Below are 70,403 nucleotides of genomic sequence, written 5' to 3' on the forward strand. Positions count from 1 at the left end.
GTTAAGGCTTTAATTCAACTATCAATGAAAAATCCCTCCCATTTTTCTGCACCATTGTGCCCAAGAAAGAAAAGTTGGGACTAGGGCAGCACTATAGCACTTGCATTTTATAAAACTTCATACGAGAGAGGAAAATAATACGTGCTTTAAGAAGCTTACATTGCTATTACTGTTTTTCAGAGGTGATGGAGTTTTTTTTGTTTTTTTTTTTGAGATAGGGTCTCACTGTGTCGTCCAGATTGGCCTTGAGCTCACTATGTAGCCCAGGCTGGCCTCGAACTTGCAGCGATCCTCCTCAGCCTCCCGAGTGTTGGGATTACAAACATGCACCACCACACCTGGCTGGTTCGTTACCAAGACCAAGTGTCCTACCCCCTCTCCCTCAGATCCCCAGCTCCTGTTTGTGTTATTTTATTTATTTATTTTTGGTACCGGGGATTGAACTCGGGTCCTTGCGCTTGCACAGCAGGCAGAGAAACCACTGAGCTAAATCCCTGGCCCCTGTTTGTGTCATTTTTAATACCTGAGAAAAATCATTATGATAAACTATCAGGTGAAGACAACAGAGTACTAGAGAACACTAGGCTGTCTTTAAAAATCCATAAGCAAAAATAGAAACATAGTATTTTCTGGTGTGTTATGTGTTTTGCTTATGAGTGCTTTCTGCAGTTTTAATTTTCTGAAATGGTTAGTTAGGTTTTTTAATCACCAAAGCAAAAGAGATGCTTTAAAGAACTGTATACCTCACACTAGAGTGTGTGTCCTCCGATCTTTTCCAAGCCACTTTGTAAAATCTGAGGGTTCTTGTATCTGAGAGACAACAGAACCAGATATAATAATAAGGCTCTTCTAGCTTATTGGGGAGTAATCCTTAATAATTCTGATTTATCTATCGCAGCCTCCACCATGTTCAATTTACATTTGTTCAGCACATTTATGATTTAACTCTAGATATCATTCAATCCTCAGTACTGAAAAAAAATTTTTTAACCTAATTATTTGCCAAATCTCTCTAGCTTCCTCTTATTTTTTCAATCTTAGGAACTGAAGATGATAATAAGTATAGCTGGCTGTCAGAAAATGTAAAATGTTTTCAAAAGACTTAAGAATTCAAGTGTCATAGGAGAGATTAAAAAAAAAATCACACCTCTACTTTTGAAAACAGCTAAAAATTGAAGAATCAGAAAACCACTTTAGTCCCCCCCCTTCAAAGAAAGAGCCTATATTTGTTTTGCATTCCTGTGTAAATAACTATTTGTTATCAGCAAACGTAGTTACTACTGAGAACATCTCGGTCATCGCCAGTGTATGACTAAGGAAATAAAACTGGGTGATGATGTGCGGATAGACGGGGCTCTATCGGCCGAGCCAGGAGCTGGCAGGCTGCTATCTAACTCCCAGCAGCAGCGGGCCGGGGCTGGGACGGCAAGGCTGAGGCGGCAGTGCTTGAACCCAGAGCAGCACAAGTTTGCTAAGATTATTCAGTAGGGAGCCCCTTCATCCTGGATTTGTGTAAACCGAGCACGACAGAATATGCAGCGTGAGCAGTGGGGGACCATCAGGTCCCATGTGGTAGCAGCTTTGCATTATTGCTATTTTTTGTTAGAGCGCTGGGCATTGAACCCAGGTCGCGAGGCAAGTGCCCCACCATTGAAACATTGAGCTGTTTCAACAGAGCCCCCAAGCTCTGAATGATCACAGGTTCAATTTTTAGTTTCCGTAATGGATTTGTAGTGTTTTGGTGCATACCTTGAAAATGGAGAGAGCCATAACATTGTGGATACTTTGAGAAAAGTAAGAGGAGGACACAAATGGTTTTCTAATGTGCTGGAAAGGAAAGAAACAATCTGAGAGTGAATTTGGATGTCATCTTTTTTATGAGCAAAATGCTCACTGGTGGCTGGGCTGGTGGCGCACGCCTGTGATCCCAGCACTCAGGTGGCTGAGACAGGAGGATTGCAGTGAGTTTGAGGCCGGCCTGGACTATACAGTGAGTTCAAGGCCATGATCTGTACACTGAGACCCTGTCCAAAAAATCAACAAAACGTAACAAAACAGGGCTGGGGATTTAGCTCAGTGGGGCTGCCACCTGCCTTGCAAGTGCAAGGTCCTGAGTTCGATCTCCAGTACCACACACAGAAACACACAAAATGCATAACAAAACAAAACAAAATGCTCAGTGATATATGAGTAATGTTGCCTAAATATTAATAAGAACAACTTTATTCCAACCTTGATTTCTTTGAAGTTAAAAGAAGATTTATCTCCTTATATTAAGGATTCTATTTTATAATGCTACTATTTTTATAAAAATTACTTTATTTTTGACAATAGGATTCAACCCAGACCCTTACGGTATGCTAGGCAAGTATTCAACCACGGAACAATGCCTCAACCCCTGTAAGGATTATTTTAAGGAAAAACAACTCTGTGAAATGCTGCTGTCTCCTTAAAGATAATATTTTAGTGTACTAGGCATGAAGACACACACCAGTAATCTCAGTGACTCAGGAGGCTGAAGCAGGAGGATCGAAAGTTCTAGGCCAGCCTGGACAACTTAGCGAGACCCTATCTCAAGCAGCATAAAAAGGGCTGGGGATATAGCGCAATGTCTCCTGAGTTTAATCCTCACTACCACAAAAGTACAATAAAATCTTTAAAAACCTCAATTCTTTGAGATAGGGTGGTCTTACTATGTAGTCTAGGCTGGCCTTGAACTTGTGGGGATCCTCATGCTGGGATTACAGACTTGTGCCCCCACACTTAGCAAGAAAAGACATTGATCAGTGAGCCATCTTTCATAAATTGTCATAGTGTCTTGTAATATAAGGCAGCCACAGGGAAACAGTCAGAGACAGACAAACTATTGTTTCTGCATGACCCAAGAATACCAAAAGCTCAGTGTTTATACATATATATATATATTTAGACTGAGTTTCCATAAATTGCTCAGGCTGACCTTGAACTCATTATTCTCTTGCCTCAGTCTCCTGAGTAGCTAGGACTACAGGTATGCACATAATATATTTCCTTTTTTTTTTTTCTTTTGAGACAGGGTCTCACTCTGTAAGACAGTCTGGCTTGATCTCACTATGTAGCCCATGCTAGCCTTGAACTTGCGGTGATCCTCCTGTCTCAGCTTCCCAAGTGCTAGCATGACAGCCCTTTGCCACCATGCCCAGCTTCAAATATACTTTTTTATGACAGTTATCATGTATTGTTAGAAATAATTCTCAATTTTCTGGGGTCAGAAGTAAGGGTGGCTTCTAAAGGGTAGCAGTACTAGACACCCTCACAGGACAGAGATGACTTCAGAAGAAATAAAATTCCTATGTATACCTTCTCTTTGCTCCCTCTTAGGCCATTATGGCAGGCTTGCTTTCTCTTGGGGTATAAAGCCATAGATTTTATTTAACTGTTTGTTTATGGCATTGAAGGTTGAATACAGGGCCTTTGCACTGAGGTATCTCTCAGCCCTTTTTAAATTTTTTTTTTGGTACCTGGGATCGAACTCGGGACCTTGGGCTTGCAAGGCAGGTGGCAGCACCACTGAGCTAAATCCCTGGCCCCTTAAATTTTTTATTTTGAGACAAGGTTCACTAAATTATTGAATTGCCAGGGTTGGGCTCAAAACTATGAACCTCTGTCCGAGCCTCTGGGAGCTCTGGGATTTCAGCCATGTGGCACCAGCATGTGTGTCATTGCCCTGTTTGGGGTTCTTCTACATTTCTTTAAAGCTGTTGAAGTTCAGAGTAAATATCTGTTCCCATGGTTAAATCCAATCTTTCCGAGGAGGAGGAAATGTTTCCTGAGACTCTGACAACTTCATACTGTACCTCCTGTGTGGATTCTGCCAGGGAACTGTAATACAAATTATAGACTTAATTTCTGTAACCGGCACCAAAAAGGAAACTTCCGGCCCAGCACTTTGAATGTTCTGCCTAGGGATAACCAAGAAAGCCTTGTCGATTCTGCCTTCACCTGGGATTTCAGAATCTGCTGGGCGTCCCTGGGACCGGAAGCGCCAGGGACACCTTCTTCATGCTGGAAACGTCAGAATGCAGGAGAATGAGTGTCATCGACTAAAAATAGAAAAGAGCAAAACAGAGTAAGATCAAATAAAGAAAGCACTTTCTGTGTTTCCACGGTGCATGAAAATCCTCTAGGTAAACCCGCGGGGTGAGTGGAGCCCCGGCCACTGCTGCAGTGGGAACTCGGGCCCCCGGAAGTGCAGCGCTGAGCCTGCTCATTAAGGAATGTGGAGGCTGCCTTCTGAGTCAGCGCGGCGGTATGCAGAGCTCGGCCCTGCTTGCTGCTTACATGATGAGCGCACGAAAACTTTGGAAACAAAGCCCGAGGCTCTTGCCACTTAACGAGAGGGAAGAGATCGCGTTTATATGTGTTTTTAAACGGTTCCTAATCTTCAGAGGTTGGCTGCAGCTGGCCTTTTTTTTTTTTTTACCAGCTGATCATATTTACAGCCTACTCTCAGATGGCACCGTGGTATCCCCAGAGATCTGACCATTTATGAGGTCGCATTTTAGGGTGTCCAGGCTTCCCGAGCCTTCTGGGACTGGCTGGAATTACACAGCGATTAAAACAACGCTGGGGCTTTTAGGTCTTACTTTCAATTTCTTGTTGGTCAAATACATGTTAATTTGTTTCATTTCAGAGGTAGTACAGGCATAGTATGGAAAATAATTAGAGAAAAACAGGAAGTAGAGAAAAGGTCATACACATCCCATTACTTTTGAAAAACAATCATTTGAAAATATAAAATTTTTGAAATGGATGCAAAAAGTAGAATAGTAAAAATAGTGCAATGAACTCCTTCATACCCAAACCCACTTCTGTAATCTCCAGATGTTTAACCACATTTGCTTCAGTTCTCTTGTTTTTTTTCTTTGCTAAAGTGTTACAAACCAGACATGGTAGTGCACGCTCTTAATCCCAGCACTCAGGAGGCAGAGAGGCAGGAGGATCGCCTTGAGTTTGAGGCCAGTGTGGGCTACATACTGAGTTCAGGGCCAGCCTGAACTACAAAGGGAGACCCTGACTCAAAAAACAAACCAACAAAAAGTAAAGTGTTATAAATTTGAATATTCTAATCTATCACGTCATTCTCCCATATGCTTCCATATACATCTCTAAATATTTCTCTAAATAATTCTGTAATAATCCAAATGGCAGTTATTACAGTGAATGAAAGTAATAAATTTATTGATATGAAAATATTCAGCCAACCCATACTAAAATTTCCTTGATAAAAAATTTTAATAGTTTTATTATACCTATATCCAACCTTTTTGCTTACTAATAAAAATATCTGCAGCATATTAAAAATATGATTGTGCATCTTGGCTTTTCCATTGGCTAGTATAACTATTTTCCAGTGGTTTCTTTTTCAAACTTCAAAAAATAAAGTTCTGCCAGGCATGGCGGCACACACCTATAATCCCAACACTTCAGAGGCTGAGGCAGGAGGATTGTGAGTTCAAGGTCAGCCTGGGCTAACAAAGCAAGACCCTGTCTCCAAAAAAAAAAAGTTCTAATTTAAAAATGGGTGTTTGCAACAGTGTAGGGATAACTTGGATGATTAATCATTCCTATATTTGTCTCTCCGCACACATTAGTGAGAGTGTTTGTGTGTATTTTCTTCTCCTTTTAGTAAATCTTGTTGCCATGAGTAAGTATCTTTGCTCATAACACCTTTTCCTTGTTGAGGACTTTTCTTAGGATTAATTCCAGGAGTATTCTTGCTATAATCAACATCTGAGCATTTGCAGGGCCCTGGACTAGTCTCCCTGAGTTATTTACAAAGGGACTGTACTGTTCACCCTCCCACTCACAAAACCCCAGCGAGCCCCTACTAAGATGTTTAAAGGCAGGCTTTTCCCGAGCTCCTGTGTATCACTGGCTTTAAGAGGCTTTGTTTGTCACATGGTCATAATCATCTCAAAATAAATAAATATACTTTTTTTTTGGTACCAGGGATTGAACTCGGGACCTCGTGCTTTCGAGGCAGGCGGCTGAACCCTGGCCCAATACTCATTTTCTGTAGCCATAAAAACATGGCATGCGCACACTGCCAAACAACCACAGAGGAGCTCTGATTAAAGGAGGAAACCGGCGACTTGCTGAAAATGTGGTAATGAGTTTTCACTCCTCCCCGAGGGGGAGGCCGCCAGCCCTCCTGCCTCCCTGCCCTTCCTAAAGAAGGTAGCAGGGCTAGGTCGGCCTTCTCTTCCTCTTTGTTTTCTTCTTCTCCTCCTTCTTCTACTTCTCCTTTTTTAAGCAGAATAATTTAATTTATTTACACATGACAGAGTTGGTGCTGCACAAAATACTGTTGACAACTCAGCAAACTAGGGCCAGGGATTTAGCTCAGTGATTCTGCTGCCTGCCTCGCAAGCACAAGGTCCTCAGTTCGATCCCCGTACCAAAACAAAACAAAACCTCAGCAAACTTAGGGATTCCTGTAAATGAAGCCCCACCGTGTGGGGTAACCGGGATGAGGACACAGCCATTTTAGTGACGGCTACCAGACCTCAAATAAAACTGCGTATTTCTGTCCATAGCACTTACTTTCTTTGAAGGAGTACACCCCCTGGGTTTTCTTTCAACCATTTTGATTTGGAGAAGTTTATATGTCAGATTTTTTTTTTTAAAGGCAGGGAGAAAGAAAAACTCATTAGTGCTGTGTTTATGAGAGGGGAGGAAAGGAACTGATAAGAAAATACTTAGCAGAATGGCTCTTGGTTCTTAAAAAGCCTAGCATCCTAATTTTTAACTCCTTTTTCTTTCTTTTGGAAAAAGTTCAGGAAAGGTGGTCTGTCTCATTGTCATGTTTTTGTCCCTCTCAGTGATGTAAAGGTTATTCCTCAAAGCAAATGGGAACAAAACATAATCTCTTAGAAATATTTTTAAGAGGATAGGCTGGCTTGGTCTTTGTAAAAATATGTCAACAAAATGTGCTAACCACATTCTTTTTTTCTTTTTTTTAAAAAGCTGTCAAAGGAACCAAAGGAATTAGATAAAGCAAAGGGCTGTTTTGGAACGAGAAAGGGAGCAGAGAGAATTCTGGTTTATGCCAAGTGCCAGGCAGTATTTTAAGGCTCCAGGTGATGAACCCATTTCATCCCCAGAGCCAGGAGCCCGTGACAGGTTATCCTTTCCCCGGACAGGTGAGGCAGGGATGCCCAGGATTTGAACCTGGGAGGGCCCTGCAGAATCTGGCTCACTTCCGGTCTGGGAGAAAACCGTTGAACGAAAGCTCGAGGGTTCAGGTGGGGAAGGACGCTGGGCAGGCCAATCGCGAGCCTAAACGTCTTTCTAGTGCGCTGGGCAAGGGTGTGGCCCCCACCGCCCCTCGCCCGGCTCAGTCCAGTCCTGGGCGTGGGCTGAGCGCACACCTGACCCGGCGCATAAATTCGCTTCCCACGGCTGCGGGCCTCACCTTGGCCTGCCTCCTCCCGAGGCCTGGTAGGGCCTGCACCTCGCGGAAGATGTCCCAGGGTTCCCCGGCCTTCCCCGAGGATTTCCCCATCCAGGTATGGTCTTTGAAGAATTCCACTTGTTTTGCCTGCCTTGGGCGATGGGGCTGATGATTCAGCTAGTCTGCATTCTGCAGAAGGCAAATCCGGCTCCAGAGTGGATTCTCGTCTTCACCTGCCATATGGACCCCGCTTCTCCGCCCCGCACTGGGTAGGGAAGCGTTTGTGGGGCCCCACCTGGTTTGGGAGGGCTGGTAAGCCCGAGGGTGGGCCGTTAAGCCCGAGGTTGGCCCGTGGCCTTTATGACGTTAGCATGCCGTAGTCCAGGCCTTCTAGGTGTCAGACCCTCCCAAGCCTCGTACAGTGTCCCTGAGGGCCGACCTCCCCTCTGTGGGGACCAGGCAGAGTTGGTTGGGGTGGCCCTGCTGGGTGGGAAAGCTTCGTGTGGACCCAGAGAACCGGTGCCTGTGGGTTTTGGAACTGGATCTGGACTAGAAGACCTACCACCTTATTCAAGTCGTAGAAGTTAGTAAGAAAGTTAACCTCAAATGGCCCATTTTCTCATCTGTGAATGGATTTATTTACTGTTGTTTGTTATTATTATATTTTGCAGTTCTGAGACTCAACCCCAGGCATTCATATTGAATTATGTCCTTTGCCATTTCATTTCAGTGTATTTGCTTTAATTTTTTTTTTTTTGAGATAGATTCTTGCCAAGGCTGAACTCAAATTTGTGACCCTCCCGCCTGAGTCTCCGAGAGTGCTGGGATTATGGGCGAGCACTACCCCACCCAGCAGCTATTGTTTTGGCTTGGTTTTTGAGACTGGGTCCCACTGTTTAGCTCAGGTTGGCCTAGAATTTGCAATCCTTCTGCTTTAGCCTCCTGGTGCTGGGATTACAGGCGTGCGCCACCACGCCCAGCTTCTAAGTGGATTTAAATATGAGTTATTGTGAGAACTAATTAACCCATGATATAAACCAGATGTGGAATTGAGACTGAGACTCAGGCCCATAGCATGGACTTGATAAATTGCTCTATTTTCTCCCCTGATCCCTTTACTTCTTACTATTAGCATTGTTATTGTAGAAGTGACTTAAAAATTGGATGCATTTTAGGGCCAGGGATTTAGCTCAGTGGTTTTGCCACCTGCTGCGCAAGTGCAAGGACCCAAGTTCGATCCCTGGTACCAAAAAAAAAAAAAAAAAAAAAAATTGGATGCATTTGAATACGAGTGATTTCAGCAAAGGTGATTATTTGGGTTACTCTTGTGGGCATGCTCTTGCTATATCCATAGTTCAGTAAGTCACTTAACTCAATGAGGCTGGGTGTGATGGTTCAGATGCTTGTAGTACTTCAAGTTACTTGGGAAGCTGAGACAGAGGGATTTTAAATTCACACAAATTTGGCACAAACCTGTAATCCCAGCATTCAGGAGGCTGAGGCAGGAGGATCACTGAGTTCCAGGCCAGTGTGGACTACATAGTTCAAAGCCAACCTGAACTAGGTAGCAAGACCCTATCTTGAAAAAAAGAAAAAAAAAAAAAGGACTTGATAGTTCAAGGCTAGTCAGAGCAATTTAGTAAGAAAGACCTCGTCTCAAAAATTAAATAACAAAGGGCCAGGGATTTAGCTCTGAGGGGCCGCTGCTTGCCTTGCAAGTGCAAGGTCCTGAGTTCAATCCCAGGTTAAAAAAAAAAAGAAATAATAATAAAAAAAGGGCTGGGTACCTAGCTCAGTGGTACAATGCTTGCTTAGCATGTTTAAGTCCTGGGTTTGATACTCAGCAATGCAAAACCAAAACAAAACGCCCCATATATGTGCAGTGGAGTGAGAAGTAACTGTATGAGTGAATGAAAAATCGAGGGAGCATATTTATGTAATTGAATAGAACAGCTGAAGTTTGGATCGCCTCCTTCTTCTGTGCTGGCATCGTGACCCGGTGGGAGCGCCCTTCCCTTTTCTGTACCAGGGAACAGGACGAATGCACCCTTCCTGGGCTCTGCAGAGACAGTGGAGGTTGGGGAGGGTGGCTGAGCTAGGGAAGCCTGGAGGGGGAGTGAGTCGGAGGACGGGCCGGGGCGCCTGGCTGCGGATTGATTTTTGCACGGCTGTGTCTGGGCAGTGTGAGAGAGAGGGTGAGCGTCGGCCCGGGAGAGGAGGCGTACACAGCGGTGATCAAATGGTGATCAATTCTATTTCTCGTTTTCTGTTCCCCAGGGTATTTTACACAGTTTGTAGTTATGTTTAAAAATTCTTTATTAATTCTTGTACCTTTTTTTTGGTACCGGGGATCGAACTCGGGTTCTTGCGCTTGCGCAGCAGGCAGCGAAACCACTGAGCTAAATCCCCGGCCCTCTTTATTAATTCTTACTTGGAAAAGCCTAAGCGTGTCTCTGTATGGGGTACAGTGCCATGTTGCCATCCAGGTATGCACAGGCGTATGATTCAGTCAAGCAGATTAACATTCATCACCTCCCGGGGCCTGGGGAAGAAGTCCCCGAGATGCCCAGGCTGCTCCTGAACTCCCAGGCCTGCTGCAGCCTTTCAGAGTGCTGGGTTGGCCTGTGCCGCCATGCCTAGCTACTCTAGACCTCTCCGATACGACTGTTCTTAGATGGCACATGTTGGGGAGATCATGCAGTATTTGACCTTTTATGCCTGGTTTATTTCATGTAATTACATGTTTATAACAACTTTTTTTTTGGTAGTGGGGATTGAACCCAAGGCCCTTGCACTGAGCTACATCCTTAGCCCTTAAAAAAGAATTTTTTTTTTTGAGACAGGGTCTTGCTATGTAGCCCAGGCTGGCCTGGAACTAATGGTGATCCTCCTGCCTCAGCCTCCCAAGTGCTGGGATTACAGGTGTGCACCACCACACCTGGCCAAAATTTTTTTTTAAATGTTGAGACATCTCCCTGAGATGGCAGATTGCCCAGGCTAGATTGAGTTTGTGATTCTCCTGCCTGCCTCAGATTCCCAGAGTGCTGTTATGCAGGCATGTGCTACCATAACTGGCAAGCAACTGATTTTTCATTTTATATGTAAAACTGTGTGTTATGTGTAAAACATATAAAATGATCAAAACATTTAGCTACCCCAAACTGTCCTGATTCTTTGGCACATTAAAAAATTACCAGCATTTATCTAGAATCATGTCTCAAAATGAAAAATAAAAAAATAGTTGGGGATGTAGGATGGCATGGTGGCCCTCAGTTCAATCTCTAGTACTACAAAAAAAATTGGTATGAGTCTTCCCTATTTATTTATTTATTTATTTATTGGTACCGGGGATCGAACTTGTGTCCTTACCCTTGCGTAGCAGGCAGTGAAACCGCTGAGCTAAAGCCCCGGCCCCTCAATTTTTTTTCTTTTTGGTACCAGGGATCAAACATGGGACCTTGGGCTTGCGAAGCAGGTTCCAGAACCACTGAGCTAAATCTCTGGCCCCCCCTCAATTTTTATTTACACATTTATATAAATATTTTGTATGTGGTTTTGCCTCTTTACGTACAGTGTGCACCTACATAAACAGTTTGCACACTTACATGTTTCCTTCAGAAGACGTGTGTGCTTACAAACAAAAGTAGCATGGTTTCTGTGGATCAATTTTATTTTATTTTTCTTTTTGGTGCCGGGGCTCGACCTTGTGCTTGGGAGGCAGGCCATGGCACGACTGAGATAAATCCCTGGCCCTGTGGATCAATTTTAGTAATCTCTCCCCAGGAGAGCAAGTGACACTATTCATTGCTTCCACCTGCTGTTCTAAAACTTGTCTATTCTGTAGTTTCTGTGGCCATTTTCCTTTCGATGAGTCTGTAGTTGTTTCAAATTGCTGAGTATTATCAACAGTGCTGCAGTGGGACTTCCTCAAGTTGCCTCTCTGTGCACATGGGTGATCATTCTCTAGGGTAGATACTGTTACTCGATACCGATCTGTTTATTTGTGTTTGAATTTTGCTAATGTCTGTTAGGTCAAAATAGAAGCTCCAGGAGGGTAGGAATCAGATTTGTTTTGTGCCTCACTCTAATGATGACTTAGCCAAGTTGCTTGGGAAAAAGGAGTGATCAGGACCTGTTTAGTGAGTGAATCCGGCTGAAAGGTTGGCTGGGGTCCTGCTTTGTTTTATATCCTGGGATTCTGAAAATGAACTATGACTTTGGTGACACAGGAGATTTTCATACAGGGCAGCCTCAGGATGGTTGTTAGTTGGATCTAGGAAAGAATACTGTGGGCTACAAAGAAGACAGGCACTGGAGAAAGGCATGAGATCGAACGCAGGTCAGAGAAGACAAGACAAGGCTGATGGGACCCGAAAGGAAAAATGTATTTGAGATGTACAGGAATGGCAGGACCTGCAGGGTTTGCTAACTAATTAGCTTTGAGGGGCACGGTGAGGAAGGCATGGAAAGAGGAGCATATCTAGGGCCAGGGATTTAGCTCAGGGGTGCAGCCACCTACCTCAAAAGTGAAAGGTCCCGAGTTAGATCTCCGGTAACAACAACAAAAAGGAATAGCATATCTAGTACAGCATACTTTAATTTTAGAAGCATTTATTGCCTCTTAGCAACATGCAAAAAGTACCGTGCTAATTCCTGCGAGGACAAACATTTGTGTGACCTTCCCACTTTCAGGGGAGCTTTGCAACCTGCTGGAGCAGAGGGAGGTGGAAAGGTACAGCTGCAACTCCAAGGGTGCAGGTCGGGTGAGCTGGAGAGGGGTGGGGAGGGAGCCAGCCCGCCTCAGGGTAGAGTTTTAGGACTCAGAAGATTCAGATTGGCAAGGGAGCTGGGGTTCCACGGGGTTCACCTTGAGTTCACCTTGGGGTTCCAATGGCCCATTGGCTTCAGTGTAGTCTGGAAAGTGGGGAATAAAGTGTGAGCTGTATAACCTCAGGTGGATTACTGGACCAGCCTGAGCCTCAGTGTCCTCTTCTTTTTAAAGAAAGGGATGAAGGCTGGTGAGAGTAGGCCTGGCCAGCGTCAGGCTCAGCTGCTGGCGGCAGCTTTGAGCCCATGATCACACTTGTGGCACCGGCAGGGTCGACAGCGTAGCTTGAAGTGAAAAGACCTCAGCTCTTGGGGAAGAAACACTTGAGGTTCAGTGTTCTTTCAGTTTTTCTTCCATTTCCTTTCCAGCCTCCCAGTGCTCTTGGGAGTTAATCCACAGCCTTCACATGGCCTGCCAGTATCATGATTGGTATCAGGGTCCATTGCTTTCATTTGCCATGGTGGGGATTGAACCCATGGCCTTCACACTGAGCTACATCTCTATCCCCTCCCCATCCCCCCCCTTTTCTTTTGGTACTGGGGATCGAACTTGGGTCCTTGCTCTCCCAAGGCAGGTGGTGGAACCACTGAGCTAAATCCCTGGCCCTTCCCCACCCCCTTTAAAAAATTTTTTTTCTGAGAAATTGCTAAATGGCCCTGGCTGGGTTTGAACTTGTGATCTTCCTGCTTTCAGTTGTCCAGGCTAGCAAGCTACCATGCCTGGTAGGAACTCTGTTTTCATTCTAAGAGACAATTTTAGGGATTTTAAGAGAGCTGAGAAATAATCAGACTTGAATTTGGGAAAAATCAGAGGTACTGCTCAGAGCTACAGCTGTGTGCGTTTCTTCTGGGAGGGGAGCTCTTCCAACACAGGGACCTTGAACTTGTTGGAGTCAGCAGTTGGAGATGCCTTGCGGGTGGTGAGAGTTTTGGGTGGGAAAAACTACAAATGCAAGCGCCTTCCTATGCGGGAAACCAGCAGCAGCCGTGGACCCTGGGCACTTGAGCATTTGGACATGGAAGAGAGGGGAAGAACTGGTTTTGGGAATGAGGGAGGCTGGGAGGCGCAGTAACCCAGCTCTGGGAGGGAGGGAGGGAAGGTCAGCCAGGGAGGGAGGTTGCCCTTCCGATGCCCTCCTGGCTGGCTGGCATCCAGTCCTGTCCCTGGTCCCTGTCCTGATCCTCCAGGCCCCCTGCCTGGTGCTGTGCTCTGGGTCGCTTCCTCTTTGGCCTTCTTTGCTCCCTCCTGGCCTGAGTGGACTGGCTTCTCTGTGTGGTCAGCTGCCTGACTTCCCAGGAGGAGTGGGGTTCTCCAGGCTTCAGGGAGCCCCTGTCCAGACACCCTGTCCTATATCTGTCTCCCTCTAGAACATAGGCCCCAAAGGGACAAGGACTCATCTGTTTTGTCTACTCCTCCACTTCCCCATGCCTACAACAATGCCAGGTCCTAAAATCCCTGGCCTTACGAGTCTCATTTAATTCTGTTTTTTTTTTCTTGAGACAGGATATCACCATGTAGTTCAAGCTGGCCTTGAATTTACAGTGATCCTCCTGTCTCAGCCTCTCAAGTGCTGGGCTCACAGGCATGTGCCACCAAGCCCAGCCCCATTTAATTATCTAGAGTCTTGCAGAAATAGGAATATTTATATAAGTCATACAGATAATTGTATTGTCATTACCTTTGCCCTGTTCATAACCCCTTGTTTTGTTTTGTTTTGTTTTGGTACCAGGGATCGAATCGAACTTGGGCCCTTAGCTTGCGAGGCAGGTGGTGGAACCACTGAGCTAAATCCCCGGCCCCATAACCCCTTTTTTAGAGATAAGGAAACTGAAACCTGAGAGATTAATAATATTCCAAGATTATTACTCTCTTGTGAGGTAGAACCAGAAGAGGTTCTTTTTTTTTGTTTTTTGTTGAGACAGGGTCTGGCTATGGAGTTCAGGCTGGCCTTGAACTCACAGAGATCCTCCTGCCTCGGTCTCCCTAGTGCTGGGATTACAGGCCTGGACCACCATGCCCGGCCAGAGAGATGTTCTTAACTGGGCCATCATGCCGGAGAGCATGGGGCAGAGGGACAGAGGCGGGTTTCCTGCCAAGGAGAAAGGATGCAAGGGAAAGCCAAGCTCAGGGCCGAGGCTGGGTGGCTGATGTAGGGGCCACAGGAGGACCCGCCAGAGGGGACCCCGGAGAGCCCTGAGGGGGCCAGACTCGCAGGCCCGGTGAGGCAAGTTAGGAAGTTTATTCTTTTTGCCCCAAGGTGAAAGGAAGCCCTTAAGCAGGGTGGCAGGGTTGACTGAGATCCAGGGGGAAGGAGCAAGCGTGATGGGCAGAGAAGGTGCCAAGCAAGGCTAAAGGAAAGGAGAGCCTGGGACAGACAGGTCCACGGGAGAACGCGGCGGTGATAAAGATTCGGGGGACAGAGGGGAGCTATGCCGGGGAAGGCCGGGGCTGCCAGTGTGGGGTGTTGGTGAAATACGGAAAAGGGCTCCACTGATGGGGAGGACGGTGGCCCCGAGAGGTCAGTAGCGCCTGCCTTCCTGACGATCCCGAAGCCCCCAATGGGAAGACGGAAGTGGGGGGAGTAGAGCGGGGCGCCCCGAGCTGCGTCAGGTTTCTTTGTTGCTGGAGGCTGAACCCGGGGCCTGTGGCTGCTCCCCAAGCTCTGCCCCTGAACCCCGTCCCTACCCCGACCCAGGTCATCTTTAAGGACGTTTGCGTGAACTTTTGAGTGCAGCCAACCTTGCTAACCTGGTCGGGAGATTAGAGGAAGAAGTTCTGCTTGCAGAAGGGGGCGGGGCGAGGGAGCCGACTTGCCAAAGGGCCAAACAGTTAAAATCAAACCAGTGCTTTTTTACTCTATCAAGGCTGATTTATTCAATCAAGTCTGGATTGATTTATTTACTTTCGGAGACAGGGCCTCGCTATGTAGTTCAGGCTGGCTTTGAACTCACTATGTAGTCCAGGCTGGTCTCCCAACTCAGGGATCCTCCCGCCTCAGCCTCCCGAGTGCTGGGACTATAGGCGTGTGCCACCGCGCCCCGCCGGATTATATCTAAACCTATTTAAATTGAGCTTTATGATTGGCCCCTCCCTTTCTGGTTTGCTTGTAAAAACCAGCAATCACATTTCTTCCAGTATTGTTCCCAGCCAGGTGGACTAGCAGGCTCCTAGGGCTTCCGGGTCCCAGCCCCTGCTTTCCCTTCCTAAAGGTAATTTCTACTATATATTTTTATCATATATTATCATAATGTTTCACAGGAGCTTAACATTGGGGTGACTGGCGTGGGGCTGAAAAACTTAACAGGAAGGGAAAAGCGTCCTGTTCCTTCGCGTGCTTTGCTCTTCCTACTTAATTTAGGGCATTCAGTCTTGTTAGGGGGCCGCCCGTTTCCTTCTCAAATGTCCTTTGTAGTTTGCCAAGACTGGCAGGTTTGCCTAACTTCTTCATTTTCTTTCCTGCTGTCGCCTCTGCAGTTTTTCAGGTTTTCATGCTCTCAACACTGAATTCTTTTACCTCAAGTATCTGTGTTGGCTCGGTTTCAGCTCAGGAGATTTAGTTTCCAAATTGTTCTTCTATAATAGTTCCACGGTGAAATAAGTAAATACTTGGGAAGAGAGATCATAACCACATTCTGTTATTCTAATTAAGTAAGGCTAAGTCTCAAAAGATGATTCCAACACATATTTAAATACAGCGACTCCAAAGGGGTTTTTTGTTATTCGATCAGAGAATGCTGGGATAGGCAGGCTGGGGTAGAAAATGGGATGTTAGCTAACCGAGGAGTTCTGATAGTGCTAAGATCAAATCAGAGATAAGTGATTTTATAGGCGTGTACGGGAAGTGTGCATTAAGGATGGCCCTTGTGGGTGATTGTGAAAAAGAGCTGATGTTGGTCGCAGTAGGAAGAGGTAAAGCGGTGGTCTCTCTGCCTTCTCTCCAAGTGCGGTGGAGAGCTTGGGTTCCACTCTTTGTTTTTGTGGCTGGCGTCTTGTAGCACCTGATTGCTTTAGCGATAGCCGGGCGGGAGCGAAGGAGGATTATTGGGGGCGGAGTTAAGGGTTTGAGGACTAACGTTCGATTTTCAGTTTTCACCCCGTGCCATCATGCGAGTTATGAGCTCTTATTACGAAACCAAACGTTCCTAGTGTTCTCCTGTTACTTTTGGAGTTTCCATTTTTAATTGCCTCAACGACACACGCTTTCCAAATAAATCTGAGGCAGGAGGAGGCTGCACATTAGAAGGGAAGAGTGTGTCTCGCAGGAGCCCTCGAGGCGAATTCAGATCCCTCCTCGTCCTTTTGAAAACACAGTTTGTATTTGCAACCAAGCAGTCAGTCACCGGCAGAATTTTGCAACGATTTCCCAGTTTTGTTGGCACGTCTCCAAGAGTTAAGGTTCTTTGTAATTCCTCGCTCAAACATCAGGATCACCGACGAAAACTCAGCAGATAGGTCGGTGAACACAATTCTCTTTCAATTTCAAAACCTACATTAAAAAAAAACCCCACCTACAACATAATAGGTTTTTTTGGAGGGGGGAGGGGAGGAGACACTGACAAGCCCTGTGAAGCCATAATGCTTAACAAAGTGGTGGCTTTGGGGGCGCGGTGAAAGCACAACCTTTTTAGTCCCCCCCCCCCAATAATTCAGGAGCAACAAAGTACGAGCCAGGAGTCTTACTGTTCTTAGTGAAATGATTATTTGTTAAAATATTCGATTGTTTCCTTATCCCTAACTGAAAAGTCTGGGCTTTGCTTTTTGCTCCATTTTGACACTAGGATTTTTTTTTTTAAACTATCAGAGCTATTGTGTTTACAGCATTCAAGGTTTCAGAGTTCAAAGGTTACCCATTAACATGTAGAGTGAGGCCACTCTTACGGTGAGGATCGACCTGGTTCCTCTTGTTCATAGTTTCTTTGTTTTGTAGCAAGTCTTGAAAGTTATTTGTTTTGCTAAAGTTAAACCAAGTTTCTTAGGGAGAGTATGTTTTTGAACTGTTTTAGAGTGTGAATGTAAGTCTCTAACAAATATTGTAGAGAAAGACCCTCATCTTTTGTTAGGAAAGGAATCCTAATACCAAAAATGATCAATATCCATGTACGTGAGTGAAAAAAAATAGTGCTGGCCTAAGGATCTACTTCTGGCACTGCTAATTAATTGTGAGTAATTGATTCACTTCCTTTTTAAAAAAGACTAACCAGACCGCATGTGGAGTTAGTAGTTATATATAAAATGACAGCATAACATCACGCTAGGCAAGTTCTTCCCCTTTGCTAAACTGTCTTCTCAGATTCCTTTTTCCTATTAAATAAGGACTACATTGCTCACCAGTTCCGGGTCGTTTTTTCTTTTAAGGGCTGTTTTTTCCTTTTCTTTTGGTTTAGGAATATGTATTTTGAATACTTTCCTTAACGTCTTCCTAACCTTTTCCCTTTTGTATACACTGAGGGTAGTTTAGGGAACAAAACAACTTGGCTATTTTGTTTGTGGCTACTTGCATAGATCCATTTCACATTTGCATTCATTTGCATTTGGGAGCAGAAAAATTAGTGGATGTGATTGTTGCTTCCCTCCGTGGTTTCTCCTTGGGGTTTACTTAAAATAAAGGTATATCAAGGTCTTTGGAATCATACCCTTTTCCTGCTTTCCTCTGAACCTTTCTTATTGTGAACGAGGAAGAAAACAGTGGGGAAACACTTTGTTAGTTGGGCACAGAAGAGAGGGGCAAAGGCTTGTTTTTGTTTCCTGTCCCCACTTTAAGCCTAGTTTCATCCACATGGATTTCTATCAAAACTTAAGTAGATTCCAGGAACCTGGGCCAAATTTAGAAAACTGGAATTATAATAGCAAAGCACGCCCCGCGCCTTCGACCAAAAAAAAAATTAGCTTTATGAAGATCCTCAATTTTAATCATCTTATCTCATCGATCTTCCTCACACTTAAAGCAAATCTGAGCGAGTGTTTTTGTACCAACTATCTTTCGGCTTAACCTCAAACCAGTATAATCGTTTTTTGTTTGCAATTCTAGATGACCCGGAGTTGGGCAGCTAGTCCCCGCCCCCCCCGACCCCCAGGGCGCACCTTGCGAGGGAGGGGGAGGTGGCGAGGAAGAGGGCTGGGTCTGCGCCTGCGCACTAGCCCGCGGCCCCCTCCCCGACTACCTGTCACTGGAACCGCCCGGGCGCGAGCCGGCCACGTTTGGCCGGATGGCGGGAGGCGGGGAGGGGGGGAGGGGGAGGGGGAGGGGGATGGCTTGGCGCGTGCGTGCGCGGGACTCGCTAGGCAGACCAGGGGGTGCGCGCGGCCACCGCCGCGCGGCCGCCCCGGGGGGCGGGGCCCGCGGCGGCGGGCGGGGCCGGGGCGCGCCTGCGCAGACCACGTGGGCGCAGGAGGCGGGGCCGGGGCGGGGCCGCGCGGCCGGCGGAGGCCGGGGGCGGGGCGTCGGGAGCGGCGGGGCCGGGGGAGGGCGCAACAGCTGCTCCGAGCACTTTCCGACCCCACAGTGCCCCAGCGCAGGACGCGCCGCGCCGCGCCGGGCCGGGCGGCTCTGGGGACCCCCGCGCCTGCACTGCCCGCGCGTAGACGAGTAGGGGGCGCCCGCGCCTCTGCCCCGTGCGCACCCCGCCCCGCTCCCCTCAGCCCCGCGCCCGAGGTGAGCCCGGCCCCCCACCCCGACGGGCGGGGTGGGGGTGGGGAGGCGCCGTGTCCGGGAGGGTTTTCCTGGCCGGCCGGCAGGCAGGCGCCCCGGGATGGCTGCGCTGCCCGGCGCCCCGCGTCTCGGGGCCGGGCGGGCGGCGGGCTGCGGGAGGTGTCCGCACAAAAGGCCGGGCGCAACTCGCGGCGCCTCCCCTGCGGCCTCCCCGCCCTCCCTCCCGCGCCTCCTCATTCAAACCTCGGCGCCCGGGGTGTCAGTGCCGCCGGCCGCCGCCGCGCGAGGACGGCTGAGGACCCGGCCCAGGTAAAGGGGCGCCCGACCCCCACGCGGGCGCCCCACGCGCTCCCGGGGCGCAGCGGCCGGGCCGGGCTCCCCTGGTCCCCGCGGAGCCGGGCGCGGGGGGCGCCCCGGAAAAGTTCCCGGCCCGCGGGGTGGCTCCCGGTCGGGCCGTCCCGGCCGCGGGGGCTCGGGGGCGGGCGCGGGGTCCCGCGGTGGCCCGGGGCGTCCGGCAAGTTGGAAGCAGCCCAGACAATGCGCCCTAACAGGCGTCCCCCACAGACAATGGCCGGGCGTCCCCACGGCCGGGCGGGGCGCGTTCGCGGGGGCCGCGGGCCGGGCGAGGCCTCGCGCCCCCCGCCCCCCGCCCCGCGGCTCCCTCGCCCCGGTCGCCCTGGTCGTCCCGGGACTCCGGTCGCCTGCCCGAGCCCGCGGCGCATGGGGCTGGTTTCCTGATGTGCGTGATAAGCTGGTTTGGTTCTTACAGTTTTTAATTTTAAAGTTTTTTTCCCAAAAGAAAACCCCCCAAACCAAAAAACCCCTTAATGTCCCATCAACTCGGAAAGAGCGTCCGTACCACTGGGTTCTCCTGGGGACCCGGCCAGCCGCGCAGCCCGGGAACTCCGGAGGGCACCGGGAGGGGAGGGGAGAGGCAGCCTGAAGTGCTGCCCGCTTTCTTCATTGTAAAGGGAAGTTTTCGGGAGGCGCCGGGGCTGGGACTGCCGGTCCACACGCGCGCTGCGCTCGGGTGGGGGCTGCCAGGGCGGGCGGCCTGCCTGGCGCGGGGTACAGGCGGTGGCCGGGTTGCGGGGAGCCGCACTTTGGGATGGGCTGGGCCGGGGAGGACGGGAAGCCGCGTTCTTGGGTGGGTGGGGGTAGGGAGGGCAGGCGGGAGTTTTCCGCACGGTGTGGCCTCGAGACCGAGCGGAAGCCCCCAGGGCCCCTCCTGGACCCCAAGCGTGCTGTCCACGGCGGAGCACAGACTTTTCCCCCACTCGGTGCCCCCCCCCCCCAACGCTGTAGTCTTCCCCAGGCCTAGGGTATGGGTGTATTGTTCTGCTCTGAAATTCCTGGAGCAGCCTCAATTTATCCTTCTGATCAGTCTACAGGGCCTGAAGCCTTGGACATTCCAGAACACGTATTAAAGAAGTGGCGGTTGCAGTGGTCCCCGGGCCAGTGAGGAATCGGGTGTTGTTAGTCCACCTTGTGTACTGTAGTTAAGGCGACTTCCTAGTCCGGTAGATGGCTTGGAACCATTAAGCTGTACGTTTGAAAAAGGCTAGGTCTGATTTACTTCAGGTTGATTCAATTATGTCTTCATCGCTTTTGAGTTGGTTGAATGACTTGACATGAGATTAACCCAACAAAAGAAGAGGCAGGATAGCAACAGCTGCTGCCCAGGCTTGGGCCTAGGTAGGGGTCTATGGGGGCCCTTCCACCTTCCCTTTGTATGTGGGGGTCACAGGTCGCGGGTTCCCATCTCATGTGCTCTTCCCCAAGTGGACCCACTGCCTTGACTGATAGCAGTTAAGCCTGAAAATTCCAGATTTCATACTACTTGGAAGGATAATAGGTCTAGAGTTCCCGAAAAAGCCTTTATTTATTGTAGTGACAAGTGCAGCATAATAACCTAATTGCTTTTTGTCTGAAAAATATAAGGCAAACCAGTAGTTTGTGCTTGCTTAGTTAATGTGTGCTGAGGACTTTTAAGGTGTGTCCTTAATGGTAGAAGATTTTTCCTTCTGAGAAGTCATGTTTGTTCTAGATATTGTTGTGTTCAGCGTTCTGGAGACCAGTAGTGTTTTTTCGGGTGGTAGGGGTGGTTTTTAATCCTGGTGTTTTAGAGGAAGTCACCCCCTCCCCAATGTTGCCAATTTTCACCTGTTATGTAAGTATTACAGTTAAGAAGCAGTGACTTGTTAAAAATTCATGTTGTCAATACTTACAAGACAGATTTATAATTTATTTGAATAGTTGGAAAAGTGTTAATAGTCTGGTTGTTTGGAATTTTACTTATTTGGTGTATAAGGAGGAAGGCCAGTCCTTGAGAGTTGTAGGTTTATTTGCATATGGGAGGAGGAAGTAGAAGGAAAGATTATGACTTTCTGGCGAAGGACAAAGACTTCTTTGGTGTCCAGCTTCTTTTTAAGGTTTTTATCTCTATAGCACCTTCCTACCACTTTGCAGTTTGAACTTTGTTGTTTTTTAATTACTTGTGAGATCGAAGTTTAGCAGTTGTCTTGGGTTCATATTATTCCCTTTCACTTCTTACTTTAAAAAAGGAACTAAGATATCACTTAGAAAACTTTGTAGAGGAGTTTTCCCCCTTTACCCTGAAGAATCTATTTTGATGATAGCTCAGTTTTTTTTTCCCCAGGTGGTTAGGGAGGAAGAGGGGGAGTGAAAGTTTCTACTGTGGCCACCTCTCTGAAAGGTGGGGAAGATTTGCATTCTCTTTGTAATCCTCCATTTTTGGCAGTGAAACTTGAGGGAGAAATAGGAGCCCCTAATCCCTCTCCAGTGGACTCATTTTAGAGGAAATCTGAAAATAAAACTTAATCATCAGATCACTTAGAAGCTGATGAAATAATTAAGGAGTACAATGGCCTGGCCCTGACGGAGTGTCTCTGTCTCCTCACTGCAGATAGATGCGATCACTTTGTTCTTTAACAACCTTTATTATGAAATGGTGTGTTTATGCCACAGCGGGGCTGCCATTTCCCAACCCCGGAGCACTCTTAATTCTAAGAGGCTTGATTGGAGCCTCGGGGGTCCCCAAAGATGTGCTGTTTCCACTTTATCAAATGACATTCTTTTCTCACAGTTGTCAAAACCGTGATACTGGTTGATAACAACTTTGAGTAGTTTTAATGACCCTTGACTGCTTAAAACATACTACTTTAAAAAGGATCTCTGGTCTGACTTACTGAATATAAGTGATAACGATTTTTAAATGTTTTGTGAGAAGCCATGTTTCCATTTGCTGGAAGAATTCAGGCGTGCTAGTGAGGCCCGTGTGCTGTGGATGTCGAGGTTGCTGGGTTTGGTTGAAGTGGCGCATTCCTAAGCCCCCTATCAGTTTAATACAGTAGCTGGAGTGTGTTTAAGGAATGAATTGGGAAGGTGAAGTGAAGTGCTGAGCTATGACTGTGTGTGTGCAAGTTTTAGAATTATAAGTAACCATAAAAAATGAGATAGTTGTGAGTATGCAAATTGATTAAACATAATGAGGATTTAAATTAAATTACAATTGGAACCTATAGGATAGTTTTAAAATTACTAAGTGTTCCAAAAAACCTGGGAAGCATCTATAGGACAACTACTAAAATTGAATAAAAATACTGCCATTAAATACTCTGAACAGTGAAGGGCTGAGTCCCAGCAGGTGGTACATTAAACTGAGACTACAGAAGTCTTCCTTTGCACACCGTACCCATCTCCAGAGTTGGGTGGAGAGGTGTTGGCTAGTTTAAGTGCACGTGGAAGAATGTGTGTCATTGCACAAAGGAGCAGGAGCATTCTTAGGTTTGGGTGAGGGGAGCCTGCTTATTGAGTGTAGTTTTAATGGGCTCATTTTGGGGGCAACAGAAGAACTTGGCTGAAATGCTGACCTTTCTCAGCTCCCTAAGGGGAGCTGGGTTCTCCAGGGGGTCATACAGTAGGACAGGTTTGCAGTGTGGTATGTGGGGCAGAGGTTTTTGAATTTAGACCAAGAGGCAAGATAGAAATCTGTCTTTTAAGGAAGTAGAACGGGGATCCTTCTCCTCAAATCTCCAGCCCATGATGAGCAAGCTCTTCACATAAATAGGGGGGGCCCCGTGAGGCGGCCTTCATCTTCCACATCAGATCCTCTTAGGGCCTCACCTGTGAGCCCCGTTACTCCTTGCTCGGGGTAGCAGCATAACTGCTTACTGGAAATCCAGGGCCAGTTTGGTAATTTTATGATAAAACTGAGAAATACAAACACTAACCCTGAAAAGACAGCTGAGTAAGTTTTGTGAGACAATCACACCCTGAGCCTTTGTTCTCAAGCTTCCCGGCTTTGACCTACACTGCCCTAAGTCCAGGCTCATTTTCAACGTGGTTTTTTGGAGACATTGAAGATGTTAAGATACTTAAATGGACCGGAAATGCAGACTCCAGATAGATTTTATTTTTGGATCAGTATTAGGAGAAACACTCCTTAATACTTTTTTGGCTTTCCTACCTGTATCAAATCAGGATGAGTTAAAAATTTCAGTTATACAAAACATTTTGTTTTCATTTTAACGTGTATTTCTTGACAAGTTGTTGAATTATTAATTGAAAGGAGATTTCTTTCTTAATTTGGAAAATAAGCAGGAGACTTGAAAAAGCCAGACATAAATAATTTTAGTGTTCAACAAAAGATAGGGAGAGGAGTATTTAAATGTTAAAGAAAGATCTTGGGCCTTAAAGGCATTGCCTAAGCTTGTATTGAACATGAAGTTAGTTAAATCAGGTCTAATTTAGACCCTCAGCTTTTGGCCTTCTGAAAAAAATGGTATAATGTGAGTGGTGGGTGTATGGGGCATGGTTATGAGTGTGTTTGCACACGGTAACTTGTGTGCGAAGACACAGGCACAAGCACATACACACGTTCAGTGTTGTCTTTGTAGAATTAAAGAATACAGGTGAAGATAGACTTTTAAAATTTGCTGTAATCATTTTTTCCCCTTGGATTAATCCTGTCACCTTTTTTTTTGTTGTTTTTTTTTTGGTACCTAGGGTTGAACTCAGGACCTTGCACTTTCAAGGCAGGTGCTGGAACCACTGAGCTAAATCCCCGGCCCAATCATGTCACCTTTTAAAAATATTTAAGCTTATATGATAAAGTGGAAGTAATAGAAACTCACTGATAGTGGTGCCTAATCTTTAGAATTTGAAAATGTTCTCCCCTTATAGCTCTCGTTTTTCGGCTCAAGATGGAGTTTTTGAAGGCCAGTTTATAGATAGATCATAGTGTCTGTTAGTATTGATCATATTGAAACCAAAACTAGTAGCTGGTGCTTGAAGTTCTGGTTAAGATTCTTCAGAGGACCTCAGCTGCCTTGGGATGAGTCAGGCAGTTTCTCATTGTGCTCACTATATTTTTTGTATCACTTTGGTCTTTCATCCTGTTCAGAACTGAACATTTATGTAATTCTGAGGAATTGGGGGTCTTCCCAAGTTTTACCTGTGAACTAAGTAGTAGTTTGGGTTGTAATGCTGAATTTAAACTTGGACTATTGCAGTCTTTCTTTTTTGATTGTTGAGCATTTTAGCGTTTTCCCACAGCTATATTAGGAAAATTGAGTTGTTTAGCTTGTGGATGTGACTTGGTGATTTTTCCTGACATAGTTTTGAAGGGTTTAAAATTAGGGGTCGATTGCTACTCGATCATGCAGTTGTCTCCCTTTGCAGGGGTAAGAAAAAGTAATATGTGTAAAATACAGAGGAAAAACAAACAGAAATGCTTCCAAGTTTCCAACCAGAACTTGGAGATAATTTGATAGTTTTGGAGAAACAAATGAATTGACCAGAGAGTAGCATTTTATGTTGAATATTTTAATAACTGCTTACTTGGGCACTTCACTAAGTTGGGAAAAGGTAAGTTTGTAGGAATACTGTAAATTATTTGTATATAAATGGAATTTTTACATTTTTTTGACAGTTTTTTGAGAACTTGGAATACTGGTCCGTACTATGGTAGATAAATACTCCACAGGAAAAATGTAAGAGAACCTGTTGAGGTGGAACAGAGATGCTGTTTCTAGGAACAGTATGTCCAAGTTCTGGTGATTGTCAGTAAGTGGCAGTTGCCCCAATTTGTTTTACTGCCACATGAATTGTGCTTTTCAGTAAGCAATGTATAGTGTGTAATATTTGCTAATTCTAAGATCTACAGGTAGGGATAGAATTTGTAGTTTAGCTATAAATGAGTGTCTGATTAATGACTTAAGAATATCATGCATTTCAGGCCATTACAGCAGTGTGGTTCTCTCACTGATTGATCTTGAGGTGACATGGTATTGCTTTAAATATTGTTTTATTGGCTAAGATGATCACTGGGCAGAGAGCCCCAGTGCCCTCCATACTCCCAGGTGGTGTTGAGTGACCTCTTGCTGTAGGTGCCTGGAGCACTGTGGTGAAGGTGAAGCGCTGTCGGTCACCTGAGCAAAGATGTTAAGAAGTGTTCAAACATTTTGCCAAGTACCCTTTAATAAGCCCATCTCATTGCAAGCTCAGAACACTTTGCCTGTGATGTTGGGTTGTGATCCCCCCCCCCCCCCAAGAGAGAGAGCAGCAGCGCCGTGGTTGCTGGTGCCTGGTGTGAGGGACCCGGGGAGGCCCCGGTGCTGCGCCCTGGGTCGCTGGAGAGCTGTCGGAGGATGTGTGTCAGATTCTGTCTGGCAAGTGCTGGGAGTATTTCAGTCTCCATTATTGCGACCACTTCAGGCTCTTGTTTAGAGAGTGTAAATCGGTGCTAAGTGAAGTAGCTGAGAGTGCCCTTAGGTCTGAGAGGTGTGGGGTGCCCACCTCGTGGGTTTTGGGGGGGTGCGGGCCTTCTTGTTTCTGTGGTTCCCCAGGGTCGAGTGCAGGGCCTCACTCGCCCAGCTGAGGGAGCCACATCGCATCCCAAGGGTGCTTTTTTTCTTTGTGCCGGTCAACTTCATGGTGTGATTTCTTTATTACAGTCATGAGGTGGCAGAGAATGGTAATCAGAGGGCAGTGACAGCCATCGAGAAGTTTTGGTGAACACTGTTAATGTCACGTCAGTTAGGATTGGTCCCTGTGGCCAAAGTCATCCGCCTGCCTGCCTTTTGGCCTGGGCTGATTCTTACTCACCAGGTGTTCCTGAGGGCCCAACCCTGTGCTAGGCACTAGGGACAATTTCTTTCCTGGCAGGGTTTTTGGAGATGGGGTGTCACTGTGCAGTGGGCATTACCACTGACTAAAGACAGTGAGCTACTGGAGATGGCAGATAGTTGTGTCAGCATCCAGTGAGTCCAGGATATCCTCCTGCCTCAACCTCTGGAGTGCTGGGAACACAGCCATGCACTTCCGCGCCCGGCTCCTAACAGGATGATTCTAGATAGGGACAGCTGACACTGAGCTGTGGTAGAAAGCAGCGGGGCAGGGGTTGTGCTGGGCAGGGGCCAGCTAGCCTTGGAGTTGAGTCCTAAGGATTGCTCTGGCTCGAGGTCTCCCAGAGCTCTCCATGGCAGCATATTCGTGTTAGCCCAGCACTCTGGGAAGCTGAGGCAGGAGGATCCTGGGCTACATAGACTGTTTCCAAAAAGCCAAAGAGGGAAAAAAGTTGTCCGGTGCTCGGACAGCTGGGCAGTTGCCGACCTGGCAGCTTCTGTGGAGGGGCTTCCCCGCCCACATCTCACCTGGGGAGAGGAGCTCCGGCGCCTCCCTCAAGCTCTGCTTCTGTTCAGGTTGTGCATCTCCCACCCCCCCCCCCACCCCCCGTCTTCGAAGGTCCTGAGTGAAGAATGATGGTGACCTCTCCTAGCTCATTTGAAAATTTCAGAGATAAAGTTTGGGCCCAAACCATCTTTCAAAGATAAGAGTTTTTCCAGCAGTTAAACTGTGCTGTGACAGGGTGGGGAAGCAGGGACAGACCCGCTGCCTTCTTCTAACCAGAGACTGAGCAGGGCTGGCATCATATCTTGGGAAAGGATGTCTGTCCATACTAAGGCGAGGTTCCTCAAACCTGTACAGGTTTTTTTCTTGTGATACTGGGGATTGAACCCGGGACCTTGCATTCGGTAGGCAAGGACACTGAATCCTGCACCCCAGCTCAATTTCCTTTAAAAAAAAAAAGGTATTACTTTGATTTTGCCTAAAAGGATGCTATAAAACAACTATTTGCCATCAACAGTGTCATTCTTTTTAGTAGAAAGGACCTCAGTCAGTGATCTATTCAAATTCAGATTAGTCCTGGTGGCTGTGTGTAGCGCTCTTTGGATAGCCTCTTCCTCGCTGAGCTACTGGCCGGTGAGGACACAGCATGTCAGGGCAGCGTGTGAGAACTACTTTTCTAGAATATGTGCCTGGCTTCTTAAGTTAAAGTATTTCCAGGACGTTGACATTCAATAAATAGTTGTTGAACGAGTAAATGATGACACAGAAATCCCAGTTAGCAGTCTCATGTACACATGTGATCCACAGAGCCATCGCGTATTCCCTTCAGTATACAGACCAACCCTCAGAATCAAGCATTTAGCCACATTAACTGGTCGTGGAGAGATGAGCTGGGTAGTGGTGGCAGCTGTATGGCCGCTCACAACCAGACTAGAACCCAGGTCTCTGGAGTGTTCTGTTGCATCACACAGGCTGCGTTGAGATAAAGCCCTGCAGTGTTCTTCCTCCACCCTGTCTAATCTGGAGAAAAAGCTTACTGTTAAAACTGTTCTTTATTGGAGACTGAAGATCACAGGGGAGGTTATTTCCCCCAGTGTAGGAAGCGGAAGAGCCTCCTGAGCGCAGGCCCTGGCCCTTCCCCTGCGGAAGTCGGAAGGAGGGATGTGCTCTGCTTGTGTCCACCCGTGTGCTGGGAGCGCCTCTGTCTTCTCGTTTTCTTGGGTAGAATGAAGACTCCAGTTCTAACGCAGCTGGGACTACATGAAGATGTCCGGTGCATGCAGTAAAGGGGGGAGGTGGTGGCGTTAGATAGAGGCCAGTTCTTCCTTCTCCCAGAGTGAAAATGGGCCTCCAGAGCTAAATAAAGTAATCCTTTTGCCACCTGGCCAACACATAACGTGAAAGGTGGATTTAAAACAACTCAGGGATCCTTTTTCTATTGAAACACTAAGCCCTGTTGAAACGTCTGTGTTGAAAGTTTTATGATAAATGTGTACATTCACAAAGCAAGTGGCTTTGTGTACTCATTTCCTTATTTGTTGTGTGGACTGGGAAGTCCTGTCCGGTGCTCTGCAGGGCAGAGAGTTGTGGAAAGCACCTGGGATCTGGATGGCAGATTGGGGTCTAGGATACCCAGGAACCCAGGTACATCATGGCGCCACTCCCCAGTGTCTGCATCTCCTGGAGGGAGGAGTTCAGGGAAGGACCCTGTTTGTGTGCTTGTTTTTGACCTCTGTAGGTATAATTTTCCAGTATGCTTCCTAGCATTTGTTTCTTGGTAGGTAGGTTTGTTACAGAAAACAACTTTAAGGGCAGGGGATTTAGCTCAGTGGCACGGTGCCTGCCTGACAAGCGCAAGGTCCTGAGTTCCATCCCCAGTACCAAAAAAAACCAAAAAAAACAAAAAAAATTTTAAGCACTTTGAAGGTTTTGCCTGAAGTGGTTTAATTGTGTCATCTTGATTTCTTACAACTCTTGCAGCCTCTGGAAGCTATGTATAGGGTGTGTGTGTGTGTGTGTGTATATATATATATACACACACACACATACACTATATGTATACATTACATATATATTACATATATACAAATAGCTATTGTGTGTATATATGTGCATCTAACTGGTGTTTAAAATAGATTCAGCTGAATTCAACAATGTTTTTTTTTGGTACCAGTGTTCGAACTCAGGACCTTGCACTTACGAGGCAGGCGGCAGCACCACTGAGCTAAATCCCTGGCCCTGAATTTAACAATTTTTGTTTTAAAACTTGACCTTTTAAGTGAAAAAAGCACCTTGTCTTTCTGGCTGTAACTCTGCTCATTTAATAAGTGTACTGACTGGGAAGTGCCAGTGATTTAGGTGACAGACACGCTCAGCAGGACTTGGTGGGAACCAAAGGTGAGGCAGTTGAGTTGGGCACCTCCTTGGCCTTGTGGAAAGACCTCGAGGATCGCGTGCAGCCCTCTTCCCGGCGTGGCTCACTGACCGTGCCTGTGTTTCCCCCAGGTTTTGAGCGTCCCCTGTCTTCACGGTGCTGCTCAGTGGAATCACCTGCTCCATGGGGACTGCGAGAACTGATGCTGTGTGCTGATCCACGTCCCAGGTTGGCTTCCGGCAGCCTGCCCGCCTGTTCTGCGGCACGCGTGACCCTCTGCATCGCTGAGCTCCCCGGAAACTTTGCACGAGAAGTTACAGGAACGCACACTTCCTTCTGACCTTTATAATACACATTTGCTCTGGTTTCGAAGCCCAGGGCCGCTGGAGGGGTGAGTGACAAGTCTCACAAGTGGCCTTATTCTGCCCGACTCAGCCCCAGCGGAACTCGAGTCCTACTGTGTGCGCGCCCTCCCAGCAGCAGCCATGCCGACGCAGTCCCTCCTCGTGTACATGGACGGCCCTGAAGTGATGGGCGGGTCCCTGGGCGCCCAGATGGAACCCGATGATGCTTTGTCAATCAAAGGGGCCCCCGCTGTCCCTTTCCGAGCTTCGCAAGAGAAGAGCATCATCCAGCTGGAAGGGTACATGCCCTTGGACTGCATGTTTTGCAGCCAGACCTTCACCCTCTCGGAAGACCTCAACAAGCACGTCCTGCTGCAGCACCGGCCCACCCTGTGTGAGCCCGAGGTCCTGCGGGTGGAAGCCGAGTATCTCAGCCCCCTCGATAAGAGTCAGGTGCGCTCGGAGCCACCCAAGGACAAGAGCGCCAAAGACAGTGAAGACTTCAGCTGCGAGGTCTGTGGGCAGGCGTTCAGGGTGGCTTTTGACGTGGAGATTCACATGCGGAAGCACAAAGATTCCTTCACTTACGGGTGTAACATGTGCGGGAGGAGGTTCAAGGAGCCGTGGTTCCTGAAGAATCACATGCGGACGCACAACGGCAAGTCGGGCACCAAGAACAAGCTGCACCCAGGCCTCGAGGGGCCTGTCACCATCAACGAGGTGGTCCAGGCGCACTCAGCTGGGAGCGTCTCGTCTCCTTACAAGATCTGCATGGTGTGCGGCTTCCTGTTTCCAAATAAAGAGAGCCTGCTGGAGCACAGCAAGGCGCACACCAAAGAAGCTGCTTCCGGGAGCAGCAGGACGCAGAGCGACTCTAGGCCGGAGGCAAGCCTGGCTCCCAGGGAGGAGCTGCTGCAGTTTCTAAACCTAAGGCCCAGTGCTCGCGACGAGGCCGGCAGGAGGCCCGCCCAATGCATACCTCAGCTCGACCCCTTCACCACATACCAGGCATGGCAGCTGGCCACCAAGGGGAAGGTCGCCGTGGCCCAGGAGGAAGTCAAGGAATCCGGGCAGGAAGGGAGCACCGACAACGACGATTCGTGCTCGGAGAAGGAGGAGCTCGGAGAGATTTGGAGTGGGAGCAAGTCGGAAGGTTCCGGAAAGTCCAGAGTGAATAAAAGCAGCTACACAGGCCTCTCCCAAGACAGAGAGAAGCCCAGACATGCCAGTGGTGAAGTGCCTTCCGCCGACGGGGACCCCAAGGCACCCGGTAGCAAGGAGAAGCCCACGCACTGCTCTGAGTGCGGCAAGGCCTTCCGGACCTACCATCAGCTCGTCCTGCACTCGCGCGTGCACAAGAAGGACAGGCGGGTGGGCGCAGAGTCGCCCACCATGGCCGACGGCAGGCGGCCGGGCACCCGCTCCCCCGACCTCGCCCCCTCCCTGGACGACGGCGTGGCCCTGGACCGCGAAGGCGGCTCGGAGGACGGCTCTGAGGACGGGCTCCCAGAGGTGCTGCCGCTGGGTGAGTGGGCCTCGGGCCTGGGCCAGCTGGCCGGGTGGGGTGGGGCTCAGGTCCAGGTCCAGGTCCAGGCCCTGCGTGGCCCTTTGTGGTGCAGGCCACAGGTCTGCCCAGGCTGCAGTGGCTGTGAAAATCTCAGCTTTTGCATTTCACTCACAAAGGACGCGCGTCCTGATGTCTTGCACCTCAGCTGTGGCAGCAGCTCTCGGTCATCTTCTGTCAGTGTTGGGACACAGTTTTGGTTGTCACAGCTGGGCCAGTGCAGCCTGTGTGTTGCCACCCAGTGGGTACGAGGCCAAAGGGTGCTTTGAGGCGGGGTACACAGCCCACTCCTGTGGCCTGGAGCTGTCTAATGTGAGGGGAGAGCCTCTAGCTTCGCTTACCCTTTCTGGCATCCCCGATTTTATTTATAAAACCAAGCCTATCTGTCTAGGCCCGGTTTTTCTTTTTTTTTTTTCTTTTCTTTTTCTATTACTAGGGATTGAGCCCAGGGCTTCATACATGCTAGGCAAGTGCTCTACCGTTGAACTACATCCCCAGCCCTTACTTTATTTTGAGATAGTCTCACTAAGTTACCCAGGTTGATCTTCAACTTGGAACCTTCCTGACTCAGCCTTCTGAGTGGCTGAGATTACAGGCCTGATCCACTGCCTGGCTCAGGCCCACTCCTCATATATTCACTAGATGGTTATTTACTCAGTGTTTGTGGTATCGGGGATTGAACCCAGGCCTTTGCGCTGAGCTATGTCCTCAGCACATGCCCCACCTCCTTTTTAATTTTTACGTGGAGACACGGTCTTGCTGAGTCTCTCAGGCTGGGCCCAAACCTGTGACCCTCTTCCCTCCACCTCCCAGAGTGCCGGGAGGACTGGTGTGTGCACCATGGTTGACTTAACATGGGCTTCTGGGGGTCACAGGGCCCAGGGAAGGATCATCAGCAAGAACCAGGTATTCCTGCTAGGAGAGTCGTTTGGTGCTTTCTGATTGGCCCATCCTGTAGATCTGGGAGGTGCTGTGTCATTAACAAGTTACCTCAGTAACCAGAGTGATGTGTGCCTGAAATACAGGGAATCTGAGCACCCCAAAGACGACTTTCTCAGATGCTCACGGCTTGGTAAATAAACCTTGCAGTGCATTAGTGGCAGGTGTAGATCTGAAAGCACCACTGATGGCTTCACCGAGAAACTCACCTTGCTTCCAGTGGGGAAGGCATTTTCTGGGTCACAGACGTGCTCAGCTGTGTTTCTAGTCCTGCTGCCCTGCTCGTGTAAACCAGTAAACCAGGACGTCTCAGATCCTTGCTATATTTGCTGAATAAAGGATTCTGCTGCTTAGGAATAGTGTGCAAAGCCCTGATGTGTAGAGCACATGCACCACGAGAATGGCGAGGGCAGGAGTGGGTCTTAGAAGACCGACACTTGGAACTGTGGTCTTTGCCTTCTTATCTGCTGTAACTGCTGTGGGGAAGTCTTGTGGGAATTGTGGATGCGCCCCACGCACGGTTGGCCACATACTGGGTCAGAGACTTCACCTGTCTTCAGTCTGACCAGTTCTTGTTCCGGTCACGTGATCAGCTTGAGAGCCATAGTTTTCATATCACTTATTTAATGTGCTGAGCTTGTTTGGACCACGGGAGCCTGTCCCGTAGCGTATCATAAATGCTGTTCCAGAAATCTAGAAAACCTGCCGTGGTGTCTTGGTGACATCATGCAAAGGCCTTAAACCCAGGCCTTGTGGGCTGGACTGTGGAAGACCCGCTCACCGGGAGGCAGTGTGGGAAGCTGGGGCCGGGTCCCCGGGACAGTAGAGTGCAACCTGAGCTCAGGTTCTACCACTGCATTGTTCTGTGACTAGTTATGTGTTGCTCAACTTTTCTCTGTCCCACTTTTCCTGTTTGCAAAATTGGCTCACTGACCCTTGTCTTCCACTTCCCAAGGATAATTTCAACAGCCTATTTGAAAGAAGTTCACTCTCCCTTGAGAAGAACGAACAGCACTGTAAAATCAGAAAAGTTGCTAAAAGGCAGGGTCCAGGCACACGTGGCATTTCACGTCCTTTGTTTTAAAATGAAGGCATTTCGTAATTTTGGCTATGGTGTGACATAAGGTCCGTGCGTGCCGTGCTGACACATGGTTGGAAGTAGGAAATTTCAGATAAGGTGCAAATCTAGCTCTAAACACAGCTAGTTGGGTGTAAGAAAGTCAGATGTTCTGTTTTTAATTAACGGATGTTCCTAAATTTAAGTTTTTTAATGTGGCCTCTGGCCCAGATTTATCTTACTGTACTATCAATCTGGCTTTCTTTGGGTTTATTTTTAAGAAGATCAAAAGCAAAGTCAATGATTAATTTTCAAAGTCTTCCCGGTACCTTTTTAGGTCAAGGGTTGTCTCTGTCTTGTAGGAGGACACGCCTCCCCGGAGGGCGGGAGTCAGTGTACCTGGAGTGGGGTGTGCAGCCCTGTCTGCATCACTGCCTCTCAGTGTATGCTGTTTTCAAAGTTAGTAAGCTTAGAAGCAGTCCAGAGCGAGTATGAGAGGCGCAAGGAAGCAGGCTCTTGGACCAGCTTACTAACGCGGGCTTTATTGCGCCCTTGTGCTGGGGTGGAGCCCAGGGCCTCTGCCAGCCAGGCGAGGTGAGGTGAGGCGGGTGCCCACCGAACAGCGCCTCCAGCCTGGGGTAACACTGTTTTTTGTTTTTTTGCCATTCCGGGGATGGAACTCAGGACCTTGCACTTGCAAGGCAGGCGCAGCGCCGCTGAACTACATCCCCGGCCCTGCGCTGTGATTTGAAGAGGTGCGCAGACGTTTGTTGTGGTCCTTCATGCTGCATATGAGCTGCAGCTGGAAGTATTTATTTAAAACTACAGAATCCATGAGGGGAGGGCATTCTGACCACAGCATGTCCCGCTGCCTTGGAGGCGGGGGTGTGCCTGCCTGCCTGGTAATCCGCTCTCCGGTGGGCTGCTGAACGTTAGGTACATCACCCTGCCGGTCCTGCAGAGATCGAAGTTCAGAGCAGGAGGCAGATGTTACATGCACTAGATGTATCTGGTGCACGTGAGTGCCTGGACAAACCTGCTTCCCAAACCTAGCTAAGTTTTCACAAACTTCCCTGGGTGTTTCCCCAATACCAAATTTTGTTTGCTGTTGAAGATTAGGTTGTGCCGGGTGCCCTCTAGTGGTAACTTGTTTAATTTTAGGGTGCAAAGCTTGTTTTTCTCCTCGAGGTTGGGAGCATGGACGGTTTGTTTTCTGAATTACTGACTGGTAAGGTGGTTTCCCCAGAGGGCACAGCCACCCTCCGCTGGGGAGAGCAGAAGGCTGCCCGGCGTGGAGCCTGCAGGGGCTCGCCTGTGATGCAGACAAAGGAAAGTCTCTAGCAGTGCCCCTGCTGCATTCAGAACACAGGGAAAACATTACTGACTCAAACCTCAAACAGCTTGGCAATAGCCTGCAGTGTTTTTAGCCCCTTGCTTCGTCCTCCAGCGCTAACGTAAGACATTTGTTCATGGTTCTTTCCCAAAGTGTTTATATGAACAATGTTCACATCAACCTGCCTATTCCGTACACTTCAGCTGTCTTACATAAATATTTTTGTTTCTGCTTTAAGATAAAAATGATGATGGAGGAAAAATAAAGCATCTTACATCCTCGAGAGAGTGTAGTTATTGTGGGAAGTTTTTCCGTTCAAATTATTACCTCAATATTCATCTCAGAACGCACACAGGTAGGACTTTGTTTTTTAAAGCATGTATTAGTTAAAGGAGTTACGATGTAATCCTCTCGCTCTTTGGTTCAGATACTCTGCCAGGGCCTTGGAGTAGCTGAGAACTGCAGTGTGGGTTGCAGCCGTTACCCCACTTTATTACCACTGTACCCTGAACAGTTGTCCCATTCTGAAGATGGTTACTGAATCCTGTCTCTTAGCCTTTCAAAGTCGTAATATTTTTAAATGCCACATCTTTTATTTTGAAAATACTTTCACGTTGGTAGATGAGATAAGATACTTAGTTCCCTCTAAATTGTAGAAGCAGCTGTAGGGACAGTGGTTTGGGGAGCTGTGGATTTGAATTTCATGCTTCTAGCTCTGCACGTTGGGGAGTTATTTAACTTTTTGTAGCCTCATTTTCCTGGCTGGAAAAGTGCAGTTAAAAACATGAATTTTTTTTTTCTAGTACAGATAAATCACTGTTTTGTTTTTCATCATTTGTTTTTTGAGTCAGGGGCTCACTGTATAAGGCTGGCCTTGAGCTTGCGATCCTCCAGCCTCAGCCTTCCAAGGGCTGGGATCAGAGGCGAGGGCCACTGTGCCCGCCTTGTGTTCCCACACTGGGGATCGAACTCAGGACTTGCACTGAGCTAAGTCTCCCGCCCCTGTGTTCACATTTTTAAATGTGAGGGTGCAGAACAAAGCTCGTGAGAAGTGTAGCCCTGAGGATGAGCAGATGGAGAGGGGAGGGGAAGCCCTGTGCTGAGGCTGTGGGTGCTGGGAGGCTCTGGGGCCTCTGCTCAGCACCAGTGACGTTGATGTCTGTTGCAGGTGAGAAGCCGTACAGGTGCGAGTTCTGTGACTATGCCGCGGCCCAGAAAACGTCGCTGCGGTACCACCGGGAGCGGCACCACAGGGACAAGCAGGGGGATGCCAGGGCCCAGGGCAAGGGCGCGGAGCGGGAGGATGCGCTGCCCGCCTCCAGCTCACAGACCAGGAGCTCGAAGCGATCCTTCCACGGAGCCCAAGATGTGAAGGGCGCCCCGCCGGCCAAGCTGCCCCGGGACCCGCCGCCTGCCCGCCTCGGTGCTCAGGACAGCAGCGGGAACCCTAGCCCGCGCCCTGCCGCCCTCGGGGAGGAACCCCGGCCTGGCGCCGATGGCCAGGAGCGGCCCCTGAACCTGTCCCGAGGGGCCCCGCACTGCACCGCGCTGTCTCTCAGCAGAGCCCTGATCCCCAGCGTCACCTGCCCGTTCTGTACCTTCAGGACCTTCTACCCCGAGGTCCTGATGATGCACCAGCGGCTGGAGCACAAGTACAACCCTGATGCCACCCGGGGCTGCCGCAGCAGGGCCCCACTCAGGGCACGGCGCACCGGCTGCCCACCCGCGCTGCAGGGCAAAGACGTGGCTCCCCTGCCCGTGCCGCCCCGGCCCCGGCCCCGCCCCCGGCCCTGCCCTGCTGCACAGCCCAGGCCCGCGCCGCCCGAGAAGGGTCGCCAGGGCCCCACACCGCCGGCAAGGGTGCCCCCGGCCCCGGGCACTGAGCCCAGCACTTTAGCCCCCAGCAACCTGAAGGCCCCGCGGCCCCACCCGAGCTCCGGAGTCCCGGGAGCCTCCAGGCCACAGCAGCCGGAGGCGTTTCCGAAGGCTGGTATGCCCTCCGGCCCGGACAAGACCAAGAGAGCCGAGACCAAGCCCAGGGCCCTGGCTGAGGCCCCTGTGCAGCCCCCTGTGGGTGGCGGCGGCAGCAGCAGCGGCGGAGGAGGCGCGACCCCGCCCGGGGACTGCGCCCCAAAGAGCGAGGGGCCCTGGGCTGCGCCCGGGAGAGACTACCTGTGCCACCGGCAGGCGGCCGAGCTCGGGGAGCTGCTGCCCAAGAGACTGAAGGCCAGCGTTGCGGCCCCGGACACTGAGCAGCCCGGGCCCACCTGCAGGCGGAGCTACGACCTCCCCAAGTACCATGCACCCCAGGGCATTGCCACGCTGATGCCGCAGGAGTGTGCGTGCCCGCCAGCGCCCCTGCCACCCAAGCCCCGCTTCCTGGGCCCCGGGGACTCGGATGCCCCGAGCGTGCAGGCCACGCAGAGGTCCTTTGGCGGGGGGGCGCTGTACACCTGCGCGCCCCCTGGGCACCCTGCCGCTGGGCTGGCGCTGGAAGGTAGGCAGACGCGGGGCTGCTGTCCCGGTGCCCAGCCCTCGGGGTCGGGTCTCACTGTGGCATAGCTACACCTCGTGCTAAAGTGGGGTCTCCTCTCGTGAACAGCAGGGCTCTGAGCCCGCCCAGCCCTTCCCTGCTGTGGGAGCTGCAGGTGCATGTCTGCCCTGCACACCTCCGTGTGGGGCTTGGGTGCCTCCCAACACACCCATGCCAAGGGCACCTTGGGAGGCTCAGCCTGGCCGGCCGCTGCCCAGGGCTGCGTGCGCCTCACAAATCAGCTTGTGGGGCCTCCCCATGGCGGGCAGGAGGCCAGGGTCCGGTTAGCAACCTCGCTTCAGTCCAGTGCCTTCCTTTACCAGGCCTCGGCCCCGGCCTCAGGGAGTCCGGTCTGCTGAGCCTCTGCCTGTCGGGGTCCTGTGTGGACCCCAGACACTGTGGGCTGGGCGAGGTAGCGATTGGAAGGCAGTTGCTTTCACACCCTCCAGTGGGCTTTACTGAAATTGTGATGAAAGTAGTTTTTGCTGCTTTTGGGTTAAAAGTGGCAAATGTGCACCCACCCTAAATGGACCCAGATCACAACTGTAGGAGCAGAAGGGCTCTATGTTGGGGCTCACGTCCCCTCGGAGTTTTTCTTCTGACACTTAAAGTTGCTTTGGGTTCGAGATACACATCGGTGTAGTGTTCTATTCTGCCATTCTCTGGTGGCTTTTTTTTTTTTTGGTACTGGGAATCGAACTCGGGTCCTTGCACCTGTTCAGGAGGCGGCAAAACTATTGAGCTACATCCCCAGCCCCTCTCTGGTTGCTTTTAAAGTTCTTATTAATGACAGCCTGGAAGCTAGGCAACTTCAGGGCTTAAAATGCTGTGCTAATAATTCTTCTCATAAAACAAATGGCTGCAACTGCACAAACACACCTGTGTGGTGTGTGTGTGTTGCAACATAAAGTGCTCACACTCTTAGTGTTGGGGATTTCCGTGTCATGTACCCCTCATGGAATCACTTGAATGTACGCTGAGTGCTGCTTTTTTTATGCTTTCCTTTCAATCAGGAAAAAGACCTGTGTCCTACCAACACTTAGCCACCAGCCTCCTGCAGAAGAGAAGCTACGAGAGTTTTATTGGGAGTGCACATTATCGACCAAATGACAAAAAGACTTGATTTCCTATTGGGGAAGAAAGGTGAGCATATGTTTTCATAAAATATACTTCATTTATTGATTGAAAATCATTTAGTTTGTCCAGGGTAACATGAAGTGATTTTTAATGTTAAACTTTTTCAGAAGGTGTCTTAAGATTAGCTGTAGTATTTAGGCCTGCAGATGTCAGTAGTGATGATGGTAGGAAGGAGCGACACGGCAGCTGAGCTCGCCAAGTGTTTACTTTGTGCCAGGCCCCAAGTGCCAAGTCCGAAGTCCCCCGGCCCGACTGCCACAGCCGCTAGGTCAGGTTAACCCTCCATACTAAATCATAGAAATAACTAACCCCAGCACCCAGGAGGCCGAAGCAGGGCAGTTGCCACCTTCAGGCCAGCTGGGGCTACAGAAGGAGCCCTGCCCCAACAAAACCAAACCAAAGCCCGGGTGTGGTGATGCACACTCACGAGGCTGAGGAAGGAGCATTGCTGCCAGTCAGGGCCAGCCTGGGCGCCACAGTGAGACCCTGTCTTGAACAAAACAGGAAAAACAGCTCTGAAGACCAGGCGCCGCGTTGGGGATGGAGCTCTGGTAGAGCAGTTGGCTAGCACGTGAGGTCCTGGATTTGACCGCCAGCTCTGCAAACACAAACCAAACCCCCTTATCAGTAAGGGAGACTGCAGCGCAGGGACCTGAGGCGGTGTGGGCTCTGCCCGATCTCCCTCCGAGACCCAGCCTGTGCCGCCCGCCCGCCCGCTTTGCACACGTGGGGCGCTGCTGAGAAATCTGCCAGGAACGGGAGGCTTCTCAAGTGTATTCTCTGCACGTGGTCTGTCCCGTTGTGGGTCAGCGTGGGCGTGCGGCGTGAGTGAGTGCGAGTGCGCGTGCTGAGCTGCAGGGCTCCTCTGCCTCTCCATGGACAGCAGTGACTCCGGCCTGCCTCCTGGGCGTCGGCAGAGCCCTTGCTCCCTAGGGGCTTTCCCAGCCGGGCTATAGCCCAGTGAACTCGGATTCCAAGTGCCGCCTCGGCATGGATTTGGCAATTGTGACATTTGCTTAGCTCATTGGCTTTCTAGGTCCCATTAGTTCCATTTATTCATTTATTTTACTTAAAAAATGTTTTCCTAAGCTGCATTCTTCATCTTAATCACTTGAAGCATTTTTTTTCCCCTTAGGTTTTGCCGGATGTAAGTGCATACTCTCCGTGAAATTAAACTTTGGTTCATCCTCTGAGAAAGGAAATGGTGAAGCTACTGAAATAAGCTGTGATTGTACTGTATTAGAGCACGCGAGGAGCATGTGAGGAACACTACAGCTTCGGAAGGTTGTTCTGTAACTTTTGTACCAAATAGCAATAAAAACGAGTTGGAACAGTTGGGCCATACACAGGTGGGGACTGGAAATCTCTATTTTGTCCCTGAATAATATTTTTTTTAGAATTGACCAAATAAGTGGAGTTTTGCATCCTTGAGCGCTGCTGAAGAGAAATCACTGGGGCTGGGGCGGGGGCGGGGAAAGTCTATCATGCTTGCATCTCAGGTAAGAGTCTGTAAATATCTAAGTTGTAAACCTGCTTGTTTAAATACTGTGTGTATTCCTTTTCCCTGATGGAGCTCAACACCTGTAGCATTGTCTGCTGTTTGTGCTCATTTAAAAATGTTTGTTTTTAAAAATTTTCTAAGGGTCTGTATTGTGTCAAATCCCCCCAACCTGTTGTCTGAACAAAATGTTGGCGGAAGTGTCGGGCGTGGCCCTCTCTGAAGACGGGGGGCTGCACCCTGACCCCGTCCCTCATGAGACGGTGTCCCTGGGCCTGTCCGGTGTCCCCAGCCTGTCCGCTGAGCTGTTTGTGGAGCTGTTTCCGTTTTTTGCCATCTGTTGCTTCTGTGGGAAGATTTAGCTTTTTGGGGAGTGTTTGGCTAAATTAATCTATAAAAAATGCTAGATTGCAAATAGTGAGAAGCAATTTTAAGGGAATGAAGGGCCTTGGGGCAGATGTTAGGTGTGTATCTGAGAGTCGCAGCCACCAGGTAGTGCAGACGTGGATTCAGAGTGGGAAACTAGGAAACTAACCGCTGGCCAAGCCCCCAGGGCGGGGCAGGGAACTGGGACCCCGCTGGTCTCCTGCATATGAGGCTGTTTCGCCCACGCACAGGCAGTTTGGGTTTTAGATGGGAGCCCACTTGGCGTTTTAAACTCGTGTTTCTTTGATGTGTTGTCCATGGCTGAGTTTTCCCAGCAGTTCATGAGTTTAGCAACCACAGAATATTTTATGAAGAAACTATTTCAAAGATAAATTTGCACTGCCCATTTTTTCTGCCCTGCTCCTCTGTGGAGGGCGAAGTGCTCTAAGAAGCCCAGTGTTTCCTTAGGCAGCAGCACGCTGTCCTGGGTCTGCCTCCCGGTGTGGGCTCCCAGGTCGAGCCGGAGTGCACGCTCGCCCAAGTCCTGTTCACAAGCTGAGCCATATGTACATAATCTAGATGGGTGTTTTCATAGTTTTGCACTTTTTATAGCCTATTTTTGAAGATTAGCACATTTGCAAAATGATTGATTCAGTCTTTGCCTAATCCAGTGAGTGTTACAGAAAGCTTGCTGGGATATAAATGTAAGTCTTAAAAAAGGGATGTGGTAACAGCGGGCTGGAATTTAAAACTATTAAAAAAAAATCACCAAATCTATGTGAAAACAAATCAAGTTTGTGTTACGCTGAAATTTTTGGGCTTTTGTATCTCCTTTCCAACTACATTTCTGAACGCATAAAAATAGCAATTTTTTTTAACAGCCCTTTGTACTTCAAAGTATGTTTGTGTCCATCAGTATTAACTATTGGAATACTACTGCTTTTGTATGTTTTTTTCCTTTGAGACAACAGTACATTTAATAGAGGTACAATTCGTTGAATTTTTGTTGATGTATTTATTTTATTCCAGTTTGATTTATTTTAATTGTTACTTGTCAAACAGTAGACATTACTTATTTTATTTATGATATATTTCAGCCTAAAGTTATGTTATTATATGTGGATGTAAATATAGATTTGGTGTTTTGCAGTCATTGCCTTTTGTTTTTACTGTATTCCTGGTTTCCGGATTTTATTTCACTTTATAAATGTGGCCTTCAGCACGCACAGTAACACGGTTATTGTAACGAATCCGTGTTCTTGTTTGGTGGAGTCTTTTTAAAGCAATTCTCAGACGCAGTTGTCTCACCCCCGCAGTGACGCTTTGGTAAGTGTCCTCATCCAGTGCCCACATGCGCCACCTCACCGCGTCTGCACTCCGCGACAGCTCCGCCAGGACGGAACTTCCTGCTTGCCTCTTGGCCAAGCGTGGTGACACAGGCGTAATCCCAGCACCTGGGAGGCTGAGGCAGGAGGATCGTCGTGAGCACAAGGCCAGCCTGGGCTACATCATGAGTTCAAGGCCATCTAGATCTGGGCTGCAGGGCAGACGCTGTCTCAGAAAACCAGAGGCCGACTCCCGTGGCCCTGGACCTGTTGCTTTGCAGAGCCTGTCGATGCGCTCAGTACAGCCAGTCGGGCTTCGAAGCCTCTGACTCCAGTGCTGCCCCAGTGCTGATCACGGCCCTCCATGCCTTCGGTGTGCGCGGGAGGGCCTCAGTGTGGGTGTCTTGCCCCCTTGCGAGGAGGCCGCACCCGCTCTGCCGCCCTTGTCGCCCTACGGCCGGATGTGGACTCGCTCTGTGCCGCCAGGGGGCGCCGTCAGCCCGCCGCCCTCAGTTCAGCTTAGTGGTGGGTGGTTTTTTTTTTTTTTCTATTTCCCCTTTTCCTCCACCTTTTTTTTTTTTTTTTTTTTTAAGTTTCTTAAATTCTTGTATTGGTACATTTTAGGTATACAGTACGGTCACATTTCTCACTGGGACCCTGTATCTGCACACGATGCACCTTGGCTCTTGTTTTCCCCATTCCCTGCGCTCCCTTCACCCCTCCGCCCTTCCCTATTTACATAGCCTTCGTTTCCATTTTTCTTCTCATAATTTTTCCTCCTTCACTGGTTTTTTAAAATGAATTCTTTACTAGTGCGTGTGCTGACGAGGTTCATTGTGGGGAATAGGTCCCCGAACCAAACATCACAATTCCTTTCCCATTCCTCTCCACCAGTTTTTTATTTTAATTGTTTTATTGTTGGTTATCATAATCAGATTAACAGCCCGACAAACACATAAGACTATTACACTAAACCGATGTCACAGCACAAGTTGCTTTTTTAAAAAGAGGTTTCCAGGGCTAGGGATTTAGCTCAGTGGTTCCGCCGCCTGCCTCGCAAGTGCAAGGTCCCAAGTTCGATCCCCAATACCCGCTCTCCCGCTCCCCCCAAAAAGGTTTCCACCTCTGTGGAAATACTGTAAAGACCGTGCTAGTGAGGGTCTGGGTAGCCTGGGAAATCTGGAATGGCACTGTATTGGGAAAATGCTGATTCCCGCCGCTCAGGTTTCCCCGGCCCTGGAAGGCAGTACTGGGCACCAGGGCCGGGCACTGGAGGGTGGGGGGCTGCTCGGCCCTGCTCCCTGGGCTGCAGGAAGCGGCCGCTCCCCCTGCCTGGCCTCTTGAGCTCCCGGTTACGTGTTTAGGGGATGAGAAAAACCTCAGTGACGCATTTCCAATTCAAGTTTTCTGCGTTTTTGATTTTATGTTTGGTTATCTGAAACACCGAGTGCCTGGTGCTCCCACGACTCACCTGCTCTACCTGCTCTACCTGCCACAGTCTGCCCAGAGTGCTTCAGTTCCTGCAGCCCTAAAAGCCTGGCTGCTCGCCGCCGCTTTGAGCACTTCCTGTAGTTGTAGAGGCCCACAGTAACTTTAATCTCAAGATTTTGCAGTCAATTTTTTGTTTGTTTTTTGAGGCAGGGTCTCCCTTTGTAGTTTATTCAGACTGGCCTCGAACTCTGGGCAATCCTCCTGCCTCAGCCTCTCGGTGCTGGGATTACAGGTGTGGGCCGCCCTGCCCAGTGCAGTAAATTTAGTATTAAAATGTTTATACAAGTTTTTCTTTCCCTGATGTCTCCTTTCTTTTGTTGGACTGTATGTAACAGTGCTGCTGTAACCCTAGATGACGACATGAAGCCTGTTTCTTTTTTTGGTTTGCTTTTTTTGAGACAGGGTCTGGTCTCACTGTGAGGTTCAGGCTGGTCTTGAATTCAAGGCAATGCTCCTGCCTTGCCTCAGCCTCCCGCTGGGATTACAGGCGTGCGTCAGCACGACCGCCTTCCTAAGTTTCTTGTAGTTCTGTGTCTATAGCAGTCGTTTCCAAATTGTTGCTCCAAACCAGCACACGGATCAGCTGGCAGACATGCAGGTTACGGGGGCCTCCCAGACCTGGCCTGCAGGATCCGGGGACACCTGTGACCCGCTGAGGTCCTCGCTCCCATCTTTGGACAACACTGTCTCCTCTTTAAATAAATGCAATTTTATTTTAAATACTTCGCTGCAAGGTGGAAACTGAAAGCAGGTGCCCGCGGAGCTCGGGCACATCGGGCACATCCGGGTCCCGCAGCTCCCACCTGACTTCTCTGTCCGCGGAGGAAGCGGTGTGATAAAGCCGTGCGCCGCGCGCCTGCCAGGGCAGGACGGGCGGGGGGCGCGGTCTTCCCACGGATGACGGGGAGGGTGGGAGGCTGGGCCCCGGGGCCGCGTGTGGTGGGAGGGAGGTTTCGCTTCCCTCTCCCCGCTCTTGCACAGCGCCGAGCGCCTTTCCAGGGTCAGAGTGTGCAGGAGTTTGGGTTATTTTAACTGAACTGTTGTGCATCCCAGGCAGGCGCTCTGCCACCGAGCTGTATATTCTCAGCCTGCCTTCTGCGGTTTATTTTTTTCCTTCACTTTTCTTTTGTGGTACTGGAGATTGAACCCAGGGCCTTTGCACTGAGCTACACCTCTAGCCCTCATTTCTCAATCCCTCCTGCCTCAGCCTCCCAGAGTGCTGGGATGACAGGCGTGCACCAACCTGCCTGGCTGGGTCTTGTGCTTTAAGCTACTGCTGGCTGCGGCTTTTGTTTGTTTTGGTCAAAGGTGGTCTTAATGCTGGGGGCAGGGGCGACCTCGGCAGGGTGGGGTTCGGGGCCTGCGCTGTCCGCCCCCATTGTCTCCCTCCCCTCCCACGGCTGAAGATGACGCCACGAAGTGGACCCGGCCTCGCGTGGCTCCCGAAGGTGACCAACAGGTAAGCGCCCAAACTCGGGAGGAGCTGGGTGCGGTGGCGCGCTCTTGTGAACCCAGCTGCTGGGGAAACTGAGGCAGGAGGATCGAAAGTTGAAGCCTAACCCGGGCAATAGACTCTATTTCAAAACCAGGCAAAACTACAACAACAACAAACCTTGTTCTGCTACAGCTTTAATGCCACAGCATCCTCTTGGATGTGCCACACGAAGCAGGTTCTGGTCTCAGGCTTTTTAAAGTATGGAAACAACCGTGTTCTCCGAACAGTAATGTTATGTGCAGGCCTGGGGATTGAACCCAGCAGCTTCACACTGAGCCACATCCCCAGTCCCTCCTTAAAAAATTCTTTTTTGGGTCCTGCTACGTTCCTTAGGCCGGCATTAAACTTGTTATCCTCCTGCCTCAGCCTCCCGAGAAGCCAAGATTACCCGGCTGAGTTGGCCGCTTTAAAATAGCAAAGGTGGCAAAGTGCACCACGGGCAGGGTGGGGGATCTGCTGGCGCCGCGCGGGGCCGGAATGCCAGGCTAAACGCCGAGGGACTTGCAGGGCACCGAGGCTGGTGGAGGGAAGGGCTCAGAACTGCGCTGCGTGGGGCTCGCTGCGCCAAGCTGAGGGCGGCGTGGAGAGGCCGTGGGAGAGGCCGAGCCGTCAGCCTTCGGGGCGGGGACAGGGACAACACGCGGGCGCAGCTACATAGCCGGGCGTGGAGGCGCTAGCCTGTGATCCCACCTCTCCGGAGGCTGAGGCAGGAGGCTCCCCAGGAGTTCGAGGCCAGAGGCTGAGGCAGGAGGCTCCCCAGGAGTTCGAGGCCAGCCTGGGTTGCCCAGTGAGTTCAAGGCCAGGCTGAATCTAATAGCGAGACCCCCTGTTTCCAAAACAAAAACAACAAAACAACAAAAAAAGAACTGCATATAAATCAGGCTTCAGGGCGCACCTGGTGCTCAGGCTGGGGCTGGCCTGCGATTTCACACAGCTCCGCGCACCATGTCCTCAGGACGATGTGGACAGAACCCCGCCGTGTGGGGTGAGCCACTCGCTCAGCGGGCAGCAGCAACACCTCGGGCAAAGGACTCGGGTGCTGCTCCGTCCTGCGCCCCTCGCGCGCCCTGGGGAGCCTGGTTGCCTGGAGAGGGAGGCGGCGCCTGGTCCGGGCTGCGGGAGGAACTCGTGTTTGCGGGGTGCGGCGGCGGCCGTGGGTCCCAAGCAGAGGATCGCTGGGACTCCACAAGCTCGGGAGGCCGAGGCAGGAGGATTGCTGGTCTCTGCCCAGTGTGGGTCTGACCTCAGCAGAGTTGCCTGCCGGGGGGACGGTGTGTGGGCGCTGGGTGTCATCTTGTGGCCCAGGAGACACTTGCGGGCCAAGGTGCGGGGCGGCCTGGTTCGTGGTCTCACCCATGGGACGCAGAGCAGGGTGGAAACCCAGCAGCCCGCCCTGAGCCTCGGCTGGGCGGCCGGGCCGGGCCGGGCCGGTCCGAAGGGTGCGCAGGCGGCTGGGCGGGCTGGGAACCAGAGCCCCTGCGGCTCTCTCGCTGCTGGCCGCTGACCCGTCCTGCAACCCACGATCCGGACTCAGACGCATGGAGGCTGCGGGGCGGGGCCGAGTGCGCACCTGTGAAGTGTGCAGACCTAAGTGGTCATTAGAGACACTGTACGTCAGGTTCTTTTTTTAAATTTTGGGACAGGGTCTCACTATGTAGCCCAGGCTGGCCTCGAACTCACAGGGATCCTCCTGCCTCAGCCTCCCGAGTGCTGGGAATACAGGCGTGCGCCACTGCGCCCGGCTGTTTCTTTTGCTGTGAACTAAATTCGCATTGGTGCGAATGCCATGATTCGAGGATTCTTCCAGGAGCTCGGTTTCAAAGTCAGGGTGGACGGAAGCGTGTGTTTCCATCGTGGCCGCATGCGGGCGCCCGTCACCAGGGGGCAAAGCGGGGCCTCCGCGGAGATGGAAGTGGCTTGGAAGCGGCGCCTACCTGTCCCTGCCGATCCGTAGCCCTAACGGCGAGGACTCGGCTTCCGAGTCAGGGCCCAGCGCGAGGCCCCTCTCTGAGCCAGGCAGTCCTTCGTTAACATTTGCCTTTGCCAGCCTCCAGACGGAGCTGGGCACGAGGCGCGACCTTGGCATCTCCAGGCCCCGCGATGGAAGGAAGGAAGGAAGGAAGGAAGGGGGAAGTATCTTAGCAACTTGTTGGCATAAAGATACGGACCTCCCAGCATGGTGACCCACGACTGTAATTCCAGATACTCAGGAGGCGGAGGTAGGGGAATTGCAAGTTCGAGGCCAGGTGGGGAAGCTTAGTGAGACCTTGTCTCCTCAAAATAAAAAGGGATGAGGATGTAACTCAGTGGTAGAGCACTTCCTTGCCCAACATGCACGGGGCCCTGGATCCAATCCCTTGCACCAAAAAAGCGGGGAGGAGACGCAGAAAAAATGGAAAATAAAGATGCAAGTGGGATTATTTATTTATTTGAGGTACTGGACATTGAATTCAGGGGCTTCCCACTGAGCTACATCCCTAGCTCTTTTTATTTTTTATTTTGAAACAGAGTTTCACTCACTAAGTCACTCAGCTGCTCAGCCTGGGCTCAAACTTTCAATCCTCCTGCCTCGGCCTCCCCAGTGGCTGGAATTGCTGGCGTGCGCCCTCGTGCCTGGCTTGGATTCGCTATTGTCCTATTCAGCTCACTTCTGATTTGAACAGAAATTAACGACCAAGCGTGGTCACGGTTCCTGGCCTCGGGAGCTGGGGCAGCCGCCCCTCCTCCCACCTCGGCCGGGGCCCAGGGCGGCCCCTGCCGGTGTCTGCTCCACCGCAGCCCGGGGCCGACTGGGCTCCTCTCACACAGCGGGCTGGAGGAATAAGGGAAGACATACAGTCGTGCAGAGCAAACATTATTGAAAATGTCCATTTTAGCTGGGGGTTGTGGCACGTACCTGTAATCTTAGCACGCTGAGAGGTCGAGGCAGGAGGGTCTCAAGGTCAAGCCCAGCGTGGGAATTTAGCAAGACTGTCTCAACACACAACAAACAGCAAACAAATAAACACAAAAAGAAGAAAGGGCTGGGGAAAGTAGCTTAATGGAGGCGGCTGGGTTTAATCACCGGTATGGCCAAAAAATAAAGTAAAAACACCACTGAAATTTGCATGAAGAGAAGGCGGCTGTGACCCCGTCGGCGGGGGCTGCCGGGCTGTGTGGCGCATGTCGGCCACCAGGGGGCGCCGAGCGGCTTCGCGGGCCCTGCGGTGGAGCCCGGTCCGCGCCGAGCCCGGGGCCTGGCTGACCCGCCGCCCGCGCCCGCGGTAGGTCTGGGACTTCCGGCCCTCCTGCCTCGGCCTCCCGAGGGCCGGGATGGCAGGCCGGGATGGCAGGCGTGGGGTGCGGGTCGCTGGAGGCGACGCCCGCACGCGAGTGGCCGCCGGGCTGCAGTTTCACGCCTGGCCGCGCGGGGGCGGCATCGGACCGGGCCGGAGACAGAGGTGCGGTTGCGACTGCGGCTGCCCCCGGGCTCGCTCCGCGTCGCGGGAAACAAAGGCAGCCCGGGGGGGGGGGGCGGCCTGGGGCCCCGAGGGGCAGGCGGCCCGGGCTGGGGCCCCACGCGGTCTGCAGAACCCAGAACCGAGCGGGCACCGGGAGACGCCCACTTCCAGGGCCGGTGCGTGCCTCGCGGCGATCCTCCTGCCTCAGCCTTCCAGACTGCACCACCGTGCCCAGCCTTCGGTGCCTGTTTGACAGGTGAGGAAGCCAAACGTCCCAGGGTTTATGGACCTGCACAGAGCTGGGAAGGGCAGGGCACTGGGATCTGAATCCAGGCCCTGGCAGTGGCAGTTCCGACCCTCCGCAGGGCAGCGGGCTGGCTGCTGCTGTCTGCTCCTGTGGGCTGCTCTAGGCAGGGGAGCTGGGTTTCCTGTGAGAGAAAAGCCAACTGCAACCCCAGTTTGGGGGTAGTTATTGTACTTTATTTTTTTGTCTCATGATGTAGTCCAGGCTGCCCTGGAACTCATGGCAATGCTCCTGGCTCAGCCTCCTGAGTGCTGTGAATATTGCCGTGCCCCACCATGCCTGCTTGAGGCAGTCACTTCATTACCAGTTTGTTTGTTTTTTTTTTGGTACTGGGGATCGAACTTGGGACCTTGCGGTTTAGAGGCAGGTGGCAGAACCACTGAGCTAAATCCCCAGCCCTAGTACCATTCTTTCTATGCATCAAAGCATTAGTTTTTGTCTTGAGACTGCACTTTGTAATCGGATTTGGACCCTGGTTTGGTTACACAATGGTAGAAGAGAAAGCTGTTCCCCAGGTACTAATATTCTGGGCAGCTGTAGATTTTGAGGGTGGTATCATCTTTCCATTGGTGAAGGAAAGATGTATTTTGACACAACTACTATGCATTTAAAGTTGCTTCTGGGGCTGGAGATTTACCTCAGTGCCTGGCTCGAAAGTGCCAGGTCCTGGGTTCAATCCCCGGTACAAAAAAAAAGTTGCTCTGAGTATCCAATGTTTATTTTTTAATTAGCCTTTGTAGTAGAGCACGTCAAGGGCACATAGTGTTTACATCCCGGGGTGGAGCTGGTACACACAGCACATACCAATGCCTTTTCAGCCCCTTTCCCTCCCTTCCTGCCCTCTCCCTCTGTGTCTTGGTTGCCTTCCCACTAGAAAAAGATCTATCTCCCTCCTTTCTATTATCTGTCTTTTATTTTGCTTTTTGTTTATAGTTTGGGTTCCTCATAGAAGAGAAATCGTGCCACACCTAAGTGTATGTGTCTGATTTATTTCCCTTAACACTATGGCCTGAACATGCATCCACTTTCCTACAAATGGCTCAAGTTTATCTTTAAGTAGTACTCCATCATGTGTAAATGTCACTTATTTTTTTGGGGGGGGGTCCCGGGGATCGAACTCAGATCCTTGCGCTTGCAAGGCAGGTGGCAGAACCACTGAGCTAAATCCCCGGCCCCTATGTCACTTTTTTTTAAAAGCCAGGGTGTCACCAGGCTGGCCTTGAACTCATGGCAATCCTCCTGCCTCAGCCTCCTAAGTGGTGGGGTTACAGGCATGCTCCACCTTGTGTGACCACTTTTTAAAATTCATTCATCTGTTGATGAACATATAGGTCACTTCCAAGTTTTACCTATCATGAGTCATACACTATAAACATGAGTGTGCATGTATCACTGAAATATGATGTCTTTCTTTCAGAAAGACACCTAGGGGGGGTCAAACAGAATTTCTAGTTTTAGTGGGTTTTTTATGGAGGTATCTCCATACTGATTTCCATAGTGGTTGTACTAGCTTATGTTGCCACCAACAATGTCAAAGTTCTGTTTTCCCTAAGCTTCACCAGCATTTGTTGTTATTCCATTTCTTGATGATGGTCATTCTTTTTCGGGTAAGATGGAATCTCCATGTTGTTTTAGTTGCATTTCTCTAGTGGGCTGTGATGTTGAGCATTTCTTCAAATATTTGTTGGCCATTTGTACTTCTTTTGTGAAGTGTCCATTTCACTTGCCCATTTTTTGATGGGATCTTTTATTTTGGAGGGGCTTAATTCTTTTGAGTTCTTTGTATATTCTGGATATGAGTCCTCTAAGGAATAGTTGGCAAAAAATTTTTCCCATTCTCTAGGTTTTCTTTCCACTCTATTCTTTTAATGTTCAGAAGCTTTTTAATTTGATATGATCTCGTTTGTTGATTCTCGGTACTATTTCCTATGCAAATGGAGTTCTGGTTATAATGTCCTTGCCCACACCTATGACTGTAAGAGTTTTGCCTATTTTATCATCCAGCAGGTTAAGGATTACTGTTTTAACATTTAGTTCTTTGATACACTTTGATTTTAGTACAGTTCATGGTGAGAGATGTCAGTCTAGATTCATCTTCTGCATGGGGAGAGCCAGCTTTTGAAGCACCATTTATTTATTTTATTTTTGGTACTGGGAATCAAACTCAGGTCCTTGCGCTTGCACAGCAGGCGGCAGAACCACTGAGCTAAATCCCGGGCCCCATCCCAGCACCATTTATTAAAGAGGCCATCTTTCCTCCAGTATATGCTTTTGGAGCCTTTGTGAAAGATCAAGTAGCTCTAAGTGCCTGGGGCTATTTCTGCATCCCCTATTCAGTTCCATGGTCCTGTCTGTTTTTGTGCCAGTGCCATGCAGTACTGATCGCTGTAGCTTTGTGTGATAGCTTCAAGTCCGGGATTGTGAGGCCTCCTGCTTTGCTCTTGTTGCCCAGGATTGCTTTTGCTGTTTTGGGTCTCTTCTGGTACCAGGTGAATTGCAGGATTGTTTTCTCTAGTTCTGTGAAGAGAGCTGTTGGTATTTTGGTTGGGATTGCATTAAATCTGTGTGTGTCTGCTGGGAATCACATTCCAGATTTCTTAACTCTTTTAGAAGTGGAATTATTGGGCAAAGCCAGAGTAGATTAAAATTTCTCACAAAGTGTTGTAGTGAGTTCACATGAAGATTGCTCAGAAGCCATGTGGAAATAGCAATACTGTGTTGTTGATTCCACCATAGGCAATTAAGATCTTTTTTTTTTCTTTTTTCTTTTTCAGGTACTGGGGATTGAACTTTGGGCCTTTGCACTGAGCTACATCCCACCCCCATCCCCCCACCCCCAGGGTGGAAAACCTCTGGAGTCCCATTTTATTTTATTTTTTGTTGGAGTCCCACTTTTGAGATCACGTTGTTTGGTGTATTAATGTTCCAGAATACGTTATCTGATTTTTAGACCCAGAATTCTGAGTGCTGGTGCAGAGTAAATCTATTGGACCCCGGGAAATGCTAAGCCTGGCTCTCACACACAGCCTGTCTAGTGCTGTTAGCTTGCTGTGATGAATGTGTTGGACTTGCTGGCCAGCAGGTGCCCTCGGAGATGCATGGTGCACAAAAGAACAGCAAAGGTTCTCTAGGACAGAAGCCCAGCACATTCAGAACGGGTTCATATTTCCTCAGTGGAGAGTCCCTCTTTTATTTTTAGCTTATTATTAGTATTACCTTTTCTTTTCGAGATAGGGTCTTGCTAGCTACTCCAGGTTGACTTTGAACTCATTGTGTAGGGTAGGCTGGCCTTGATTTGTGACCCTCCCACCTGCACCTCCTGTGGTTGGGGATTATAGGTGTGTATACCACCATGCCCCGCTTTGTTCTGTTTTTTTGTTTTGGTACCAGGATCAAACTTCCGGTCCTTGTGCTTGCAGGGCAGGCGGCAGAACCACTGAGCTAAATCCCCGGCCCTCTGCTTTGTTCTTTATTTCTGGGAGATGTCTACTGCTGTCTCAGGGAAGGATTTTGCTTCAGGAAACACTGGGAAATGTTGCTCTGGAGCACGTTTTGGTAAATTACGACCATATCGGCTCTATAGGACTTTACAGAAAATTTTGTTTTCTAATGTAATCACATCAGATTAATCTAATCTAATTGATCTAAGGTCTCTTTAGAATGCCTATGGCTTCCCCCAAAATGTAGTTCTCACTAAGTTGCCCAGGTGGGCCTCAAACTGCTGACTCTCCTGCCTCAGCTTCCTGAGTAGTGAGGATGATAGAGGTGTTCCGCCTTACCTGGTTTCACAGTTGCTGCCTCTTTTCTTCTTTCTCTTTGCTTTGTGATGCTGGAGGTGGAACTTTGGCCTCAGGGATCAGTCACTGAGCTACACACCAGCCCTCAAAGAAATTCTTTGAATACTACAGTAACAAAAAATAGTCTTAGCCATATAGTTATTGTTGGTATGTCCCAATATCTGTTGTAAGTTCTCTGTGAAATGAGGCAGAACATAAATTTTTAAAAAATATTGTAAGATTCCTGGTCAGAGAGCCTAATGAAAAATCATAATAATATAATGTAGTTAAAAATAGCACTTGTAAATTTTCTTATAAAGGAAGATAATATATTCTTTCTTTTAGTTATTTCTAAAACCTAGGTGTAATCAGAAAGTTTATTTATTTATATTTACTTTGTGGTATTAGGAATTGAACTCAGGACTTTTGCACTGTATCCCCAGCCTTTCAAAAAAATTAAGTCAGGGTCTTGCTAAATTTCCCAGGTTGGCTCAAACTTGTGGTCGTTCTACCTCACCTCCCAGGGCTGGGATTACAGGTATGCACTGCCAGTGCCTGCTGTGACTTTTTTCAGGGCAGAAAAACAAATTAAATCTAGGGGAAAGGAGACTCCTTCCTTAAAGTTTCTGCATTTTGAGACAAGGATTAATGTCGTAGTCTCTCTCCCTGTCTCTCTCTCTCTCTCCCTCTCTCTCTCTGCCTCTCTCTCTCTCAGTACTAGAATTTGAATCCATGCCCACATTCATGCTAGGTCAGTGCTCTGTCACTGAACCTGAGATCCTCCTGCCTTAGTCTCCCGAGTCGCTGGGAGCAGAGGTGTGCACCACCATGTCCAGCTAAGGTTTACAAAAATGATCTTAGATTCCACATAGTCTAGACCTTTCTGAATGCACAATTTTGAGTTTTTTCCCTTTGTTTTCCACCCTTTGAGGTCAAACACACCTTTGTAGTGAGTCTCCTCAGCCCTGACAAACACCAGTGTGCTGAGCAAGGCTGGGAGGTCCCCACAGGAGAGCAGAAGGAAAGGAAGAACAAGAAAGCTGGAACAGGGCCTGGGATTTAGCTCAGTGGTTCCACCGCCGGCCTTGCAACTGCAAGGACCTGAGTTCGATCCCCAGTACCAAAAAAAAAGGAAAAATAAACCCCCACTGAATTCTGCAGAGGCTGTAAAGAAAGCTGGAACAGAAGGGGTAAAAGGTCCCTGGGGAGAGTGAGCAGGACAGGGTGAAGGCAGGTTTTTAAAACGTTATCATTATCATTATCGTTATTATTATTTTTGGTACTGGGGATTGAACTCAGGACCTTGCACTTTCGAGGCAGGCACCAGAATCATTATTATTATTTGTTGTGGTTGTTTTGAGACGGGGTCTTCCTGTGCAGTTCAGGCTGCCCTTGAACTCACTGTGTAGCCTGACTGGTGGCGATCCTCCTGCCTCAGCCTCCCAAGGCTGCAGCCAGCACACCTGGCGAGGGCGTTGGTTTTCTCATGGAGGCCAGAGCAGTGACTGGACTGTGGGCTCCCTGGATTCCACTCTGACCTCACCTGGGATCCCTGAGGGGAGGGAGCACGTGTCTTTTAGTGTTAAATTTGATAAGAAATGTTGCATTCAATATTCCTGTTGCTGATGGAATTTTTTGCCCCACTTCATCTGTGTCCAGAGTGAGTGACCCACGTGCTTCTTTCTGGATGTTCTAGCCCGCCATATGCATGTGCTGAGGTGCCCCTGGATGTTTTTCTGAATCGGTTCCTTTGGTTTCCTTTCAACACTGGTCCACGGGGTGAGGGCTCTGGCACTGCCCTGTTTCTGTCAACCCGCTTCCTCCCACACATCCTTCCCCCCAGGACAAATGGCAGGCATACACAGGGACGCCTCTCATTGGCCATCCTTGGATCAAATGCTGATTACTGAGCCAATCACAGTCCTCGTGGAGACCCTGGGCTCTGATTGGCCAGTCACGGTGCCCATCTTGGAGTCATCCCACCTAAGCCGCGTCTGTTGGCACCGGAAATGGTGGTTTGCTGGAAGAAATCAGGATGCAGTTATCAAATAACAGGGTCATAAATGTGGGGCTGCCAAAGGCACCAGATTTCCTGTACTGTATACTCACCCTGATTTTTGGTGATCCACCACTGAGCTACTCGGAACACTCTATTCCCTTTCTTACAAAGGATCTAGTGATCTGTTAGCCGCCAGTGTCTTCTCTCCAGCAGAGGAGAAATTAGGCCTCCTCCTGGGTGTGATGCTGTTAGGACTAATGTCATAGAAGTCATAGATGTCTTCCAGGGAAACTGTATTTAAAACACAAGCAGCGTGACTTTGAAAGGGGCTACACTTCTTCACAGGACAGCATTGTTGGTAATAAAGTATCAGGCAACAAAGAGGGGGAGGACATTGGAGCCCAGTGGGGATTTTTCAGATCACACAACAGAGATGTAGTGACCCTGTATGTATGTATGTATGTATGTATGTATGTATGTATGGTATATAGTGTTGGATTAGGTTAATGTTATTAAGAAGATTTTTTTTTTTTATTAAGAAGATTTTAAGGTAAGATTTTTTTTTTTTTTGGTACTGGGCATTGAACTCGGGTCCTTGCGCTTGTGCAGCAGGCGGCAAAACCACTGAGCTAAATCCCCGGCCCTGACCCTGTATTTATTTATTTTGAATGGGCCATTAATTTTATGCTGATTATACAGCAAGAAGGAAAGAGAACAGCTGTGTCTTTCATAATCATTGTAGCCTAGGATTCTGCAGATGTGGAAATGAAGATGATTTCTGTGATTTGTAGCATGATCTTATCTCAAAACCAAAAAATTGGAAGCAAGATCACACACACACACACACACACACACACACACACAAATCTGTGCAGGACCTGAGATCAAGAAGCACTGCAGGGGAATTTAAAGTGGGCACTTGCACGTCTAGAACTTGCTTGGGTCTGTGGAGGAGAGGGCTCAGATGTCTGCATTCTGGTATTGAATGAAACTGGGTGCAACAGACTGCCGAAATGCTCTCTTAAATTGATGTTAACTTGCTTAAGGCTTTATTTTTCTGCCTTAGCTTGGCCACATCATATTCATTCTTTAATTTTAGCTCCATGTTAGCTCTTCTATGAAGAGTTTTCTCTACTCTTGAGTCTGGGTTTAGTATAACACAATTGCAATAATTTGTGACTGCTTTGGTGGAAGGGTCTGAGGCTGGCAGGGCTCAGCTGGGTGGTTTTTGCTCAGGGCTCCATAGGCAGCTGCAGTTAGATGGTGGCTAAGGGTGCAGTCACATTAAAGACTTGATACTGATACTGGCTGTCACACAGGCTCTCTGCTGGGTTGTCTGTTGGAACAGTGACACACAGGCTACCGATAGGGCCTGGGGTTTCTCCCCATGTGGAGGCTGAATTTCAAGGCAGGGGAAGAGAGGGCTCCATTGCTGGGACTTGAAGGTTATTCAGTGTTACCTCTGTTACCTTCTATATATTAGAAATGAGCCCAAGTCTAGCCCATATCCAGGGGGATGTAGGTTGGAAGGAAATTACATTCTACTTCTTGATGAATGTCAGAGTTTTGCAGATACATTTTAAAACCACTGCAGCGCTCCTCTGCGTATTCCTTTACTGGTCTCAGTTTTAATCACAATGTGGTATCATCTGTCTGTCTGCCTTCCTTCATGGGAGATGCTTTTCTTGTGGTACTGGGAATTGAACCTGGTACCGTGTACATGCTAGGCAAGTGCTCTACCATTCGGCTACATCCTCAGCCCTTTTCATTTTATTCTGAGACTGAGTTTTTCTAAGTTGTGGAGGCTGGCCTTGAACTTGCAATCCTCCTACCTCAGCAGCTTGAGTAGCTGGGATTACAGGTGCATGCCACCATGCCTGGCTTCCACAGGAGATTCTTAGACGTACCTGTGACTTCATCACCAATAGAAGCCAGGGGCATTTTCTTATCAGATTGCAGTACAGGTGGATATCTGGAAATATCATTCACCTTATCATTATTGTAGAACCATGGTAGTTATTAAACCCTGCTCTGTGTCTTGTTATTTAATGGATTAATAAAGAAATACATGTGTGCAATATCTAAATTTTATTTTTGTAAATATTTTAATAACTTTTTACAAATAGTCGATTTTGCTTGTAATCCTGTGTGTTTTAAACAACTCTTCTGAGCAGCAGTTTGTGGGCTTCTTGAGAAGGAATACAGTGGTCAGTTGGTGATGCTCACCTTGAGTAAGGACAGAGATCTCCTGGTTTTCCTGCACAGCACACACTTGTCATCTCGGCTCTGGCTGTGGTCAGGGAGGGCATGGAAAACTGCCCACCACAAAGTGCCTGGCCCACAGGTGTTTAAAAGCACCTGCCCTTTCCCAGGTTTTCTTCTTCCTCCAAGGGTAGCAGACTGACACCTTTGCACTTTATTGCTTTGGGAGAGATGTGTGGCCGAGTACAATGCACAGTACCTGGCAGTTTTCCTGACTTTTGCTTTACTGAATCAAAGCTTTGGTAGGAACTTAGAAGAGACACCATCAGTTCCAATCAATGTCTCCTGAAGCCAGGTAGTAGAATGAAGTGATGGGGCTGTTTGGGAAAATCCTCAGGTCCTCTCTGGCCATCTTTGATTTTCGTACTTTTAATTGTGCTTTTTTTTTTCTTTCTTTTGGTATCAGGGATTGAACTCAGGACCTTACGCTTGCGAGGCAGGCGGTGGCACCACTGAGCTATATCCCCGGCTCTTCATACTTTTGATGGATATTTGTACAGAAAAATATTCTCTAAGCTAAACAATCTTGTGAGGCTGAGTGGTAAAAAATAGAAATTGAGCTGGGCGTGGTGTCACAGGGCTGTAGCCCCAGCACTTGGGAGCCTGAGCCTGAGACAGGAGGATCACCATGAGTTTGAGGTCAGCCTGGGCTACATAGTGAGTTTAGGGCCAGCCTGAACTACAAAGTAAGACCCTGTCTCAAAAAACAACCCCCTCAAAAAAAAAAAAAAAAAAAGAAATTGATTCAAATCTCTGGACCAAGGGGGCAGCAGGGAGCAGTGGAGACAGCGTGCTTGGAGAGGAGATTGTCTCAGAGCAGCAGTGTCATTCAGCTCTGGTGGGTGTTGTCCCAGGGGGTTGTGACCTCAGAGCTGCTGAATTAAAAATTTTTCTATTTTGAAAGAGAGAAACTAGCCAGTAGTACCAGCACTTGAGAGGGTGAAGCAGGAGGATCACTGTGAGTTTTAGGCCAGCCTGTGCTACATAGCAAGGCCCTGTCTTGAAAGAGAAGAAAAAAAAAAAAAAAAAAAAGGGAAAGAGGAAAGAGAGAAACTAGAAACAAAGAAATCACACCTGCCTGGCAAATGCAGCCAGGAATGGGAAATTGGCCAGGAAGCTAAAATCATAGTCATTTCTTTCCCATCCCTTGAAATTCTGATGTCCTGGGTCTGACACCTGGCCCGGGCACCAGGTTTTCTGAAGGCTCCCCAGGACATTCTGATGCAGAACACCCACATGCCTGGGGCTCTGGGATGGGGCTGTAAGCCCTGGGAGGGGCAGGAGACCCAGGAAGGACTGAGGTGCCATATTCCTGGGGCCCTGGGCCCTAGGGGCCTGACATTGCAGGACATAATGGGCCAAGTGCCCGTAATCCCAGCTCCTTAGGAGGCTGAGGCAGGAGAATCCAGAATCCAGAGTTTGAGGCCAGCTGGGGAATTTAGGGAGACTTTGCCTCAACATAAAAAATTGAAAGGTCTGGGGATGTAGCTCAGAAGTGGAGTGCTCGCTTAGCACACACAAGTCAATCCTCAGGAGTGGGTTGGCTGGATTGTGTACCCCGGAAAGATATGTCCATAGGGAGGGAGCCCACAAGCATGAGCCTGTTTGGAAGGAGAACGTTTGGAGGTGCAGCTAAGGGAGGACGGGGAGGCGAGGCCTCCTGGGTTAACATGGGCTAAGAAATGACAAAAGCAGCAGAAGCTGACCGTGTGGAGCACACCTGTGACTCGGCCCTGAGAGGCCAGAGGGGGAGGCTTGAAAGCTGGTCTCTGCCCGGCAACTCAGCAGAGCTGCCCAGGCTGGGCACAGCCCTGGCCTATGCTAAAATCTGCCCAGCAAGGTCGGAGTGGAAGCAGAGACCCTTGGTGGTTTCGCTCCTCAGTGGGTGCTGGAAATGCTGGTACAGTGCACAGGAAGTCAGCTGCGAGGTGTGCCTGGCCAGAACAACACCCTTGGCAGGAAGTTTAGAAAGGAAGGAAATGACATTGCATATCCTATAGGGAGAAAAATATAAAGATATGGATACAAAAGTGGTTGCTCACGGGGAGAAGGAGGGAAGTATGAGGCAGGCGGTGGAACCACTGAGCTAAATCCCCGGCTCAGGAGGGAAGTATGATCAGAGGAAGGTCTATTAAAGAAAAGGATGTGATTACTTCTTCATTAAAGGAAAATAGCTGCTTAAAAACATAGTCCATTATGAGTACATAACATACCGCTGCTGTAATCTTATTGTTAAAATTCTTCCTATTGCTGTTAGTTTTATTTTTTAATAATTCTTTCTTTCTTTCTTTCTTTCTTTCTTTCTTTCTTTCTTTCTTTCTTTCTTTCTTTCTTTCTCTCTCTCTTCTTTTTTATCACAGCTATGCATGCTAAGAGTTTAAAAACAAATCATTCTGTTGGATTTCTTTTTTTTTCTTTTTTTGTTTTGATTTTTTGAGACAAGGTCTTGCTATTTAGCCCAGGCTAGCCTTGAACGTGCGGCGATCCTCCTGCCTCAGCCTCCCAAGTGCTGGGACTATAGGCATGTGCCACCATGCCCGGCAAAGATTTCTTTTCTTTTCTTTCTTTTTTTTTTTTTTGTTAGAGGAGAAGGGGTTTATTTGGCTTATAGTTCGTAGAGGTTTCAGTCCATAGTTGCCTGGTTCCAAGGCAGGCATTGTAAACAGGCATTGCAGAGGAGAAACAACATGGTGGCCCAAGGGAGCAAGAGCAATAAAGCGGCAACAGTTCATGGCAGCGGAAGACCACGAAAGCAAGACAAGTAAGATCTCTTAACTATGTAAGAGTTTTTCTTTTTCCACTAAGTGATAAGAACATAGATTTTGCTTTTTCACTCTCTAATATGTTTTTATAAATCTGAAACATTTCATTAAAAATACACACTCATAGGATCATAAAAAGATCATTGTAAAAAAAAAAGAATTGAGATGTGTTGCATACGTGTACCAACTCCCCACTAAGAAATGAAACCATTATGTATGGCAAACATACAATAACAAAAATAATGACTGAAAAAGATCATTGTGGAGAGCGAATAATCAAGCCTCCTTTAGACTAGCTCTGTGCTGCCCATTTAGAGATCTTGAACTCTTGTAAAAGTTGAACCCATCCCATCCATCATGGAATCTCCTTAGTGCTTTTTTTTCTTGGAGTGATCAATCTTCTCCCCTTTTCTTCCCACTTCCCACCCCTGGACCCACGTCTCCTAGCTCAGAAGTCCAGATGGACAGGAGGGTCACCACTCAGGTGAGCTCATGTGTCTCTGTTGGGTGTGGTGGTGGAAGCAGCGTGGAGAGCATGTTCCATCTTATAACTTTGTCATGGATGGCAGCCAGAGGCTCCCAGCCCCTTTGATGTCCAGGTAAGAATGTTTTGAAGTCCCCGGTCTCCGAGATCTGAGATCTGCAGATCTGAAGCTCTCTCAGAGTTCTGCTAATTCCTGCGGGGCATTAAAGAATTTAGGGCCAGTTTCTCTTGCTCTCTCTTTGGAGCTCTGGTTTCTGAGAGCAGTTTCTCTTTCTTCTTCCTGCCTTCCTGAACTCTGCCTCCTCTTCATTGTGTTTATTTTTTGTGGTACCAGGGATCGAACTCAGGACCTGGTGCTTTCGAGGCAGGCACAGTGCCACTGAGCTACATCCCAGCCTCCTCTTCATTTCAAACTACAAAAATCCACTTAGACCAGGGATTGAGGACTTGACTGGCCATTTCCTAGGGCAGACAGAGAAGGACTTTGAAAACCAATATGCAAACATACCTTAAAGGACTCCGCAGACTTCACTCAGTACGTCTGCAGGCGACATGCTGAGCTTCCTCGGGCTGCTTCCTTCTTCTTTCCCCGGGCACCACACTTCACAGTCTCCCAAGAGTCCTGTGCCCACTCTCAGGTTTTGGGGGGACCAAGGCTCCATGGGGATGAGCATAAGCGCCATTATCTTCTCTGTTTTATAAATGAGGAGATGGGGACTGCAGCAAGTTCGTGCATGCTGACCGAGGTCCCGGGTAGACAGTGCATGTGTCACTCGGAGTTGCACTGGAGCTCAGGGCTGGCACCAAAACTCATGCTCATAACCACTACGGAATACAGTGACAGTAAGGACCCTAACCGGGCAGTCTCTCCACCCCACACCTCTCCCCTGAGCTCTGGTTTTGTTTTTTGTTTTTTTTTTGTATCAGGGATCGAACTCAGGTCCTTGTGCTTTTGCAGCAGGCGGAGAAACCACTGAGCTAAATCCCCAGTCCTGAGCCCTGGTTTTGTTTCTGCCCATTCCATATTTCTACCTGGATATCTAATGGGCACTGGTGGTGGTTTTAAAAAAATGTTCCCAAATTATTTGGTCCAACTTCCCCCAGTGAGCAGGGCTTAATTTTCCTATTCTTGGATGTGGGCGGAATTAGTGATTTCTGTTAGCTAAGAGAATGTTACAGCAATGGCGGTGTATGATTTCTAAGACTAGTCACTGAAGGCATTTTGACTCCTCCCTTTTCCTTGGGGGCCCTCTCTGGGAGAAAGCAGCTACCTGAGGAAAGGACACTCCCTGAGTCATCTCTACCCGGGGCCTCCTGTCTGCAGCACTTCGGGCACCATTTTGGAACCGGATACTCTAGCCCCAGTGGGGGTTCCGGATGAGCAGCCCCGGGGACAGCTTGGCTTCTGTCTCCTGAGAGACCCAAGCTGGAATCCCCAGCTCACCTGCTCCCGACTTCTCAAACTCACAGAAACCAGGAGATAATAAGTATTTGTTGTTTTAAGCTGGAGAGTTTGGGGGGAGATTTATTATACAGCATTAATTAATACAGCATCTCCAGTTCGACTGTCAGAAGCTGCCCTCCCGATTTTCATTCCACAAACATAATCTTCCTCCTCTCTTCCCTATTCAGAACCCAGCAATGTCATTCTTCTTCTTCAAAACTCAAGCCAAGACCTCAAAGTCATCCCCAGAGCCTGCTTTACTTTCACAACACAAATCTAGTATAAGGACAATTTTGAAAGGTATCTAAAATCGAATCCCATCTTCCCGATTCGTCCCATCACCCTTGCCTAGGTTGGTGGCAACAGCCCTGTGCCTGATCCCCTTCCAGCCTCCGAGGAGCCAGTTCCAGGGATTGGAGCCAGCAGGATCCTCTAAAAGTATGAACCACGCAACACCAGCTCATTACAGCCACTCCTCCTTGATCTAACAAAGCTCCTCCGTGGACTTCCCTCAGGTCTTTCTTGAAACAGCATCTCCTGGGAGAGGACTTGTCCGACCTCTAAGCCTTCCCCACAGTGTATCTTTCACTTACATTTCTTTCTCGTCTCTAGAATGACAGTCCCCGAAAGGGGGCACAGTTGTTGTCTTCTCTATATACTGCTGTGTTCCCAGCACCTAGAATGATTCTTGACACACGGTGAGTCCCCTGTATTTATTTGTTTATTTTTTTGTGGTGGGGGAGGTGGAGACAGGGTCTCACTGTGTAGCCTAAATGGGGCTTGAACTTGTGGTGTTCCCTTTGTCTCAGCCTCCTGAGTGCTGGGATCTTAGGTGTGTACCACCATGCCCAGAAATATGTATTTGTTGAATAAATCCATTCTTTTTTTTCTAAGAGTTGCTTTGGTGGACATCAGGACAGCCTGGGAAGACAGCGATGAATCGGAATGCTCAGGGCACCCAGCAGCATCTGAGAGAGGGGAGGTGTTACTAAGAGGGACCCCTGTGAATCCCTACTGCATTTGACCCCTGCTCTTTCAACAAAATTTTTTACTTCTGCTTTAACAGAGGCAAGGAAAATAGTAAAATATATTAAAGTTGGCTTGTATTAAAAAAACCCTCCTTTGTAATTAGGGCAGTAAATTATAGACACAGGATTCCATATAGGCCATAAATTGAATATTTTAGAGAGAGTAGAGTTGGGCCGAGTGTTCCTTTGGGAATGAGAGTTTATTTCCTAAGCTTTTGTTCACTACATCGTGAGTCTTTTCAATAAAAGGACCTCCTTGCCTGACAGCCAGACAAGCCTTGGGTGAAGCAAGAAGGTTTTATTGGGTGTGGTTAAACTCAGAAAATGGTTCTCCGAAGATACTTTGTGATCAAATGTTTGCTAAAGTCCTCTAGCAGTCCTGGTCAATTTCAGAATACCCAAGAAAGTTGATACAGGTGAGGAAACCGGGCACACACACACACACACTCACACTCACACACATGTGTAAGTGTTTTCACTCTGCTTTAAGTCGATAAACCAGGAAATGTCACCGAGCCGAGAAGCTGGATGTAATCATGACTGCTATCAGCAGTTCTTGGGAAGGTGAGCACTCCGCAAGAGCAGGATTGAGACCCCAATCCACCCAAGATTGATCTTAGAATTCATTCGTTTTTCTAAGTTAGGCACATTTGTCCAGCCTTCAGTGTGATGCACAAGGAAACAAAACTTGCTCAGGTCGGAGACGGCTCAGGGTTGTTCGGACTGGCTCGGGAGGGCAGAGGATGGAGCAGTTCCAGGAGTCTGGGCAGTAGGAAGGCACCAAGTGTCTCAGGGGGAGGTTGTGGTGGGCCTGCTGCCCTGGCTGCACCCGACACGGTCTGGGGTGGGATGGGCAGCCTCTGGGGATGACCTACTGGGCCTCAGCTCTGGGTGTGATGCCTTTGAGGGCTCACTGCACCTGTTGACTTGCTGTTAATAAACAGAGCGAGGCAAATGCGAAGGGATCTCACTTTGTGATTAGCTTACAAAACCCCCCTCTGGCTTCTGTCTTGTTGTATCTTCTTACTGTCTTGCATGTTTGCTGTGACAAAGCAGCTGCCACCACAAGCCACCCTAAGGGAGTCCTATGTAGTAATGAATCAGCTGAAGCTTCCAGCCAACAGCCAATGAGGAACAGGGGTCATCGGCCCGCCAGCCAGTGAAGAATAGGGTGCTTCATCCAATGAGGAAGGGAGGCACTCAGCCCAACAGCCAATGAGAAAGAGAGGCCCTTAGCCTGGCAGCCAATGAGGAAGGGAGGCCCTCAGCCCAGCAGCCCCAGGGGACTTAGATCGAGCTCACAATCACCGATTTTCCCTGGAAATGGACTGGGCTCTCGCTGGACCTTAAGATGACGACAGCCCTGACCAACCCCTGATTGCTTTGTGAGCCTGAGGCACCCAGCTCATAGTCCCAGAGGAACTATGAAATAACATATTGAGTGTTTTAGGTTGTTACATTTTGGGATGAGTTGCTGCAGTATAAGACTGTAAAGTACCCCAGAGTGGGTGATTTAGGACCACAGAAATCGTTATATCACAAGAGGCCAGAAGCCACAGTCTGTGTCAGCAGATCCCAGCTCCCCCAGGGTGCTGGGACAAGTGACCCCTGGCCTCACCCAGCTTCCAGAGTCTCAGGGTCCTTGGATTGGCTGGCTGTCTCCTCCCCGAGTCTTGCCGGAAAATCTTCCCGGTGTGCATTTCAGTGTGTGTGTCCAACTTTACCCTATTTATGAGGACATCAGTCACATTGTCACATCAGGGTCCACCCAATGATCTCATATTAACTTGGTGACATCTGTCAAGGCCCTATTTCCAAATGTGCCACATTCATAAGTACTGGGGCTAGACATCAATGCATCTGCTAGGGAGGGATGCAGTTCAACCCAGAACAAGCAGCACCAGGTAACTAATACAGAGACACAATTCCCCAGAAGATATGTGGGCACTGACATTAAAAAAAAGAGGAAAATGAATGTTAGGCAATTAGAAAGAATTCCCAAAGGACGTAGCAAGCCCTCAGCTTAGTCCACTGTGTGCTACTATGGCAGAATACCTGAGGTGGTGATTTATAAAAAATGGATCTATCCACTGACAGTTCTGGAGGCCTGGAAGTCCACTATCAGGGTGTGGTCCTGTGTCAAGGGCCTTCCTGTTGTGTCTCCCGGGACAGAAGGCATCTGTGGCACAAGGGCAAAGGGAGAGCGAGGGAGGAGGGGGGCAGGTGATGAAGTCACTCAATGTAACAGAGTTACTCTGTTCAGGAAGCCTTGCTTCTCAATATTGTCACCGTGACATTTAAACTTTAACATCTGCTCTCGAGGGGGAGACATTCCAGTGTAGCTGTCCCTCCGAGAGAGCAGGTCCGCAGGAGATGCGCTGTAAGTGTAAAGCAAGCATTGCGACTTGAAGACTGAGAACTAAGCCACTCGGTAAGTGTTAAAAATATTAAATTTTGATTGGATATCTGAACAGTATTTTTTGACATATTGAGTTAATGAAGTACATTATCAAGTTCAATTTCATCTGTTTTTATTTCTTTAAATGTGGCAGCAAATCTTACATAATAAATGAGAGTGAATCTTACATATACGTGGCTTCCATTTGGTTTCCATTGGATGGAACCAAGCTAGAAGTAGGGATTCTTCTGCTCAGTCAGATTTATGGAGAATTCTTCCTCTCCCTAGAGTTAAACAAAGCCTGAGGGCTCTAGAAAGCTGGAAATGAGCTTCTGGTCTTGACCGCATTGTGATGAAAACGGAGACACTCTCTGTCTGTCCATGGTATGGTCACTGTCCCATGCTGCTCATGTGCCCCAGTGGGAGCTGCCCGGCCTGGTGCCTTCTGTCCAGTACGGGAACCGACAGGTGTTAGCACTGCATCTCTGCTGGCTGGCGGGCTCCTCGGGGGTCGCTGGGGGACCTCAGTGTCCCCCATCGGGGCAGTCAGATCCTTCACTGTGAGCCTCTCTATTCCCTCTCCCCTGGGTAAAGGGAAACTGAACCCTAGGCTGCTCTCAAAGGATGGGGCTGGAGAGATTGGCTGCTATTTTTGTACTGCAGGCTGAAGAAGTCACATCAATATTTTAATAATTCTTTCACAAATTCATTTGTTCACCAGATATATTTATTGCCATATTTCAAAGCTCTTTTCTCTAAATTATGTCCATTTATTCAGCACTTTAGGGAGTGGCCGATTGGCCGTGCACTCAGGGAATTAATTGGAGAACAAATGATCAAAAAGACCCAAGCCAAGGCCGAGGATTTAGATCAGTGGTTCCGGTGCAAGGACCTGAGTTCGATTCCTGGTACCAAAAAAAAAGAAAAAGAAAAAGAAAATGACCAAGCCCCTTCTCTGCCTCTCCACATGGAGGGGCCAGGAGCTGACAGCCAAACAAGTACTGATCACTTTTCAGATGAATGCTGCAAGGGAAGCTGGGGAGTCCAGGGGTGTGTCCAGGAGCATGCCGCCTTGCGTGAACAAATGTGTGTGTGTGTGTGTGTGTGTGTGTGTGTGTATGGGGGTAAAAATCAAAGGTTCAAATATGCAGAGACCTGAAAGACAGGAGCTGGGGCCAAGAGGTGAGGGCTGAGAAATGAGTTCCTGAGCTCTCAGACTGACTCACTGTACTCGCTCATTCATTAATTCATTCACCCACTCATTCATTTAACAAACACTTCTGGGTCATCTCCTATGTGGCAGGCCCTGTCCCTGACTCCATGGAGACAGTTACCATGTGAACCCCGAGTTTCAGCACTGGCCCCACTGGTGCTTGGGGCTGGCTTCCTCCCCGAGCGGAAGTTTCCTGTGGGTGGGGGGCATCTGGGAGCATCCTGGGCCTCTACCCGTTAGATGCCAGCGGCAACATTCTTCTTTCCTGGCAATGAAAAGTGTCTCTGGACCTCATCCGTCCATGTCTTGTTGGGGCAGAATCGTCCAGTTGCAGATCACTGATTTAAACAACTCTCTAACATCATGTCAGCTGGGGCTGTGTGCTGGGGAGGGAAAACTGAAGTGGGCTCTGGGGAGAGAGGGGGAAGAAGCCCCATAAGGTGGCGCTGAAACAGGCGTGAACTAGAGCAGCACCAGCCGGCGAGTCCCGGGGAAAGCTTTGCAGCCAGTGCCTTGGCTCTGTGGGGTAGACTGGGGTGGGAAGGAGGGGGCACGGAGACCTTAGTGTCAGGAAGGCCGAGAAGTGGGCGGCTTCTAAGTAGCTTCTTTCGGGGGGTGGGAGTCAGGTGAATGAGATGGGGATCACTAGAAGTTTTGAGTGGGGGCCGAAGTTATCGGAGATTCTGTTTGGGATCAGAGGGAGAGGAGGAGGGGTTTTACAAAGCTGCCTAACTAACCCCACCCTGAGCTCAGTATATACTCAGTCTAAGTACTGCTGGCATGATCCTAGTGACTACGTCGGTGTGGTGTATTTTTATACAGAAGCTCTTCAAGGGCAAAGATAAAGTCTCTATCATCCTCGTGCTCCTAGAAGCTGTCACAGGGCCCAGGATTAAGAGGGGCTGAAGGGTGACAAGCCTGCGCCCTTGAACCCCGGCCCTGGGAGGTGGCCTTGCTGAGCCCCTGGCTGTGGGGAGCCTGGCCGGTGCATCCTGGCTTAGCCTGTGAGCAAGGTCACCCTGGGCCGCCTGCTGCCCAACTTGACCCTCGGGCTTCTCATCTGCACCCCAAGGAGGAGAACGAGCTCACCTTTGTCAGATTGCTGCTGAAAGGATCGGAGGACAGTGACTGACTGGCAGTCTCGGAGCAGGTGCACAGCTATTGTTCCCAGTGGTCTCCACCTGGGGTGAGTGAGAGCTTCCGGCGTGGCTAGGGGAGGAAGCGCTGAGCCACTGGTGAACGCGTGGATTGAGGTACACAAGAGGCTGCCAGCGCCCTGCACCTGTTGCATCCCATACACAATAAACAAGTCCGCCTGCATACGTGCCTTAGTGGAAACAAGCAGACAAGGGTCCACCAGGGTACAGGTGGGTGCGTGTCAGTCACCCCCGAACTGTGGACCACAGGTGCTGGGGACAGGAGCCTTCTCCATACCTTCTTATTCCCTGCTTTGCCCCCTCAAGTACCGTGCCGATTATTTAAGCAAGGCAGGGCCCAGAACCTGCAGGTAACAGCAGCTTCAGGTGGTTCTGATGCGTCATCAGGTTAGACAGTGCTTCTCAAAGTTAACAGGGATCTTGTTAGAATGCAGATCCTAGCTGGGCACGGTGGTGTAGGCCTCTAATCCCAGCACTGGGGGAGGCTGAGGCAGAGCGGTCGCAAGTTGGAGCCCAGCCTGAGCAGCCTGGTGAGATCTTGCCCCCAAATAAAAAATAAATTAAAAAAAAAAAAAAGACTGAGGACGTAGCTCAGTGCAAAGGCTCAGGGTTCAATGCCCACTACTACAAGGAAAAAAAGCCACTTCTGCTCAGTAGCTGGGGCAGGTTAGCTTCCAGGTCCTGCCTGTCACAGGCTCCTGTGTGACCCAGAAGCTACTGGTTGGAGGCCCTCAGCCGCAGCAGCAGCGGTTCCCAGCTGGTTCTCCAAGTGTGGTTCTCAGCGAGGTGGCGGCCCCCCCCCCCCCCCCCCCCGCCCCAGCTTCAGCGACAAGCCTTCCGTCCTGGGCTCACTCTAACCTCGTGCACCCCGGGGCTGTACCACAGCCCAGACCGGATGCTGCTGCAGGCAGAGTTTGAGAAGCCCTGGTTTCTGTGGGAGGCGCTGGCTTTTCCACCAAAGGCCCCTCTCCCACCTTCCTGGGGGCCGTAGGTGCCCGGAGCCTCTTCTTCCAGAAAGCCTGCCTGGGGGGCGCTCCTGTCACCTGCGTGGCAGCGCGGGGTTCAGCCGTGGTGACAGGAGGTTTCTCTTTCTGTTGAGAGGGCTGAAGGGCCTCCCGTCACGGCTTGATTGGCAGCCCCTAATCAGCAGCAGGAGAACGGTGCGCCTCCAGGATGATGTTTGCGCTGTAAATATTTGACATTATCTACCCTGAAAACCTGAAAGAGAACTTCATCTTTCTTTCTTTTTCTGGGAACACAGCAAGTCACAGAACACCCATAAGTGTAATTAGTCTGACAAGGGACCATCTGACTGGGGCTGGGGACGCAGCGTATGGGAGTGCTCAAAAGCGTCTTTGCTCTGTCTTTGCCGCAGGCGCCTCACCTGTGGCCCTGGAGACCCAGCTCCCTTGGGTGACACGTGAGGACGGTTAGCCTTGAGCATCACAGGCAGGTCTCAGGGACCTTGGCATCAGAAGCCATCAGTCCAAAGAGAAGGCGGTCGGGACTGGCTGGGGAGCACTGATCCTCACTCTTCCGCCGAGCTGGCCCAGGGACGGGAGGGGCCTGAGGAGCAGCCTAGGAAGGGGCCTGGGCGATTGGGCTGGGAGAGGGAGGTGATACCAGTTCATATTGCATGGAGGAAAATTGCAAGTTTGAGCCCAGTCTGGACAACTCAGTGAGACCTTGTCTTTTAAAAAAAAAGATACAGTTCAGTGTGAAGGCCCTGGGTTCAACCCCCAGTACTGAAGGGTACGTAAGATATAAAATGCTAGCCAGGCTGGGTGGTACATGACTATAATCCCAGCACTTAGGAGGCTGAGGCAGGAGGATAGCTTCAAGCTTTAGGTCCCCCTGGGCTACATACATCATGAGTTCAAGGCCAGCCTGAAGCACACAGCGAGACCCTGTCTCAAAAAGCTGCAGATAACATTTGGCATGTGATATATGCCATGATAAATGCTAGTTGCTGATTTTAGTGCAAGTAAGGAAAGTAGACACTGATTATGATCATGCAAATACAGCAGAACATAGCTGTCATCGGAGAGGCTGGATGGAGTCCTGGAGAGACTTCTGTTGCGTTAGGGCCAATCAGGAGATGTCCCCTTAGAACATGGTCCCACGCTCCCAAAAAGCTGTCATTGTGGCCGCTTCATTTTAATGATTTCTTAAAGAATCACTTTTGGCGTCTTTCACACTTTATGTTCATGCTACATTGAAACATTTCTTGAAAAAATAACCTCACGCTCAAATGAAAATGTGGACAATGGACTACAATAGCATGGGTGATCCAGAAGCTGCAGGAGAGAGGCGACACCGGGAAGCAGCGTGTCACCCCCACCCCGCGTTTCTGGGCTTTGGTTGCCTCTGGGGAAGGGCCTTGGCCTCTTTTGGGTTTCAGAGTGTGCCCTGGAGACCGGGTACAGCAGGTACCCAGCCAGTGCGCAGTAGCTCCTGAGCAAAAGTGAGTATCACATGCAGAAATGGTAAAACGCGACGTTTAAGGATGTGAACACAACATACGTTTATTATCAAATATTTTGGGAGTTAAGAAAAAGCAAATAGTAGACTATAAAAATGAACGTTAGTCCTAATTTCACCACCGAGGATAACATGGATGTCCCTTTTCTCACCTTAGGTCTCAGTGTCTCTTCGGTCATCCCTCAGTATCGCTGGGGACCAAAGGCCCCCGGTCCCTGCTGTAGGGCGGTGTGGTGTTCGCAAAGCCTCCCATGTACATTAAGCCTCCTCCAGACGGCTTGTAACACCCGATGCCAGGGAAATGCTGTGTCACTAGTTCCTAAGCTGCTTTGCTTAGGGAATAGCGACAAGAAAAACGCCTGTACACATTCGGTGCAGATGCAATCTCTTGACTGAGTATTTTTGATATGCAGTTGGAATCTGTGGATGCAGAACCCATGGGAGGGAGGATTGGCCATGTTCCTTTCCTATCTTCTTTTTTATTTTTCAATAAATATAGGTAGCTATTTTTTTTAAACATAGATTAATTTATTTAACCAACTGAAAGAAACAGATATTCCCATTTTATTTATTTATTTATTTATTCATTTTTTTAGATATTCCCATTTTAAACAAAGGAAATGTAGCAGCAAGAGTTAAGTGACTCATGTGCCAATTTTATAAGCATGACCATGTATAATTCTATCACACAGGTGGGCCATAATTTATTTAATCAGTTGCTTGTTTTAGAACATGTAGGGTCTTTCCAATTTCCCACAAATATAACCAAGGTTAGGATGAAACACTTGTTGAATAAATCAATTATGTTCATAGGAAACTCTCTGAAAGAGCAGTTAGTGAAAGGGCATGCAGGTTTTAGAGGACCTGGTAAATACCATTTAATCACTTTCTAGAAAGTTCCAGTCACTTTGCTCCCAGTGGGAATGTCTGCAGAGAGCCTTTCCCAGTCTGTCCAACAATGGCAACATTTTGTTTTATTTTTGTCAGTTTGTAAATGAAAACAATTTCTTCTGCTTTTGCTATATGCATCTTTGGTTATTACTGCTGCTTGACATTTTCTTAAATGTTTATTAACCATTTGAGTATATTTGTGTGCTGCTGTATCATGAATTTTGCCAGAATTTTTCTATTTGGATATTTATTCATTTTTCTGAGAGGTGTATAACACTTTATTTCATTCATTATATCAGCCAGCATTAATCATATATTAGCATAGAATTTCCTGCTATGTGTGACTTTGCACTGTATTTACAGTGTTTTTTGTTTGTCTGTGTTTTTGACTTCTGGAGTTTTAGTTTTTATTGTTTCTTCTTTTGTACTCAAGGAAGAAATAATTTGAGCCTGGGAATTAAAAAGCTTCTAAGGCTGGGAATGACTTCCTCTCTAATATAAGCCATCTGTTTATTTTTCCTCTAGTTGTTTTATGATTTCATTCATTCATTCATTTAAACAAATATTTTTTTATATTGGGGGTTGAACTTAGGATCTTGTGCTTGCAAGGCAGTAGTGTTGCCACTGAGCTAAATCCTTGGCTGGCCCGTTTGAAATACATTGTATAGCATAATACAGATATTTAAATTTTTGAAAGTTTACCATTGTCTAAGTACTGTTTTATTGGATTTTAATACACCTTT

The 70,403-nt window shown here is 49.0% G+C and overlaps 1 protein-coding gene across 9 annotated transcripts; it reads left to right on the forward strand.

Moving 5' to 3' along the window:
• Nucleotides 1–7,308: 7,308 nt before the first annotated feature.
• Nucleotides 7,309–40,863, forward strand: Znf217 (zinc finger protein 217). 9 transcript variants are annotated; one of them, XM_021239023.2, is made up of 6 exons: nucleotides 7,309–7,704; nucleotides 29,071–30,808; nucleotides 34,415–34,531; nucleotides 35,345–36,673; nucleotides 37,723–37,852; nucleotides 38,982–40,863. In XM_021239023.2, the coding sequence occupies exons 2-5, from the start codon at nucleotides 29,425–29,427 to the stop codon at nucleotides 37,830–37,832; spliced, it is 2,940 nt and encodes a 979-aa protein (XP_021094682.2). In that variant the 5' UTR covers nucleotides 7,309–7,704; nucleotides 29,071–29,424; the 3' UTR covers nucleotides 37,833–37,852; nucleotides 38,982–40,863. The 9 variants fall into 9 exon arrangements, with proteins under 9 accessions (XP_021094682.2, XP_021094681.2, XP_021094683.2 ...); XM_021239022.2 differs by having other exon boundaries at nucleotides 7,309–7,550; XM_021239024.2 differs by lacking the exon at nucleotides 7,309–7,704 and adding an exon at nucleotides 7,838–8,018.
• The last annotated feature ends 29,540 nt before the right edge of the window (nucleotides 40,864–70,403 follow it).

This window comes from Heterocephalus glaber, unplaced genomic scaffold (assembly GCF_053883595.1).
Source record: "Heterocephalus glaber isolate CG9 unplaced genomic scaffold, H.glaber_assembly_v1.0 deba00001673, whole genome shotgun sequence".
Classification (NCBI taxonomy): domain Eukaryota; kingdom Metazoa; phylum Chordata; class Mammalia; order Rodentia; family Bathyergidae; genus Heterocephalus; species Heterocephalus glaber.

Bases quoted from the DNA above. Each gene is read 5' to 3' on its own strand.
- Znf217 (XM_021239023.2), top strand. From the start codon at position 29,425: ATGCCGACGCAGTCCCTCCTCGTGTACATGGACGGCCCTGAAGTGATG. The intron at 30,809-34,414 runs GTGAGTGGGCCT...TTCTGCTTTAAG, and splicing joins CCCAGAGGTGCTGCCGCTGG to ATAAAAATGATGATGGAGGA. The intron at 34,532-35,344 runs GTAGGACTTTGT...TGTCTGTTGCAG, and splicing joins TCATCTCAGAACGCACACAG to GTGAGAAGCCGTACAGGTGC.